The sequence below is a fragment of the Fistularia commersonii genome, chromosome 15, assembly GCF_037954325.1.
Source record: "Fistularia commersonii isolate RoL2024-O1a breed Wild chromosome 15, RoL_Fcom_v1.0, whole genome shotgun sequence".
Taxonomy (NCBI): domain Eukaryota; kingdom Metazoa; phylum Chordata; class Actinopteri; order Syngnathiformes; family Fistulariidae; genus Fistularia; species Fistularia commersonii.
The window spans coordinates 8892723-8954080 of NC_141298.1; the positions used below are offsets into that span (position 1 = coordinate 8892723).

Below are 61358 nucleotides of genomic sequence, written 5' to 3' on the forward strand. Positions count from 1 at the left end.
CCTAATATAAAGTGTTATTGTTGTATTCAGATTAAATACTGTGAACTGACAAAAGTTTTTATTATTTGAACCCCCACGCCTCTAACCGGTCAGTGGAAACATTTCAATGCATTAAAACTTGTCCCTGGTATGAAAAAATGTTGAGGAACACCGCTCAATATGATGTGAGAGAATCAATGGCTTTATGTCTCTATTTGGCCCTGGTATAGACTGGCGGCCAGTCTAGGGGGAATCCTGCCTCTGGCAACTGACAGTTGGCATAGGCTCCAGCCCGACCCATGGTATAGATAATAAATGAATGAATATTCCTCCTTTGAGATCTATTTTTTCCCTTGCGCTCAGGTTCCAATACTTCATCTCACTGTCTTTCATTTTGACTTCACTCAAGATTTTCAACCGCTCCCTTGCTTGACAATGTTCTCAAAATGCAGAACACAAAAAAAAAAATCATGCCATTTTTATTTTATTTTATTTTATTTTATTTTATTTTATTTTATTTTATTTTATTTTATTTTATTTTATTGATTGTAGAACTTAAATTTAACATTTATGGGGCTTTTTTTCAGCCAGCCCTGAGTCTATTGTATTAATCCATCCCCCAAACTTGAATTCTCTCTCTGACCTTCAGCCAACAACTCATCTACTCTCGTTACATCTGAGTCTGGCCTTCCCCCGCCGTCGCACCTTTACCTGTCGTGCCCCCCCATCACCGCTGATTCAGCAGCTGCTCATCCCCCGCGTTGATGCGAGCCGGTTGTCCGGATTACAGTGATTTATCCCGTGGAAGTAAATCATCCTGTACCTGTTCATGGTTCCACTGATGGAGGCCTTCGGGGCAAAGACAAGCCGTTCCAGTCACGCCAACTGTATAATTTGCCGTCTATCCTGAGGGAGATTCGCACTGAACGACGGGGGACCTTATTACTTGAGAAATATACCTTTTTATGTAATTCATGGGATTCACTTGTAGTGGATGTATGAAGTCTCAGTTTCACTCAGATTTACGGACCAAATCCCGGGGATTATAAGAGGCCACGATTGGAGACGTGAAAACGGCCCTCCGTGCTGAGTAGCTCCTTGAGCTCCTGAATACGGTGCGAAATTGCTATCAGAGCCCTTATTGATCATTTCCACTTCCTCCTCATTAAGTTGGATTTATGTGTGTTTGAATATGTGTGTGTGTGTATGTCATGGCGGACAGCCTTCAGCATGCCAGTCATTTCATTGCGAAGTTAACGGAAACTCTACGTTTCCACTCCGATTACATATTTTTTCATACTTGAAGTTATTACAATGGCCAGACATGTGAAATGAGTTCTCTTCATGTTCTCCCACCTGGGTTTCCTGGATGTTCTCCTGGGTGGGCTGTATCCAAGTTCTTCTGCCTGGCTTCTCTCCATCCATGTTCTCCTGCTTCGGTTCCCTCCAGGTTCTCCGTCACCGTCCAAAAACAGTCGGTATGATCATCGAAGGCTGCAAATGGTTTGAATAAGAGAGTGAATGATTGGATGGCATTATTTTTTAGCCCTGTGGTTGACAGGTGTCTGGTCCGGGTTCAACCCCCTCTCCTCCAGAAGCAGCTATGATTGGCTGCAGCCCCCTTAAATGCAAAAAACTTAAATGCAAAAAACTCAACAAACCCGTAGGATGTCTCTGTATGCAGCCCTTTGATTGACAGGTCCCTGGTACAGATTTAGCCCCGCCTCCTGCACGCCGCTGAGCAGGATAAGCCGAATGGAGAATGAATGAAGTTTCATCAGCTGACATTTATTTAATATGTGTGTAGTTCTTTTACTTTTTAGGCGTGGCTCCTAAGAGCTCCGAGCGCCGTGGCGTTTCAAGCAGGGAAAAATATCTCAGCGAGGAGAGGCCCTGATGGTTAAGTAGGATATTGCTGAGTCATTATCATCCGTCTTCCCGCTGGCAGTAAGATGGAGACTGGTTTTATATGATGGCATCATTTTAGAAACTGTGCTTTTTTTTTTGGGTTTGTTTTTGTCTGTCACGATGACCTCTGCAGTTCCTGCGCATGAGTAATGATGCGCTTTCTTAGAACAACTAACAGGATAAGCCCCCCCCTTCCGCCGCCCCATTCCGAAATTACTGTCACGGGTGCTGACTATTATTGCTGACTCATGGATTTCAAAACAAAATCCCCCTTTATGGCTCCTCGCTCTTTTCATTTCTCTTTCGGAGAAGATCCCGGAACCGTCGGTTCCTCCTTATTCGGCACTTCGTTGTCGTTTGAGAGTCGCAACGGCACTCTTGCGTCACCAAGACGCCACAGCTGGGGGAATTACCGGCGCCGGCAACGTATACACAATCCGCCAATGCGCGAAAATTAGCACTGGCACGAGCTAATTGCTAATTATGATAAGGACGGAGAAATTACCCGAGAGTGATGGGGAAGTGGGTCGTGACAACGATGACATTCCGGTGGCGATAGCGGCCTCCCTTCCCCCCCCGCCCACGATGGAAACACCGATGGAGAAAACGACGCGACCAGAAGCAACTGGATTATTATAATGCCAATACGCTGCTCTATCCAGCATATTAGCTCATCCTCCACTTTGATGAGCATGTATGAGTGCAGTGGTGGGATTATGCAAATGGAAATTGAAGAAACTGGCGGTTTCCCTGGCAGTCGACTTCAAAGCAGCCAGGACTGGAGATGGAATTAGTGCTCTGCCTAATCCCAGAGGAGGAGGGTGGAGTGGAGGGTGGGGGGCGGGAGTGTGTGTAGGGGGAGCTGCACTTTATTAATGCACCAGCAAGCTTAATCAGAGACAGAGAAGGGAAAAGGTGTGAGACGGACAGAAAGCGAAAAGGAGGGTTGACGAGGAGGAGCCCCGGGTGGAGGAGAGGATTTCGAGTGGGGTGTTTGGCGAAGTCGAGACATGCAAAACACACACGCACACACTCACAAACACACACACACACACATGAAGTGGGGATCAAAGGGAAGTCTTATCACGGGGGTCCCTGATTTCCCACACCCCGTTAGCCGAAGGCCCCCCCCCTCTGCCAGCGACCCGCAGGGGCAAATCAATGCAAACACATCCGCTGTATGTACGGGTGGGAGGAAGTTGTCCCGCGTGTGTTTACATGGCGACAGTCGTGTCACGCCATCGGACGGCGGATCTCAACAACGTCTGTGTAATAGTGAAATGTAGGGGAAAAAAAGTTTGTACACTCGCCCAAGGCGATGAGATGATGTAAAGGATGGATATTTGAATTTTGCTTTCTTTTCTCTCACGATGTAGGTCACATGACAGCTACTTCCTTCCTGCATCAGCGATTTATTAAAATGAATATATTAAATTGAATAGAATTGTTTTCACCGTTGTCTTTCATTTAATTTTTGGATCACATATCACCCAATTTACACACTTGACAAATAACAACTAAATAAAAAAGTCAAAAAAGAAAATATAAAAATAAATATACCCTTATCACAGAAAATAAAATATCTGAAAATAAGTAAATAATTAATGACATTATTAATCAATCACTGTATAAATACAACAAAGGCTCCAATCAATAAATTCACCCCTCCCCCTACATGAGGCGTGCAGGTACTATAGAAGTTAGCAGTGATATAATAAACTATAAAATAGTAATAGGTAGGTACCAAAAAAAAAATGTATATATATATGCACATACACACACACAGGCCACAGGTTTGTCCATGAACTCCGGCGTGATCTCCTAATGGTGCCGCTGTTTGCACCAAAGTGGCGCCAGGAGAATGAATTATAGACCAAAGATCGGCGCGTGGTGCTTTCTGTATTAACGATATGAAAAAATCTGACCTCAGGAAGAAAGCTATCATCTTGGAAACAAATCAAACCAGACATGACACCCTCATCACTAACAGCAACAGCATGACCACGCTTTTATTTTGAAAGCCGATTTAACATCGGTGTGAGAGAAATTCACCTCGCATTGTGCATGACATCTGTCAGTTAAACAGAAGCCACGCCTCTATCACTCAGGCTCGTGCCCACAGATGGCTAGCCTATTAGGTCATATAGGCAAATGCTGTGGCCTCCAGGTGGTGCCACAAAATCCATAAAAAAAAATTTACCTTCAACATAAATATATCAAAGTTAGTTCTTACTATTAACTCTGATCTCTTAGCATACTTATATTCAAATGTAAAGCAATGCCGGATTCATATTACTACAAATGATTATACCAAATGAGTAGTGTATTTTTTTAATTATTCTGAATGCACTGAATTGAAATATCAGCTCTTAAGGATCCAAACCAAACCGAAACCTTGGTGCGGCTGCCTGAATTGAGTGAAAGGTCCATGACCTCTTGGCCCACACAGCATCTTTTTAATGCCTCTGACTAATCTAGAAGTCCCCAGCCACACGACACGTGACATCTTGGATCATGGGCTGCAAAATGAATGAGCTCAACACCAGGATTGTCAGGCTGTCTTAATATATATATAATGATACATATATGTATGTATACAGTATATAAGTGTGTGTCGTCTGCATATGTGTACTCATTTGCATATACATACAGAGTGACTCAAGCTTCTCCATGACTCCATGATTGCAGCATAAGCAATCTAGATAATGAATGGATGGATGGCTGGCCAAATGAATGAATGTATGAATGAATATATCACAGAGCTCTTTATGGTTATATCTCTGTGATTGACTGGCAACCAGTCAATCTACAACCACCCCACAACCCTGAGTATGCAATAACCGGAATTGACAAAGAATGAATGAATGAATGAATGAATGAATGAATGAATGAATGAATGAATGAATGGGCGAATGAATGAATATCATTTCCTTCTTAAACTAATCACCCAAGAAATTTTCTCAAATTTTTCAAAAAACACAAAAATGAGCCATATGTTCTCATATAAAGAGTTGATTCATTGTTATATAACACATATACTGTATACACATATATACACTTAAAGGCGGTATGATATACACCACAGTGATACCATACACACACACACACATATATATATATGCAGTATTAAGTACATCACAGTGAACCAAAAGCTAGTTTAGGATCCGGGGTTTTGTTGTTGATGGGTTAGAGTTTTAGGGTTTGATTATAATTATGAGAGCAACCCGAAATCACAGCGGCAGCAACAGCAGGCTCGTGTCCACAGAGGCTCGGGATTAAGCTTTACAGATCCAAGACTCTTTGCCAAAAGGACCCCAAAATAAACTGCCTGGAACTAATTCACATCCATTTATCACTTGAAATGTGAGACCAGAACTCGTGCAAGAAATCGAAACCGACACAATGGCAAAATCGGGCAAGCTAGCCTCCATAAAGCAACAGTCAGCGTCAAGTATAGCGCTGCAGCCATGTGTTATACTGCTGTCATACAGCATGTTTGAGTGCGACATGAAAACACAAATCACAACCTTGAAATGGCCAATTATGATTTCCAGCCCCTCGGGAAGGTCTAACTCCATGGGATTTTCAAAACTATGGATAAAAACTAAGGGTTGATAAACTTTTTGAGAACGTTTGCCATGAGGATTTGCCTCAACTTTGTTGCTCATCAGTATTTTGTATGTCGTGTTAGCCCTGTGAGCTTTGTCTGTTCAAAGACAATTCAATGCCATTATTTAAAAAAAAAACACTGTTTTGTCAATGCATGTGAAGATTGTCACCAATCGAGAAACACCATTAAATCGTTACTGTAACTGATATCCACTTGCTACCAAACCAAAAACAGGACGAGCTGCTTGTGTTAGCATGAGTGCTGACTATACATAGTTAGTTTGCTCTCCTATGTGCACAATGTTCAGGCTACCTCCAGAATTACTGGTCATTAGTGTGTCTCTATGGGCCTTGCGTAGATAGATTTTCATACATGCATTCTTAAAATTATCCATCATTGTACAATATTCAGCAACACTCCATTTCAGAGTTCCAACCAAGATTTCTTACTTGATAATGTGTGGAGAAAAAGTTGTGAGAGCCGAACAATGTCGCAGAGCATGTTGGAGCCTTAAGCTTAATAGCCAATTTCCATACTGTTTGTTGATATTTTAGAAGTTTTGTCAAAAACACAAACCACCGAGTTGTTACTGGAACTGCTATACACTTGCCCCTTATATTTTTACCACTTTTACTGTTTTATTTTCATTGTTTCTTTTAACTATATTTTCTGTGTATGTATATGTCTGTACTATGTCCTCGTGTGTCACGTAAGGCACCTTCAGTAAAATGTATCATCATGATAATAATAATAATAATATTAATACTAGTAATTATTATATTATTATTTTCACCACTGTGTCACTTTTCTGTTTCAATTTTTGTTGTTTCTTTTAAATCTGCATTTTGTGTGTATCTTTTTACAGTGTCTTTTAGTGTCCAGTAAGGCACCTTAAGTAAAATCAGAGCTAGCTATTATTAAAACAGAGCTAGCAGCTTGAGTTAATGTGAAATTAGCGGCTAATGCTAGCGTCATCAATCTTTTGCTGACTGAAGGCTCATGCTTTAACATCATCAGGGAACATTAGAACATTTCTAAAAAAAAATGGAAACCATCAGGATGTTACTCTATATGTTAAAATTCCCAGAACTTGGCTAGCTGCGAGAGGATTGTGCAGTTCATGTTGGCCTCATGAACATTTCACTGGTGTGGAAGGACAGACTTGCCTGTAGAAAGCTGTTATGCTAAAATCAGTGACGCTAATGCTGGACGCTAAAACCGACCGTTGCTAGCTTATTAGTGGTGAGTCGTGACCACCGGCTTTGTTTAAATCCTTTCTGCTCTCCTTCTTTCTCGGGGCACGGACAAATTCAGACCGAGAATATTAGGAGTTCGACAAGAATTCACACCATGAAGATGCTAATATAACTGATATCCCCTTGCTTACATTCACAGAGGGGGGTGGTAGCTGCTGGCATTAGCATAAATCCTTGTGGTGTGATAAGTATAGTCGAGTTAACTTTAGCCTTGCAGACAGTGTGTATGTGTGTGTGTGTATCTGTGTATGTGTGTGTGTGTGCGGTTTGTGTTTTATGAACACCGAAGGGGAGTAAGGAGAAGGGGAGTCATTCGCCTTGCGGCAATTTGCATGCAGATTTTCGCTTTGCTTCCGACATCGCGAATACGATTAAATCACACGGGATTATCGTCTAATCTGAAATCGTACATTTCCACTCCCCTCTAAAAATCCACCAGCAAGAGGCCGAACCCGACCATTTTTAGCCGGACACGGGGATAAACAACATCGGCGTGTCCGCTTTATTCATTAAAAACCCGGCCACGGACCCGGACTCACGGTTCCACCTATACGACCTGCTATATTGATGTATAAATCAGCCTCTCGTGCCAGTGACTCTTTGATATACACGCGGTTTGATTCATGAATTTGCAGCTTGGCACCGCTGTACAACATTATAAGCGTGCACGAGAGCGTCAGAGTGCTCGCAACCACAGCAGCCTCATGTGTTTAATCAATAAGACGGCGTTGATGAATTTAGCATAATTAGAGCCGCAAATATGAAATCCGCGGTGGCATTTCCCTGCTCCTTCACATTACATCGATTGTCTCAGAAAAACAAGGGAAATCGATTTTCTCGGTTGGAGAGAGAAAAAACAGAAAAGGCATTTCAGGGGAAAAAAAAAGGGACTTCTCTGCATTCTGACGGTCGGTTCAGCGTGTGTGCATCTGTGGTGAGTGTGTGCGACCGGACGAATATTGATGTAAAATAGCAAGACAAACATTGTATGAAAAGATAAGACTGCAGACTCATATTTCCGTCTCTGCACGGCGTAATGCTGACGGCCGCAGTCAACCGGAGGAAGCAAAGTGCACAGTGCCTCTGTGTGGTAACGTGGGGGAGCTGCATCACGAGAACCCAAGAGCCAGACCCATGACATTTTCTCATAATTTATTTTAGAAAGAAATGATTCATTTCATCCATTCATTATGAGCTTTCATTGGACAAAAGGCAGGTTTCAACCTGGGACGGTCACAGGTCTACTTCTGGTGGCATACAACTATTCACTCATTTATTTCACACCACAAATAGAGACATACAGCAATGCACTCTCTCATTCATGCATTATATTGAGACTTACAAGTATTCACTCAGTCACTCACCAATATATTGTCACGAGCCACGAATGTTGGGTTTTACGTTGATGCTCGTTTTCTGTGGGATTTTGGGGTTGCTGGGAATTTTGTGGGTGTGGTTTAGGGTGCAAGGAATTCTGTTTACCTGGAATTGAGCGGGAACAGTTAGTTGTATTTCAGTCTTGTGTGGCGTGGCTGTGGCCAACAACAGCTATTGCTTATTAAACGGACATTTAACCGTCAACCAGGTGTTTTCCCTAAAACGCTACAATATGGATGTACAACCATTTACTCTCTCATGCACATGTCATTTAAAGAAATACAATTGTTCACTCGCTCATTCGCACTCATTTTTGAGACATACAACCAACAACCAGTCATTCCCTCATTCACACATCATTATCATTTACGTATTGGGTATTTTTATATTTGTAATTTTTATATGTAAAAAATCCTCGAGATAAACATGTCCTTATATTAAATATAATTTCTTATAAAATGATGTAATATATACAAATATTAAATCATAAAATTGTTCACATTTTTTGCTGTTTCGCTTGCACCGAAATAAAAATCTCGCAGCTGAAATGAATTTTGTACAGGGGTGTTCATTTGATTCGATTGAAAAACATAGATCATATGAAGAAAATATAGCAGTTCCTTGTATTTTTTTCTGACAGCTGACTGCAGCATAATCGGAGAAAAAAAAAATCCACCGTTATAGGTTTAACCTTGAAAAGGTGCCTGCTCCGGGCGCGGCTGGAGACTCCACCGGGACCTCCGTCATTTAAGGCATGAACTTTGCCTCACCTGCCTTCCTCCGCCAGGCGTTCCCATCATGCATCTGCGTTCCACAGTGAAAGGTCACCGGGGAGATGGGTAGAATAAGGCCCGCAGCCGGGATGTGCCGTAAAATGTCACAGAGAAGCGTCTGATGTGTTACCGAGCGTCACCTTCATCCCGGCACTCGACAGCTGCTTCAATTGTGCTGTTAATGCAGCTGAAATGCTAAAAATGCATCAAAAAAAAAAGAGAAAGAAAAAAACGAAAGACACTGCAGTTATTCAAGTCTCAACTCGTTAACATCGACCTGGTGAAGTTTGATCTCCCAACCCCCGATGAAGACATTCGCTTTTCTTCATCCTTATTCGTCAGGATAAACTCGGGGTGACAGCCCTGAGTTTTAATGGCTTTGCCTGGAAAGAAAAATCAGGTGTTAGTGAAATTGTTTTCCTTGATTTTGTTAAAAAACAATGTTTAAAAAAAAAAAAAAAAAAAAAACGAAAAAATATCGGTGAGAAATGAGCGAGAACCTAGCGGGTGAATAGCATAAGAAATAGAATAAATACAAAAAAAAAAAACGAATTAGAATAAACTAGCAAAATAACACCTACAAATCAGCAGGGTGGTGCTTTTTTTTTAAAAAAAAAAAAAAAAAAGCAATATCCAAAGGATTTTATTTAGAAATGTGTCTGCATTTGTCAGAAATGACCCCCAATTTTTTTTTTTTTCTTTTTTATGCCTGTTTTGAAACAGCAGATCGGTTGTTTCTTCAGCTGCCCAGCACCGGGGGGTGGGGTGGGGTGGGGTGGGGTGGGGGAGCCGCACCTCTGCTGCTCTCTTGTGGTCAAAAGGAATTAAGGACAAAATTATTCATTGCAATTGCCGCGTTTGTTGATCAGTCTCGGATCAATAGTCATCACATATTCAACCTTAGGAGAAAATTAAGTGTGAGATAATAATACAAACCAATGAACCCATTGTCTCCTTGGGATCAGTAATATTTTTTTCATTTTTTAAAAGAAAGGTTTTGGATGACCCAATTCATGTATTTGTTTACATTGTTTCATGCAGATTATTTTCCACAGTAGTTGTTAATGAATCAGAATTGCCTGCGTTTGAATTTGTCTGCGTGTTTGCTCATCCCATTTGATATCAAAATGTTTCAATGCTAAACTCATTGTTTTATAGATAAGGACCCCAAGTTAACACATGCCTTATATTGTTAAATCTGATCCAGCTGACATTTGTGGAAAGGGAAAAAATATACAGAATAATTCCTATGCTATAATTTTGGCCTATTTTTTTGCATAGTACATTTTTGAACTATGAACATGATTTAGGGTTTAAATGCACCCGGGTCACACATTCATTCATTATTGAGGGGACCATCCATTCTTGAATAATCAGAGAACGAATTAGGAGTCTAACTCAACTGTCCCATAGACATACATCCATTCACTTTGTCATTCACAAACAACCACTCACCCTCTAATCTATGCATTCTATATATATATATGATAAGTAGCATATAGTATGGTATAAGTATATCATATATATATATTTCTACAAATTTGTGAATGTGATTTGGCAGGTCATTCTTCCAGCTGTTTGACTGTTAAACACCTACATTTGTTCCGAACAGAGTTCAATTTCATTCCCTCATCTATTCATCCATGCACTGCGTTGCTACTGTAAGCAGCTGCAGTCTGCGGCTAGTTTTCCATTTTTTGCACAAGTGCATTTATATTCTTTATTTTCCGATACTTTGCATGCCACTGTTTTAACGTATAATATTCATAACCTAGCTACCTCTGCTACACTGTCCACTTCCTGCTGCGTAAATTGATATATCACAATTATGGGACAAAAAAAAGGAACATTCTCTCATGACCTGTAGCATTTCGTGGAGAGAGCAACTGTGATAGGAAAAAAAATAAATAAAAATCCTGTTCTATTTGAGATTTGTTTTTTATTCGTGGTCTCAAAAGTACAGCACGGACAAATGAAGCACAATATCAGGTACTTTTACTGGACAATACAGTGTCACCGGAGTGAGATTTTAAAAAATGACCATCATGCAGCTCTCGGAGGCAGTTCAGAAGATAGATCTACAGCAGCAGCATCTACATTATTATTATAATTATAATCATATTATTATCATTAAAATCCACTAATCACTGATTATTCACCGATTTGTTCAATAGTGCAAAGCTGACCAAAGCAAATGGCGAGCAAGGGGGTGACATTCACCAACATCCAAAGAATCAAAAGCACAAGAGTAAAACAGAAAACATTCACGTCGATCCGACGAAGATTTTTTTTTTTTTTTCCCCGCGTGCACGTGCACGTGTGCGGGTTGAGGAGGAGGGCAAGAAGAACTGCTGATGCGATGCAAACAAAAAAGGTGCGACTCAGAGCTGAGATGGTAATCAGATGATGAGGGTGTCTGTTGGGGGGGCGTGTGTGTGTGTGTGTGTGGGTTGGGGGGAGACACAACCGCAAACCTCACCACAAGTTTTAAAAAAAGGGCTTTAGTACATGAAATATATAAATAAAGTCAAGAAGCTGCTTTGAACTCTATAAGATTGGATGTGATAAACTTTTAGAAACTGGCTTTAGTACAAGGTTTTTCTAACATTCTTCAAAAGTACATCGTATTGAGTATGTTTTACATTTGCAGATCATTTCCGATTTCTTCAGATGGTGCATTGACTGACTGATCAACGCCACCGATTTTTTTTCCCGCTACTTCCAAGGGTCAATTCAATCAACGTCGAAAATTCCAGCTCTGAGTCGTAGAACCAAACAGGCACACGCGGTGCAAATAAAAATAAAACGAGCGTACATTTATTGCTTTGGCTGATCGAAACGGCGGAGACAATCAATGACGACTGAAAGAAGAGTGGAACAATCAGAAAGGTGAGAAACATTCGTGAGAGAATCTGAGAAACCGAAAAAAAAAAAGTCCGACATCCCCACATCCGGCGCAATTTGGCAAAGAGACGACGACATCTACGCGACAAGTCTCTTAACTCCTTTAAAAATACAAAAATGTTCGATTCAGTTGCACGTCGGGAGCCTCGCCGTCCGGCAAATGTGACAGAAATCTGAGAAATGGCCTCTTGATACACGTGTCACACATTGGCAGCATAACACCTGTGTTATTTCACGCGTGTTACTGCATCTCAATGTTAACGACGGACGAGAAAGGCCATTTCACCTTTTTTCCCGCTCTGTCACGCCGCCTCGCTGGCGATTCATGCGCTGCAACCCTAGAACAAAGAACTGCTTTCTCGGAAATTTTGGTTTTGAACTGAGGCGTAAAAAGGCTGAGATACAATCGTGACTCGTTAAAGCAACAGCGACGATGACTGGATGGCGGCAGGTGGGGTGGAGGAGGGGTCAGGGGTCAGGGGTCAGGGGGATTCCTCATGCACTGCTTAAGTTGCTATGGTCATCTCTGATGCTGGTGGTCCTGCATTGCAAAAAAGGCCCCATGGGCAGTGTGTGTGTGTGTGTGTGTGTGTGCATGTATCTGTGGCAAGCTGTCGGCAGTGATGTAACATGGCATGAGTTGGGATGAGTGGGGCGAGGAGGAGGAGGAGGAGCCTCCACCGGAAATATCCGAACATCAAGGGTGATCTGAATTTTAACAGTGGGGGGGTCAAAGGTTAGTGCGGGGGGAGGTTTAGAGGTTGACCAGGTGAAGGTCGGACGCGGAGAAGTGGGGGCACAGAGCCATGTCGGGGTTCTTCAGCTGCCGCAGGATCCGGCGGTGGAACTTGGAGCGGACCCTGTTGAACTCCATGATGTCGCTGGGATCCTCCTCCACCCAGAAGAGGTGGAACTCCTGCATTAGGTAACCTGTCGCAAGGACATGTTTGACATCGACGCTGATAAATCAGACAGGAACGTGAAGAAGTTAAAAAGAAGTTAAAATTCTGATGCTTTGGTTGCTCAGACGAGATATTATGAATCTGTGTATCAGAATGTCCTCTAATTTGGTCTGCAGGAACAATGGAAGAGAATCATACATGATTGGGAAATAAATTGATAATTGCAGTTGATCATTGAGTCGCTGCAGCTTCAACATTATTCCAAGGGGTCCAACATGCACTTGAGATGCAACAAATTTTGAAAAAAAATTTGAATTGTAATTGTTCATGGGAGTTTGTTTGTTATCATGGTTATTTCCTTGCTCAGCCTCTACGCTCCTAGGACGCAAGGCTACTTGTGGCCCCTTGGGGTTTATAAAAATACATCAGCACCCATCCTCATCATTTACCAACAAACCTGGAGAAGTGTCGATTTTCAGGGTGCAGCATCAGTGGATGAAAGCGATTTCTCATTCACAAAAGAAAAATATGGAAAATGCATTTTTTATTTGCAGATGCTAGTGCTATTTTTATTGTTAATTAGAGATCATTTGTGGGTGTCCCTCCCAACACTCATACTCCCTCTGTCTCAATCACACTCCTGCTTTCCACCTCTCTGCCCTTTTCTCACTGTCTTGCCCTTTCTGACCTAACTGGTCACGGCAGAAGGCCACCCACATTAAGCCGTGATCTGTCTGTGAAAGGCGGAGGAAAGATTCACTGGACACCTACGTTGTTTGGCGCCTTATTAATAAAAATGGACTAAAAATGGAACGGAGAAAGAAAAAGAACTCACAGAAGGTCTGCTGGAAGTGTACAAGACTGGGGACCTCGGGGGCCACATTGTACAGGTGGGTCTTGAGGGCCCCGCTCACTAGGAGGGAGTAGGCCAGGTCGGTGATGTTGATGCCCACGATAGCAAATGAATAGCTGGCGGGGGTGGAGAACAACATATTAGGATTTCATATATATATATATATATATATATATATATATATATATATATATATATGTATATCGCATTCGTTGCGGGGGTTACATTCTAGAAAAGCTGCAAAAAAAAAAAAAACAGAATCTGCAAAGTCGAAGCTTCTCCCTTGTTTTAACATGGTCAGGATCTTCCTCTGCTGCTTAGGTTCGGTGCCAGATACTTTAAAAGGTGCAGACCTTTTGGCATCATAATTTATTTCAATAAAATAAAAACTCACACAAACATAATACCATTGAGTAAGACCGTGAGTAGCGATTGCATCGATGTGAAACAGACAGGGCGGGATGCTGAATGAGTGTTATGCGCAGGACACGCAGCGAAGGATGCTACAGTCACTGAGCCAATCATAACCCAGGATACGGAACGCCATGCTCTGGTTGATTGTCACCCAAAAAAAGGCTTAGTTTACCGTGAAAATAATTGGAATAATAAATATATTGCAGAGACCTTGCAGCAATGGTGACTGTTCACAGTTCTGTGATTTCCTACTGGCCGGGAATTTGTGGGTGTAAGAGTACGAGAGGAGTGGAGGTTAATGTGAGCTGTTTTTGTCGTGGGTGTAGAGGCGGGGGGGGTTGGAGTAACTGTTCTTAAAAAAAAAAAAAAAAAAAGTTTGTTCATCACCCTTGAACCCACCATTACGATATGAAACTATATTTATACCAAAAAATCCCCTTGCTATAGCAAAAATCAGCAATATAAATTTAGATATTAAAAAATATGCAAAACTGTGAAACCGGGAAAGGTGAACCACAATATGGTGGGCAACTACAGCATTATGTGACTGGTTTTCCCTCTTTTCTGTTAACTTATGACTTATATTTAACTACTTGACACTTTTCCATGGCGACGTTACATTTGTAAGTCTGTTCCAATAAGGTTGGATATGAACAACTGCAGCACTGGCCCCGGATACACAACAGACATTGTAAATTCTAAATTCATGTGTTGAATATAATAGCCCACGGCTTCCGCCTCACAGCTAAAATGTTTGCGGTTCGATTCCAACAGGAGGGCCTTTCTTAGTCGTCCCCTGTTGATCACAGGGCCACATATAGACTTGCAACTCATTCATTCATACATCATGTAGAGACATTCAGGCATTCATACAGACGATGGAGCACACAGACACTCTTGTAAACTTGGAAAACCCCGGACCCTGTCAGGATGAAACCAGGGACTTTCCTGTACTGTGGATCTTCTTGTGGCAAAAAGCACTAACCACTGCATAGCAATAAATAATGTAGAGTTAATATAAAGAACACCAGGATCTGGTCAGGAGTAACAACATCCAGCTGATTGGATAGAAGAGTCAATGGCAATGCATTAGAATCAGAAACTGATTTTTTTTTCCCCCTTTTTTTTTTAAGTTACACAGCTGCATCCCCTTGTCTCCTCTAAAACTTCAACAAACCAGGTGAAGTTTGGCTCTTCCAGGAAACTAGAGCAAGGAGCTTTTCATGAAATCCGGTGGAAATTTAGATAATTTTAACCTAAGAATCCCCACCGGGCAGCTGAGGCACCACTGATCAGAGAAGGAAATGACTTGTCCTTTACTGATGGTGTTAGCAGATCTATGTGCATTTTTTTTTTTAAAAAAGAAAAGGGTGTTGGGAGTCAGTGCTGCAGGCAGCAGGCCGGAAGAGCGGCAGGATACGCTGCGGTTAATCACTACCTATACCTTCACATAAACAACCACAGAAAAGGTTAAGACCGCACCGCTTCAGTAGCGGTATGTGTGCGGGACACCTACCCGATGGCTTTGTCGAGGTTCTTCTGTTCCCATTCGGGCTTGTTTACATCACTGTGAAAACACACACACACCGAATCACCATCCATATGCATAATTAGTCCACAACCTTTTGAAAAACCAAATGCGCAACAGGAATTTTCGAGCTCTTAATAATATAAGCATAACAAGAACATTTGCCTATGAAAAGTTTTCTTAATTTTGATAATCACAATCTCGGCCTGCTGACATTTTCATTAACAAAAACTAAATTAAATGGGTATAGGATTACGTCCCAAGCTTGGTAACTATGTATCATTCTCTCTGTCTTGCTGTCATGTTTATTAGGTCTTGTTTAAAAAAAAAACACTTATCCATTTGATTCATTGTGTTTAATAAATCGCATTTTAATCCCATCTCACTATTTGACACAAGAAAGTTATTTTTTGTGAAGAATGAATCGATACCCGTGAGCTTCAACGTCAAAATCTTATTTAATTCCCCATGAGTCTCCTACAAAGATCACTGGATGAGAACTGGAAACACATTTGTGTCTCTTCATCCTCAAACAGCAGCTGGATTTGTATTTGACATTGTCTTTCTAGGCGGCAATTCGTAATTCTCATTAGCTGAATCGATGTGGAGCGCCTCCTGGAACCCCGGATCGTCTACAACAGTCCGTAGCGATCTACCTCACCAGCGGATTGGTCGATTTATCAGACGTTGACTCAGACGTCTTGTGTCTGGATTTGAGCCCCGACGTGCGCACGAGTTTTAACTGGTCGACACTGAAGATGATATTTTCCCCACTAAATTTAGCGTTAGAAACCTGCATGCTAACCCCAATATACCCAGCATTGTGATGGTAACGGAAGGTACAGGTGCTTCTGTGATACACAAACCCCTTCCTACGTAAATATCAAACAAAAGCATTTTTGTTTTAACGTCCATCTTTATTATATTTTAATTTCATCTCAACCATCTTAGGCTCTCCCGCCTCATCACGTTAATCCAGCTGTGTAATCTGTCCTCCATGGAACAAGAGCACTGAGAAACGTCCTGCAGTGCAAATTAAAATGCGATTAAAATGCGTTAATTTTCTTATCTTTTTCTGTAATTCATTCATTTAAAGTCCCAGCCCTAATTTTTATGTAATACAACACAGCCGCTTATTAAATTGCACTACGTAACTTTCTCTGTGCAGTTGAATTAAACGAATTAAACTCAATACAGCAGGATATTGAGCCGAGACACATGCAATTTAGATTTAGTAAAAAGCATTGCGGCTCCCTGTATCATCTGCCTCTTAGTATTCAGCCCTTGCTGTTTTTAAGCTGCTGTTCATACCACCTGAATGCGTGCAAAACCCAGGGCGAAAGAGCGGCGAAACAATGGCAGAAGCAGGTAGATGAGAGCGAGTACCTTCTGCAAGTGCTCCTACAGTGCATGTGAGAGACGGCATGGTTCGACAGTGAGGTGAAGGAGAGAAAGAAAGAGTCTTCATTTGTGAAATGGCACAGCTCACTGAGACGCTGATGGCAAACAATACAAGCAGCAGCAGTCAATTAAAAGGTGACAGTGGATGAGATCGAGTTGAAAAAGTGAATACAATCGAGCAGTTACTGACAGAGGAACACAGGGCTTGTGGTATAATATTAGCTTTTTCGCTCCCACGCGAAATCTCGCGGCCACAAGTTGCTCAAAGGAGACAAAAACCTAGCCTCTAATGAATACAGTGGAACCTTGACTTATGAGTTGAATTCAAATTTCCCCATTAAAAGAATTGAAGTTCTATTAATCTGTTGTTTTTGATACGCATTTTCTGACATAACAACGCCCATCCATCTTCTAGCCGCTTTTCCGGAGTCAGGTCGTGGGGGCCACAGCCGGAGCAGTGAGGCCCAGACCTCCTTCTCCCCTGCCACATGGTCCACCTCCTCTGGGCGACCCCAAGGTGTTCCCAGGCCAGCGTGGTCTTCCCCGTGGTCTCCTCCCAGATGGACATGCCCGGAATACCTCCCCCAGGAGGCATCCTGACCGGATGCCCGAGCCACCTCATCTGACTCCTCTCTATGCGAAGTAGCAGCGGCTCTACTCCGAGCTCCTACCAGGAGACCAAACTTCTCACCCTATCTCTCAGGGAGAGTCCAGCCACCTTGCGGAGGAAACCCATTTCAGCCGCTTGCATCCATGATGTTGTTCTTCTGATCATTACCCACAGCTTGTGACCAATGGCGAGGGTGGTAGATGGACCGGTAAATTGAGAGCTTCGCCTTTTGGCTCAGCTCCCTCTTCACCACGACAGACTGGTACAGAATTCGCACCGCTGCAGAAACCGCACCGATCCACCTGTCGATCTCCCGCTCCTTCCCTCACTCGTGAACAAGATCCCAAGATACTTTAACTCCTCCACATGGGGCAGGACCTCTTCCCCGACCCGGAATGGGCATTCCACCCGTTTCCAGTTGAGCATCATGGTCTCAGATTTTGAGGTGGTGATACTCATCCCGGCCGCTTCACATTCATCTGCGAACCACCCCAGTGAGAGCTGGAGATCATGGCCTGATGAAGCCAACAGAACCACATCATCCGACAAAAAGCAGAGTCTCCATCCTGCGGCCACCAAACCGGATCCCCCCCCCCCGATGTCCTGGCTGTGTCTAGAAATTCTGCCCATGAAAGTTATACAATTTCATCTCTTCATGGACAAGTTGAAAACACAAACACACTTCGCACATATTTTAGCTGATTTTCACAGAGCTACCTCGTGGCGAGCAGCGCGTTCGACGGTTTTTAAATGCCACTTCGATCTCGGCTTGTACCACGAGGCAAAAAAAAAAAAAAATAGAATTAAGGACGGTTTCTATGTCAAGGTTCCACTCTATTCTTTGGAAAACTGATGTTTGATTTGGACGTCTTCTTGAGAAATCTGTTAAGACAACTTGTGGATTTTATTCAGATTATTTAAAAAAAATGCAAGATTGGACTTTCTTTAAAGTTCTTAACATCACTAAGGCAACATATTAGTAGTTTTATTCATATGACATTTGTCCGGAATATTCCCAGACTTGCTGAGATGTTCTACCAGAACAGCATGTGTTCCTCTGATGCGTCCATGCAATCGTATATAAAAGCTGAGAGAGAAGGGGAGGACTGGGGGTTGGGAGGGGCGCCATACTTGTGCTTGGGTTTCAGGGAGTCGTGGAGCATCTGCAGAGCTGTCGCCTTGTCGTGTTCGGCAAAATACCTGCAAAGACAAACATTGGCAGCTTTAAAAAGATTGGGGAAAAAAAGAAAACTGCTGTTTCAGGACTTCATCCGAGGAAACGAGTGTTTGACAGAGGGGGAGGAGGACGGCGTGCTCACAGCAGGTTGTGGAGGCCCAGCAGGCCCATCCCCCTGAAGTCCGTCTTGGGATCGCTGCCTTGGAAACCGATTTCGCACCACTGTTTAGAGATACGGCTGGTGAGAGGTGTATCGGTGCGGAGCTCCTTCCATAGCTGCAATGAGTGAAATGAGTCATTTACCCTTTTTCACCGAAAAGGTGAAAGCAGAGACAAGATCCACAGCGCTCCTCTGCCACCTCATTACCTTCATCAGCATTTCCTCGTGCTCCGGGTTTTCGCAGTCGTACGGTTCCCTGCGTAGCTTCTCCACCTCTGCCACAAGACTCCTGTACCCCACAATCTGCAGCAGACTGGCCTGCAGGGAGATGCCCAGCCTGGGGAGATGCAGGCATGTTGTCAAACATACACTCATGAGTGTGAGAGAAACATTTCGCCAGATATCTCACTGTGGGTTGGTATCGGGGTTGATCCTCTTTAGAGCCATTATGTCGTCGATGGTCTTCTCCACTTTATCTGGGTGGACGCTGAGGGCCGTATGGAGCAGCTGGAAAAGGCAGAGAAAACACGTAAAATAAAGAAATATTCAAGGCCAGCACACATCTTAAAATACACATAATTACCATATCAACAGCTGTGCAACCCTAATAATATTCACCATATGCTAAATACTGTGTTTTCCTTCCTTCTGAGGATCCCAGTTGGATTGCGTGTGTCTTCATTTGTCCGAAATTCCAAATTCACCACCCCCAACATCACCGTACTATATAGCGGTTATGAATAATAAGCTGTATGGAGCATGGTATTCTATTGGTTTTAATGCAATTTGAGAGGTTCTCTATGTGCCATACATGCACATATAGTCCATGCAAGCAAGATCCATTAGCTTTGTTTTATGCATGGAAGCAAAAATTGGCTAAATTTGTAGCATCCAAGCTGCAAGAATAAACGTGAAATTATGTAATTACTAATTTGATTGAGGGTCGGGTAAAGTAGCATTGGCGTCATTCTTTATGCTGTTTGCGCTTATAGCAGAAGCTAACTGAGTGCTAGCTTTAAACTGGTTGCACAGTAAACTTGGGAGCTGTTTTGAAACAAAAGTAGACATTTGTCAACATAAGGCATTTGTTAGGAGCTAGAACATCAATATTTTACGAGTGCCCGGACCTTACCTCTTTCTTGGAATACCTCAGGGATGACTCTGAAAAGAAAGAGTAGTATTAGATGTGTGAAAAGGAAATAAGGTGGCCCCCATATTGTGAGGCCAGTGAAAACAAGAAGAGGTGGCTTTCTTTCTGCCAAGGGGAATTTTTCATCATATCATTATCAATTCGTATTGAACGTTATCATACTGGTGATCTTTTCCCGGGATGGAGAAAGAAAAATCAGAAATGGCTTCTGGCTCTTTGCTCGAGCTGTGAGCAGCCTCACAAGATGGCGCCGCCTCCTCATTCACGTTGCATAATTCAAGCCAGGTTTAGTTTTCCATCGAGTACCTGGATTATGTAATGTTTGTTTTCAGCCAAACAAATCAAAAGAATAAAATCAATATTACAATAGGTCATAAAATATTAGAATTTATACTATACATTTAAGGGACATTTATCCACCAATTTAGAGAGGCCTATGAATAAATATACAAGTCAATGGGGAACAGTGGTTTCAGTGGTTTGAACACTGTTGCCATAGAAACATTTACATCAACATCTGGCTCCTCCTGCATCCAAGTAGCTCCTGCGAAATCCTACCTATCTTGAGGGTCCTGCGAGCCCCATGTTTGTTGTTGTAGCAGATCCGCTGCAACTCGCAGCGGCCCGTGAACTTCCTGACGACAAACTTCAGACCGCGCCAAAGACATTTACAGTAGAGGAACACAAAGAACTGGGTCACCACTCTGGAGACGAGAAGAGGGGAAGAATTAGACCGATTAGACTGATAGAAGGAGGGACAGATGGATGACAGAGCATTACTTTGCGACCTTTTAAACCAAGGGGCAGCAGTATGTGTCCCTATTCCATGATAATAAGAGCTCATGACAATAAAGGCTACATCAACTATATCTGCAACTTATAACTTGGTCAACAAATCAAATCAACAATAAATTACTGGAAAATTAGCCACTACAGAAAATTATTTGCTTTTTTAAGCCTTAAAAATTAGAACTTTTTTTTTTTTTTTTTTTTTTTAAAGGTGAAAATATGAACTAATTTGAACTAACATAAATTCAACATTTTTCACATTTGGCTTATTTTTATATTTTTACTAAAGTGTGAAAATAAACAAGTCAAGGGAATGTTGTCTGTGCTGTTGGGATGAATTTTATTTGGAAATTAGCTGAGGTTGATACGGGCAAGGTAATTTCAACTTAAATGAAGTCAACCAGAGATCCTCTTTGATTGAGAATGTTACTGAAAAAGCTCATTTCAGTCAAATGTCAAATCCGGCATGTACTTGAATACCTTCGAAGACGGAGAATAAGAGAGACATAGGAGGAAAAGGAGGATGAGGACACAAATAAAGAACGGAGACCGGAAAACTCTATCCGCACTTCTGGTCCACTGCTGGATCAAAGTGAGCTATTTTTAAAGGTGGTGCTGAGAAGGGAAATGGAGAGGAGCACCACGGGAATAGCAGAGTGACCCATTAAGCATCTGTGGAGACTTTACCTGCTTTACTTTGCATTGATCAGGGAAGGGGAACACCAGGAAATTATGCACAGAGCAAGAAATGGATTATTAACAAATCTGCATTTAAAATAAATAAGCAAATATATACTCCCCCAACCCCCGCCCCAAAAATAAAATTAAACCAATGTTCACAGTATGTAGGCATTTAAAAGACAGAGTAGGAAATTACTTGAAATGAGTGACACACCTGGCATACAATTTTCCATAAATTGAGTTAAATTGGAGTTGTGGAAAACATTGCATAAAATTGCTTCAAAATTTGGCACAAAAGTCTACATATGCACTGAAACTGACACTCGGTATAACTGTATATTGCAAGAAAAGGACGATTCGAGAGATCTCCATCTTGTTTCTACTTTCCCTCTGGGCTACCTCCATCTAAACCTCTCCTCCGCATTGTTTTCTCTCACACCAACTAACTTCACATCCTCTTTCGCCCCATCTATAAATCTGCACTCTAGTCATCCTCCAGACCTCCTTCAGCATCCTTAAACACAGATCTTCACCATCCCTCCTCCATACATGTCCAAACCATCTGAGCCTCTCTGACTTTGCATCTTGTTTATCATCTAATATCCAATCTGTGCTCCGGTTGTTTCGTGGACTGAAACCTGTTTTTTTTTTAATATTGTGAAATAAGATTTGTGAAATAAGAGTTTGATTTGTTTTTCTTTTTTTCTTTCCAGGAAGAAATTAGTCCCTCTGCCTGCAGAGTGAAAATCTTTTCCCTCGTCAACAGAAAGAAGGTGAGAGCAGCGCATTCCTGCAGGATTAGTTCTTCCTCCATGTCTGGATGAGACTTGCATGTCAAACAGCTCATGAAGGCTGCATGCAAATATGGCAGAGCACTGACAATTTATGGTTCATTCAATATTGACTTTTCTTTTCTAGAAAGAATTTCCTGCTGGGGTTTCTTTCTTGCAACATTTCTGTCCACATTTTAAAGGTCATTTGTGTTTATAGTTTGGGTTTTTTTGGCAGATTTTCAGGCGACACGGAATTCCCTTATGATTTATGGGTAATCAAAATAATGCTGGCCATGTTTTGATTTTTTTTATCCATCCACGATTGGCAACGGCTAGCACATTTCCACATAGTTTTCTCGATTAATTTTGATTTCTTGTTTTTGAATACATAAACATTAAGCTAGGTAGTACATGATTATTTTTGCTTTTGAATATGTACATTCATATGGATAGTTCTTTTACATTAATTTCATTGCATTTGGCAGACACTTTTATCCAAAGCGACTTACAATAGAACAGAATGAGATATATGCGTACATGTGTATATACATGGGGATGGAAGCATTACAAGTTTAGTTCAAATGTACTCCCTGCCATGATCAATGTATTGTTTAAACAAATGAAATACCTTTCTGAATTGGATTCGTTTTTGGTAAATCTTTAGAGGGCTATAACATGATTATCATTTTGGAGTGCCTGGGCGTGAAAAAAACGGATCGAAGACAAGTGACAATAATTGCCAATCGTGTGTCAAGCATTAATTGGAAATGATTAAGTGAAAACGATTCATAACAGTATAACCACTTCCAAGTGCTCATCATACACTACACTGTACTGTGTAGTGAGGACATTGTGGGTTTCACAAACCAAAAAAAAGTAAATTAAAAAAATATATAAACCCACAGCCAGTTTAGGGATAGATAAGCCAAGTTTATAAGAAAAAAAAATAAATGTAATATAAATACAATAATTCAATGAGAATTTTTTTTTTGCACGTAAATCTGTGTAATGTATGCATACATATTTGCATTTACATTCAAAATGATATGCATACATAAACAAAAATATAGGGATTATAGACAAGAGACCAGTGGGGGTTTTGTCTATGTTCTGGCGACACAGTCAAACCACAGTAACCTCTGGAAACACACACACACTAGCTGCAACTGGTGAATTTGGAATCGACGACGTGACTCCACCGCGAAGCCGCCCGCCGCGGACGGGCGGCGTGTTTTTACCTGAGGAAGTGCTTCATGTCTGCGGCCGTCTCTCTCCGGGGGCTCCGGCGGCGATGGCGCTCGGCGGCAGCCTGCGGAGTACAGGCGGGCGTGAGAGGGGAGGGGGCGGGGAGGACCGGCGCAGGCCGAGGCTCCGGAGCTGGCCGCGGTGCTGAGCGATCGATCCGTCTCGTGGAACCGGCTGCTTTCAATTCACAATTTCAACAGGATTGTTTTTGTTTCGCAAAAAATCGATGTGTTATTACATTTTTCGATCGATCGTCCGCGATTAGCGATCGAGTCCTCCATAATCCGGATAGATCCCTGAAGGTCGAGACGCGGAGCGCGTATTTTTTTGTTTGCTTTTCTTACCGATTCGAGTTTCCTTAAGACTTAGTGGGCTGAGGCTGCAGGTCCGGGTTTCTTCTTCACTCAAGATAAGCGCTGCTTTTCCTCCATGATGACCGTCACGCCGAGGATGAGGAGGTTTCAGTAGCCGCTTCAAGCTACCGATGCAGCAGCGTGAGGGTGGAGGGGAAGCGGGGGGGGCGTATCCTCTGCAGGGCCGGTCTCAGCCATCCAGGGGCCGCTGGGGCAGACAGCCTCCCCCGCAACCAACACCTTGATAAAATAAGCAAAAAAATACAAATGTAAAAAAATATACAATTTGAACAGATTACTCCAGTTAGGTATCAATACTGATAACTGAATATGAACAGAATGTTATTGATCACCATGGGGGCAGCCTCAACTCAAAGTACATAAAAATAAGCAAATATGAAAAGAAAAACATTGCACTATTAGGATTTGATATTTTATTGCACTGTTACATCCCAGCTCAGAGGGGAAGTAAAAAAAACAAGATGTAATTGTATTTAATAAATTTATTCATTATGGAAGCTTGAAAAGGAGTGCAAAGTTACAATTATAAGGAAAATGGGATGGCGGCTGCTGCTGCTGCTGCTCAAATGAAAGAAAGGAACAAAACACAAAGGGAGTCCATGTGAGAATGTTCCACTATCTGTGTCTATATGTAGAGAAACAAAATCAGAGTCAACAGCCTCAACACCCACACAGTAGTTGGGCTCCCAAACATCATGGTATCAGCATTAATAACACCATCTTTGGCCTCACAAGGTAGACCATAGCCTATCCCCTTGGCGTGCTGCACATCAGCCACCACCTTAGCTGGTTTCGTCCGCCTTTAAGAAGTCGCCACGCGGCGCTTGGCTGCAGTTGATTGGCTTCAGGTGTCCAGATTGACAACACAGAACACCTGCATGACAATTTGAGAAGCACAGAATGGGGAGAAGTAGCTGGCTATAACAGAACAGAAGGAAATTTTTGATCGAGTCCAGTGTGCAAAGCGCTCGAATTACACATTGTATATGTTTATTGACCACAGACAGGAAGGATTTCCTATGAACAGTGAGGCTACAGGAAGTGGAGACCAAGAAGTTGGAGGATTTCAAGTAGTTGTGGTCAACAGTTCAGAGCAATGGAGAGTGTGGAAAAGAGGTGAAGAGATGGGATCAAGAAGGTTGAAATGGATGAAGAAAAGTGTCAGGGATACTATGCGATAGAAGACTATCAGCCAGAATAAAAGGAAAGATGTACAAGACAGCGGTGAGACCAGTGATGCTGTATGGCCTAGAAACAGTTACAATGACAAAAAGACAGGAGGCAGAGCTGGAGGTCGCAGAGATGAAGATGTTGAGGTTCTCTTTGGGAGTGACCAGGATGGATAGGATCAGGAATGAGTCTATTAGAGGAACAACACGTTTGAAATTTTGGATAGAAGGTCACAGAAGCCAGACTGAGATGGCTGGGTTCATGTACAGAGGAGGGATAGTGAATACATTGGTAGACGGATGCTGGAATTGGAGCTGCCAGGCAGACAGTTGAGGGAAGGTTGATTCACTTTGGTGACCCCTAAAGGGAAAAGCAGAAAGAACTCCTGTATAGAACTAGCACACCATGGAGTGGGTTGGACACAGTGTTAAGACCTTCACATTGTATTGATAAATAAAAGCGCGTGTGTCACTTCCAAACCTTTTAGAGCACGTCTGTGAAGGTTCTCCGTCCTCCAATTTTTGTCGAAATCTTCTTGTATTGGCAACTGGACTTGAAGTTGTTTCACCCTTCATTCGAGAGGCCTCTTTAGTTCTGAACTGAACTTCAGAGCAATTTCAAAACGATTTCAAGTGAAGAAATTCAAGTTTGTTTGCACTTTTAGAGCAACGTATTCCAGAATTTTTTGCCGAAACCCCACAGAAGTATAAACTTTAACTATTCCGTCCATTTTCCGGCCAGAGGTGCAAAAAGTAGCCTGCTAACCACCGTGTGAATATATTTGACAACAGTGTTTACTTTGCGTATTAAAGACGTTAGATGAAATGTTAAATAATTACAGCAATCGTTATCAAATCCTAAAACTGTTATTTCGCCCATCACTAATATAAATAAAACATTAGCGTGATGGCATGGCTTTAGCAGCGGGTTCTTTGGTGCTACCTAGCAGAGACAACAATTCTAGCTCAACGCACACCTGTTGAGCTCAGTTAGCAATGACACTTGTCTCAGCCCTGCCAAATTGTAGGGTTTGCCTCCACATAAGCCTGTAAGTTGATTTATGGAAATATATGTTGATATCTTTGTTGTTAGCCAGCTATTCTGGCTCATTGTTAATTGTTTGGGAAATGTTTGTGTTCTCTGCCAGATGCTAACATCTGCTAATTTCTATTTTTTCTATGGACATTAGCACACATACAATAGCAATCTCATACTAGGGGTTTATCATTGGATTTATATGCATGTTAGCATTTACGATTAGCAGTTTATGGTAACATTAAAGGCTCAAAGCATTTAGCTTTAGATTTATGTTCCTGAATATACACGGTTAGCCTGTTATGCTAGCGTGGTACTAAGCGCTACACAGCAAATTAATCTGTTTATGAGAGTTTTATACAAAATTGTGCATTTAGCTTTAATGTATTATTTGGATTATAATATGTGTTTTAATTATAATGTAATGTAAGTTTGGCACGAAGAAAAGTTTTGTTCATCATTCAATTTCAGTTTTAATTTCATCTACTGTTCACTGTTTGTCAAGCAAGTAGGAATAACTAAGTTACCTTCACCTCCTGTGAGGACAGAGCACATGAAGGTTAGATCCTTAAATTCACATATGAATAAAAAAGGTTTAAAAGGATTCTTATTTTGGTCATGTTTTTGTGTCGCTGTAGACTTCCAAATATTAAAATTCAAAACCCAAAAGCTTTATTTGTCCCCTGGTGGCAATTGTGAATATACCAATAAATCAGCAAAAATAGTGTTGTAAATACAGAACAATAAAGTTATTGAAAACACTCATGGTTACCAAAATATACTAACGCATCAGTAGAAAAACACAACATGGCATGTAAATATTGAAGTAAAATTGGGCAAAAATTCACGAAGCAAAGATTAAAAAAAGGAAAATAAAAATTGCATAATATGGCGAAAACTGACCTTTTTTTAAAAAAAAAACTCTTTACCCTGTAAACTTGGAGAGGAGAGTAGCATTCTGCAGTGAATTAACATCTGAGAACATAAAGGCTAAAATACACTTAATAGCCATATTTAAGATGCAAAAGTTTACACATTGAGTTAAACTAAAATGCATCTCATGTATAAAAAAGGATACATATCCTGCTGCTAACAACCTGTTTTTTATAGCAAAAGAAGGCACAGAACACCATACAGTTTGTTCTTGTACTCCTCAAATAATATTACAGCACCGTAGTTGATAGAAAATACATTACATGTATTTGTATAAAAATGAGGAATGTGTACAAAGCAACAGGGACTGACAATAAAAGGTTCTGCTTGGAAAAACAGTGAATAAATATCAGTAGATTTTCAAAAGAGGCTAAGAATTTAAAACTGTTGAACTGAAATACATTGTTTTTACTTGATGCAGACAATGTATAATGACTAAACTATAAAAAGAAATATTCTGGAACGAAGTCTTAAAAATGTTTCAGTCTCTAGATAGAGCCACGTCTCTCCAGCTCTACAAATACAGCAACCTTCATTCTCCAACTGTCTGATCCCCGCAAGGTCAAAGTGCATCTGTGGTTGCGAACGTCTCGGGCACCTTCTTGTCTCGGTCGGCCGAGAGGAGGCGGTCCGTGGAGTTTTCGGCCGATGCGTCGGCGGAATCGCCCTCAGGCAGGGCAGAGTAGGTGGGCAAGGCGTGGAACATGATGAACCCCATGGTGATAACGACAAAGGAGATGATGTACAGGGAGGAGAACTAGACGACATAGAGCGGTCATTACTGATTTGCACAAAGACACATGTTGGGTTTTCTCCCAGGCACACACAACGAGGCCTGGAAAATTCATGTTAAAATATTAAAATAATACACATATATGTGTGTATGTACACACATATAGACACACAGTCTTTGTGTGATATCTTTTAGGATATATTAGAATATTTTGAAATCATTTATCAATCAAAATAAAATTATAGAACGGTATCTGTTACAAATGTTACATTTAATTTTAGACTATTTGACCTGAAAATCAGAAATATATTTGCATAAAAATTGAAAAAAATTTTTTTAAAGGAAACAAAAAAATTGTGGGAAACAACAAGACTTAACTAAATTCTGCAAAAGGCTGCCCTGAAATTCGGCTGGCAATCAGTATGCACAGAAGAACGACCAGTACATAATTACAGCATTAAACTTGACTAGAACATCTGAAAGTGCAGCAATGGAGAATGAGCGGGGGAACACTCACCGTGTAGTGGAAGAGGAAGAGGCCACAGAAGAGGCTGAAGAGGTCTGCCGTCAGCAGGGAGAGGTTGACCGCGGTGGCGCTCGTCATCCGCACCACCACGGGCATGAGGCTATACAGCGCAAACATACAGGCCACATAGACTGCAAACAGCATGGCTGTGGAGAAGGGTAAGGGTATGATTCGGTGATGATTCAACGTGAAATAAACTTACATTGCTGGAACTGAACGGACGTGTAAAAGGATGACGTTTCCACAATAAAATTAACTGGATTCTTTCAAATGTCCAGCAGGGGGCGACACCACCTATCAGGCCTGAGAAGATTTTTCTTGGACGGTTGGAGGAACCAGAGAACCAGTCGGAAGCCCACGTAGACACATGGAAAACATGGAGACTCAACGCAGAGAGGTCCCACATCACGACAGAACCAGGGATCTTTGTGCTGTGAGGCAAAAACGCTAACCACCGCGGATATTTTACCACGGATGGCAAGGGTTTTTTTATCTAGAAGAGGAATTTCATGGGCAAACCCGGCTGGCACCAACCAATTTTTTTTCCAGCAAAAAGGTGGGCGTCAGACGACCAGATAACTGGCTTAGAATTCCTATTTGGGAAACCAGATAATGTAAGAGGGGGTTCTGGAGGGAATTAAACACTTTTTTATTTCTGGTAGATCTGACATAAACCTAAATGATTAAATAGTATCATTTCATTAGCCAAAGGAAATTAAATAATCATATTTATCATGCGTCATTCCACTCTAAGACAACATCATTCTCTATTATGCTACCCTGTTGCTGTGCTTCCCTAAAGTCCAGACGGCATCTGTCTGCTGTGAATGCTGCTGCACCGATTGATGATATCACTGCAGCTACATTTAGAAAAAGCGATTCAGTGACACATTAAAAAAAAATGTTTACTTACAGACATGAAAGTTCCACTCAATTTCCTTCACAGCATGAGTTTCCAGGGCAGCACTGCAACACAAAGTCAGGATGAACAACCTCTCCCATTCCCCTCACTCTTCCTGTCTGGTCAACACTCAGGTCCCTTCATCAATGCATGATTGTGGCGTCAGAACTCTCTCCCCAGTCACCGGTGTCTCTCATTTTGCAAGTTCTCATGGGTACATTGTCTCATGTTGCCAAGGGCCTGCTCATGGGGGAATGTTGGGTTTCTGTAGATCATTTTAAAGAGTGACCTAACATGCTCTGGGTGGAAAGTGTCTTCAGACAACTATGTTGTGATTTGGCGCCATATAAACAAAAATCTGACTTGAGTTGAACACGATTTTAAAGAATGGAGACAAGTACAGGTTGTCAAAATGAACCTTCTGTTTGTGTTTTTCTTCTAACATTAAGATGATTCCCATCAAAGTGTCCTTGAACAACAAAATGGACTGTCTGCCCCTTTGAAAACTCTTTGACCTCCACAGATTGAATGCGCAAGTTCATGATAACACAGATATTGGCGTCTCTAGACTGATCTGCAAGGTCACAGTGAGAGGCTGTGGTGTTCTTTGAATCAGCTGCCAAAAAAAGACGAGACGTATTATGAAAAAGTCAAAGGAAGCATGTGGCTTGCTTCTTTGTTGTCTCTTGTTTAGCTTTCTAACTGTAAGGACATTCTAAGAAAGTTAAACAGTGTATTTATTTTAATCGGGATTAGACGAGGAAACGTTACGATTAGCTTCGAAGAAGGTCACGAGGAAAGGTTTTATATCACGTGTCCAATCCTTACAGCTGTATCCCGCTGATGATGGTCCCGAAGAAGCCCATCATTCCAAGGAATTCCACCCGGCTCAGGTTCTTCACTGTCACCTCTTGGCACACGTTGGACACGGCGTAGAGGACGGCGCTCAGCAGGACAAGGCAATCGCCGAGGGCAACGTCACTCGCTGCGTTAACAGGAAATGGAACCTACTTTATACTTCACTCATGGCATACAATGAAGTCATACTTCACCGGATGATTTGCGCGCTCTGCTGAGTTCTGTCGGTACTGAAGTTGAACTCGCTGCCGGGCAGGAAACACAATGACGCTGAGAACAAGCCTAAAAGTTTAACTTCATTATCCAAACTAGTTTATTTGAAAAGGGAAGAGTCACCTGATACTCATCATCTCCAGATCAACTAGCTAAGCTTTTATAACCTTGTTATTAAATTAACTTTTGTTTCTTGTGGTGGCTTTTTTCGTCTTAAAAACGATCTAATAGTTTTTGTGCTGTGTTTATCTGCTTGGATTGTCAACTCTGGCTAATATGAGTGCGGTATATCCTTGTTATTACAGATTCATTAAATAATTGTTTCATGTATAGGAGATTAAAGCATCTTAAGAGGATTTCATTTACAATTTATCTCCCTTTTTTTGGTTAAAGTTCAAATAAGTTTTTGCCCATGCTATAATCTCTTTGACGTTTGAGGTCAGAGAGAAGAACAAACCCAACAAGTCAGAATCGGTAAAGATGATTTTCTCTTTAGCAGCACTTGAGGAAGTTAATAAATCACAACACGACTCTTAAGATTTTGAGTCCTTACTTGATCCCTGGTCTCGTCCCGCCAGGATGTCAGCCCCTACCATGGTGCCGACCCCCAGCAGACATACCACCACTGCCACGAAGTGCAGCAGACGGTAGCGCGTCTTCAGCAGGAACCAGGACAGGAGCATCAGCACAGGAATCACAAAGCAATCGAGCAGCTGGAATGATAACCGTGGCGGGTGGTAAGGGGGGGGGGGGGGGGGCGTCCTGATTTTGGGATCAAAACAAGAGTCTGCATTGTACCTGGATGCTTGTCAGAGTGGTGAACTGGTAGGCCCTCACCACCGTGTAATTTGCCTCCACGTCAGCCAGAGCCATCAGCAAATACTTCCACCACTTGCTTTTTAAAATCTGCAGCAGGTTTTTGTCACCTGTGGGCAGAGGACAAAAATGGTGTTTGTGGGGGAAATGTGGTAACGTGAACAAAGAATCCAGCAGAATTTGCACCCTGCTCTTTCCCGTTATTCCCAATGTTTCAATATTCTGCATCTCTGAAAAAGCCTCTTTTATCCAATTTATGATGAAAATCATCAAATAACTGGACCAGGGGTCGGCAACGTGCAGCTCACATGCCGCCCTTTGACCCCTCTGATGCAGCTCCCTGTGGCTTTTGAAAATGATTAATTTCAATTAGTATTAAGTATTTAATTAAAATATTTTTTATTTTAGTTTTTACATTTTTAAAATATAATTTTAAATTTGAAGATTATGGCGATTTTGTAACATCTAATTAAAATGTGTTAGAATATTTTTGGCACTTTTAATAAGCAACTGCACGCGGCACTCAAAAGATGACAGCACACAGAGTGAAGACGGCATTTTTGGTTTGCTGCTGGTGGATAATTTAAGTCCTGCTTTTTTTTTCTTCATTCTCACAAGAAGGACTCAAATAGACATTGAGTATTTTGCTTAAAAGTAACCGTCAACCTAATGTCTTTTTTTTCTGAGTTCAAAATGTTTTGTTGCATGCAGAAATGTAACTTCGTTTACATTTACATTTACTTCGTTTACAAAAGCAATATATATTTTGTTTATACATAGCATAAAGGCAAAAAAATAACATTATATGCTGTGTTCATTCATTTTAAATTTCAAATGGGTTGTGTGGCTCCCGCTGTTTTCTTTACTGACGGGAAACATGTCCAAATGGCTCTTTGCGTGGTAAAGATTGCCGACCTCTGAAGTAGATGAACATTACAGATGAGAAACTGTATCTTATTCTTCTAGGAAACTGGACTACTTTGCAGTCCATTGCATTGCAATGTCTAATTTCACAGGATTACAGCAGCGACCCTGCCTGGTGTCCACCATTCTTATTTCTTTTATGAATATCAAAGCTATTGTATCATTTTAGCTACTAGCATGCATCATAACGCAACAATAATTCTAAGCAAGAGATGATTTGTCCCTGTCCCTGCCAACCCTCATACCCCCTGTTGCTTTCTAACTGGTTGAGACAGAAGAATTCCACATACTGAGCTGGGATCAGTCCAAGGTTTCTGCCTGCTAAATGGCAGGTTTTTTTTCCTCACCACAGTAACTCAAAGTAAAGTGGATGTTGGACTTTGCATCTTTGTGGATTCTTTGGACAAAAAATATCATCATAATATCTGTGAGCGGCACTTGCTTTTATGAGACAATTGTGTTATGAGCGAGAAAAAAAAGCGACGCATTCATTTTCTGACTTTCAAACTTTTTTTTTTTTCTGGCAGAGCTCATCCTCAGGTTATGAAAGATAAAAATTAAAAGCCTTGTCAATAAGCACCCAGCTGAGAGGTGCAGTGGTGTGATTATATGTGACCACGGCGTTTCCTTTTTTATTTTAGTTTTTCATTGGGAAACCTAGGTGTGTCTCTGCTCTATGTAATGCACTTTGCCTTTTATTTCCAATTAATCTGCTTTTCAAAAGTGGTCAACTGTGATATCCCACTATGATCGTTTATTTTGTTTAACACTTGTTCTTTTTCTTTTTTCCCCCCTAACACCAGACATGGTCTGTTGTCGGTTAAAATATATCACCTTGTTGGGTTTTGTCAATGTGTTTACTATCCACGTCTTCATTTTGTGATTGTGGTCTCTAAACTGGCACGGCTAAATACACGAGTCACCGTCGACGGAAACCACGGTGACGAGCCCCTGAAATGTAACACAACAAAACAACATCTTCTGTCTCCAGACATTCGTGAGACAGACCTTTGTGCGTGCTGAGCACGGTCGTGTAGACGAGCAGCAGCAGGGCGTAGTTCAGGAAGCTCTGCAGCATCGGCGTTGCCACGGTGGCGTCTGCCAGGTACTGGCAACTCACTGCTGTTCCGCAGATGAGCAGGGACAGCACTTGGCCCAAAAGGATGGTCTTCAGTAGTTTCCTGGGTGAGTGGACATACAGTATGTATGTGTATACACACAAGCATATATATATATATATACAGCACATATATACATATATATATATATATATATATACACTGCTCAAAAAAATAAAGGGAACACTTAAAAAACACATCCTAGATCTAAATGAATTAAATATTCTTCTGAAATACTTCTTTACACAGTTGAATGTGCTGACAACAAAATCACACAAAAATGTTCAATGGAAATTAAATGTATTAACCCCTGGAGGTCTGGATTAGGAATCACACTCAAAATTAAAGTGTAAAAACAAACTCCAGGCTGATCCAACTTTTATGTCATGTCCTTAAAACAAGTCAAAATGAATCTGTGTTGCTTCCTGAGTGGACACTATGATTTCACAGAAGTGTGATTGACTTGGAGTTACATTGTGTTGTTCAAGTGTTCCCTTTATTTTTTTGAGCAGTATATATATGCAGCATATATATATGTATACATATATATATATATATATATGCAGATATATAATCATTCATATGCTGAGACCGCTGTATTAACTTTGGTTACAAACTTTGGTTACACAGCATATATATATGCAGATATATAATCATTCATATGCTGAGACCGCTGTGTTAACTTTGGTTACACTACCTCTTATAATATGTGAATGGAGCTGTCTGCAACAACAATTCTCTGGGGTTAGTAAAGTTAGATAAAAATAAACTAACTGACTCTCCTGCCTCCCCTGACTGCTTGTCACTGATTCTAAGATACCTTAAACAATCTCGTGTTAAAAGTAGGATGAAAAAAAGTTGGAGACACAAAAGGGAAACTTAGACAGAAGGGGTCAGCTGGTTACGCACCAGGTGAGGAGCTCCCTGAAGTGCAGGGTGTGCAGACCGCAGAGGGCCCGCATCTTCCCGCAAATCCGTTCCTCAGCATGGAAATCCATCTCTTCTCGCCGCTGCAACCGAGAGCACAGACATTTTTTTGCAGGTGACGGCTTTGTATTATTTTCCCCCAAAGTTAGTCTTTCCTTGGGTCTCTCGGGCGGAAAGATGTTCTCAAATCTCGGTCGGAATGTGAATCTTGTGACTTCCTCCTCACTACTGTACATTACAGTAACCGTCATCCTCATAATTGGAGACACATTACTCCCGACTGATCCACGAAAAAAACTTCTTGTGCATTTTTTCTTTCGATTCCTTACGCTTTTAAGCGTAATTTAGTGCGTAATTCGGTGGATTCTAAACCAACTTCTAAAACAAATTCGGGGAAATTGGTTTCTCTGTGCGTCCACTTGAAATAACGTTTGCATCGCCGAATCAAACCGCACTGTACCGCCAGAATTGATATCAATTTGAAAAACAAACATTGATAACAGTATTGATTAAATGATCATGAAAGGGTCGCGGATGTGAAGTTAAAAAACTGTCTCTTATTTTGAAGTCAGTTCGGAGCAGCATGCTTTCACCGCAAGTGAGAGAGGTAAACCTGGAGCTGCGATAAACATCGGGCGCTAAATCATTTAAAATAACATTTCAATACATACGTATCCTTATTCGGTCATTGCAGATGTGGGTAAATCATCCAGTTGTTGTCAACTTCCAGGTCTAAATGTGATAAAAGCCGACATCCCGGCGGCTGCGGTTCCCATCATGGGGACTCAATCTAACTACCCTGCTTGTCCCCGCCCCCAAGGCGCTGATTGGCTCAAAATAACTGTCAATCATGCGCTACTGCGCAGTCAAACTTGTTCGATTATGACATCCTCGAAAACCAACGCTTTATTTTGGAGCACGAACGGCTATTCAAATGCTTGATTTAGATTGTTTGCGTTGTATTCTATTAAATTGTGCCATAAAATCTTCATATTATGTATTTAATCATAAATATGTTTTTTTTTTAGATTATCCCACCTTTCTGAATTGTAGAGTATTCAGTGCCGGCTGTTGATTAACTGCATTTTTATTAAACTAGAGAATAATAGCAAAATAGTAATGGAAATATATATTATACTCAAAAATTATGGCTGAATTATAATTTCTTGCCAAATGTTTACATTTATATACCTACATGGATTAGTTTAGCATTTAAGTGATGAAGGTGGTTCCATGATGAGAGCTGACCTTGTCAGCTTAGAAGTTACAAACCCATCCTGAACAGCCGTCATCACATTTTAGTTAATTAACAATCTATTTTATTAGAAGATGAGGTACTGCTGCTTGAGGAAAAGTAGATTATCTTGTTTAAGGAATTTTGGGTTATCTTTGAACTCTCCTCTTCAACATCTTAACCTCTCATTTGTTATTTGGCTTCTCAGCCATGGAACTACGATTCACCAAAGCTTCCTCTAACCTAACCTTGCACAAAAGTCATGATTCTCTTTGCTCAAATGAAAAGACCAAGAGTGTTAGAACGGAGCAAGATAACAAGGAGTTTTACAGATTATGAGATGCAAAAAGTATCCTTGAATGTGTTCCAGGCATTTTTTGACTTCACTCTCTCTCTAAACATTTGAAGGGGTTGTTAGGTGCCTGAGTAAGATTAATATATCTGTATGAGGATCTGTATCCTCATATATGGTGTTAACATTAGCACTATAAAGACACACACCTGTGACAGTCAGCAGTATATGTTATAATAATTTATCCTTTATTAATCCCTATTCCTTGCGATTAACCCATCATGGATGAGCCATGAGCAGTAGGCTGCCGTCCACTAGCACCAGGGGAGCAGTTAGGTGTTCAGTGTCTTGCACCATAACACTTCGACAGACTAAGAGAACCAGGAATGTTCGGTTCCAGAGATGGTTGCTCTACCTCCTGAGCTACACTGCCCCCATATGTTGTCATTACCATGTCATTTCTATAGTATATTGGTACTGAACTAGTAATAAATATAGTAACCAGTGGCTATGTATTTTCACCAACAGATTGTTTTGCTTGTTTGACAAAATTATTCCATGGTGCTACAACTAGGTGTCCAGAGCATTGTTGTTCCCAAGAGGATCCTCTACCAGTCTTTGAAATGCTGCACTGAGCTTCCACCATCTACCAGTAAACTAGTATTTGTTGCAGGAGTTATACAATGTTCCCTATTTCCAACTGAGATGACATTGCCTTTAAATTTGAGTGCTACTACCAGCCGCTGTAAGCAATGACATCATATGTGCACGTGCCTGCACTGCACACACACACACACACACACACACACACACACACACACACACACACACACACACACACACACACACACTTGTGTGTGTATATACATTTTAGATTGGCCACTGTGAGGCTATGACATCATATATACACACTCACCGTCTTGTACATTTTGTATGTAAAATTTATATATTTATTATCATGTATTTTTTTTATATCGTTATGTATAAATGCATGTATACATTTATAAACATACAGTCACGTATGTGCATAGTGAGGCTATGACTTCATATGTACACACACTTCTACTTATTTGTTTCTGTGCATCTCTCTCTTTATATATTCTATTGTAGACAATGTCATTTTATTCCAATACACCCAAATTACGTCATGATCTATGAGACATAAAATTAATAACGTTTAAAACCAAAAATAATATACTTCTGTTTTTATTGTCATTTTCTGGCATTAACCCGGACAATACGCATTCAGAACAGACCCATTTATGCGATATGGTTAATCTTCCTCCCGACGCGCAAGTCACGCGAGATTTGACGAGAGGATAAGTTGAGGGAACATGGCGACGTCTAATTTGCTAAAGGTAGGACCCACTTCAATTCAATTATTTGTCTTAAACGCTCGCCGAGCTGCTTGTCACTTGGGCTCCGTGATGCGGTCGCTTTATCGCCGACGTGAAACGACGGTCCGCTCCGCATGTACTCGACCGCAGCGCCGGCGTCGACTTTAGCTGAGAGTGAAGTTTTTTTATCTGGCTAACATTAGCTCCTTATCAGTGATTTTTTTTTGGTAGCTGGCTAAATAGACGGGCTACAACACGACTTAATATGATGGGGAGACGCAAACGCGGAGGGAGAAGGTGGCGGGGACGCGGAGGCGGCTATCACCTGGACGTTACCTCGTCCGCTAACGTGAAACTATTATCGATGCGATAGCGAGCTAAGAAATCCCATCTCATCTGTCAGCCAGGGGCTCAGGAATCTGCAGCTGACCAGCCCCTCAAAATACACGCTAAAGGCTGCCAAAAGCAACTGTGGTGATAGTTTGTGTCCTGTAAGTGGTCGTTGACCCCTCCCCTCCCCCTTTTCTGCTGCTGCCTTTCTGACCCTCACACCCGATCATTCATATTTTTTCTTTTCCCGGCTCCTCGGTGCGATTCACTAATCGCTCATAACGGACAGGACAGGAGACGCAAGTCAAGAGCTCCTCTGCACGGGTGCTCTCCGAAAGCCCCCCGAGTCAGTGGGCCTCCCCTTACCTTTAGGAAGCCTCCAGGTTCCTGGGCGAGGATCGACAATGCAATCCAATGGGCACAAATGTGCAAAATAAATTGAAATGCATTGAATTAAAATTAACGCAATATTACCCTAAACCATGACAATAATATTAGCAACAGAAGAGCTGGACAATATATTAGAATCTTAGTACCCCCAGAAATGGTCCATAACAAAAATTAGCAAAAAAATACCTTCTTGTTTACCCCCCCTTAAAATATTTGCAAGACATGATCTACGAGTCAAGAATTTATCTGGAAAGGAGCAAGCCATTTGCTTTTAAAAATTTGCTCCAAGTAACCAAATAATTTGCAAGAAATAGCCTGTAAATTTCCTCAAAATTAATTACTTACAAATTAATATGATAATAGCTGAAAAATAAATCACTAATCTCATGATGATGATGATGATGATGATGATGATCTGTCCAAATTTGACTTAATCTTTGCAGCCTCTCAGAGGCAGCGAGGGGGATCTTCATACCAGCGAAAATATGCTATCGAATGACCTGAATTTGGATTATGCTATGCAGTGTCTGTTTCTAAATCCATCATTTGTTGCTTTACTCGTAATCATTTGATACTTGTGAAACCTGAACTGTTTACTTTTTGTCGCACTGACAATTACAACTCGCTTGAAGGACAGAGATTGTAAAGAGTACGTCCGTTTCATTGACTCATTTGAAGATGCCTGAAGCCTGATGTGCTGTTGTCCAGGAGAAATGAGAGAAAACGCCACAAAAGAGCAATTATTCTTTACATTTTTAGCAGAGGATTAAATGTATTTTGCTTCTCGGGACTTTAAATACTTAAAACAATCCAGTGTACTTGTCTTTATATTTTTGATTTGGCTATATTCTCACGGCCAATCTTTTTAGTGTCCAGAGACAAAGAGGGTTTATATGTATATGTATATATATATATATATATATATATATATATATATATATATATATATATATATATGTATATATATATATATATATATATATATATATATATATATATGTATGTATAAAACACTTATAATGATCAGACTGAGACTAGAAGATAGCTATTCCTCCTAAGCCCAAGTGATGTCTGTTTTTGTGCATATAAAGTATCATTAGACTGTGAATATATTCACCTGGAGGTATGCATATATTCCACAGCGAAACATTAAAAAAACAATATGTTTTACAAGCCGGTGCTAAAATAGTCAGCTGGCAAAAAGGATGTAATATCTTGCCCTGTAGCCCAAACATTTTTTTTTTGTGTTTTATTTTTTTCTCTGTCCTCAGCAGCTGTTTAAAGGGCTGCTCATGGATAGACCTGAATTTTGATCATTGACACTAAGTCTGACACTGTTGGCTCATTTATGTTCCAATTTTTATTATTATTTATTCTATTTTATTTCTTCCCTCTTGCTTTCAGCCTTACTGTTCTCACAAGGGCTCATTAATTCAGACAATTAAAGACAACTTCCCCGTGAGAAAATAAAAGAGCACTTTATGATCTGAAGCGATTAAAATCCAGATATCCGTTCTACCCAGATATCCTCTATCTCTCCTCTGTACACATCCAAACAATCGCAGTTTGACTTTATGCCCAAAACAATAGTTATGTGCAATAAGTGAAGACTCTAGCAAAAAATAAAAGTTGCTCAGCAGACTGTTGATGTCTGATGGATTTAAATTGACCTAACTGTAGAGGTGGCTATTACTGAGATACGTGAAAACACAGAAAATTTCCTCGCTATGTGTTGTTCATCTCCAGATAAACAGTTACCTTAGTTGTCATCATTTGGGTCTAATTTCTTTAAACAAATTGAGCCACCGCCACCCCCACTCCCCCCTTGACCCCCCAGAAACACCCTGGACTCACATTTCGCACTCACATTGACTTACACAAACAACAAAAACAAGCAGCTCGTTTTCGTCTGGGCCCACAGCGAGTGCAGTCTGTGAGACGATTAGGATCGGTGGTGGAAACGATCAGCTCCCATTTGTCTGCAAATATTTCATTCAGATTCAAATATTTAACAGTAGTCGCATGTTCAGGTGTTTTGTAGTCCAGTTTTTCCAAACCTTTTTTGAGCCACAGCACATATTTTACATTGGAAAAATCACACGGCACACCACCAAATACATATGTCAAAACATTTTTAATGAAATAGAATGAATCTTTAGTCTCAGTTTACTTAGTGTGAAATCTAATATATTTAATATCTGTAGATTCGTTGAGTTGCAATGCAAATTTCTCACTAAAATGTAACTTTTCCAGAATAGTCTTCTCAATGTCTGAAGACATGCCATCAACACATCTGGAAATGGTATTATTTGAGAGCAGGACTTAGGGTATTTCTTTAACAGCCTCAGAGCAGAGCATTTCTTCTACAATGATTTTGCAGGCACATATTATTAATGTCTCTGCCACTGTGTGTAGCTGTTTGGATTTCGCGATGTGTTCAGCAACTTCGTAGCTAGCTATCAGAGCTTTCTCACTCGTCTGGGTAGTTATCTTCAACAATGCTGCCGATTTCTCAGTCTGTTTACTGGAATGAACAAAATAATCCGTGTTCTTATCTTAAAGTGAAGGGTGTTTAGTTTGGAGATGGCGTTTAAGTTTGCTTGGAACCATGGCACCGTTTGACAGCTTTTCCCCGCACATTAGGTTAAAGCAGTCAGCTCGGTTGGTTCCCCCTGTAAAAGTGAATCCAAACGCAATATAACTTTTATTTTATTGTCTTGAGCTCACCTTTTTTACTTTCTTTTGACCACTACTCATACTTGGGCCTTCATCTGGGTCAGAATGTTCTTCAGGACCAGAGCGTCCTGATTAAGCACTTTTTCTTTTAAATTATTTATCCATTGTGTATCACTGCCGCTGCCTCACTCAAATCACCACTAATTACCCTGCAGTTTGAGCAGCATCAGGTAGATAAACAGGTTAATTCACTACCTGTTGCCGTCTAGTGGAAGCGCATTTAATTGTTCTGCCCGTCACTGCATGCTGCCCACATAGATAGTCATACGAAGACATAGTATTTGCATTGAATAAATAATTTTTGGATTAATCAGGTGAAAGTGGGCATTTTTCCACGGCACACCTGGTGTTCTCTCATGGCACACTAACATGCAGTGGCACAGTGGTTGGGAAACACTGTTCTAGTGGTCAGTTTTAGATGTTGGCTCTTATTTAAAGGGCTAAAAGTAACTCTTTTTCATAACTAGCTGTGGCTTTGTCCCTCAATATTCCACTAGAAACTGTGTTCCAAGTGTTTCTTTTATATTAGGGCCTTTGCTTACTGGAAGCAGCAAGAGAAAGGTCAAACGGGGGTCACTGCCAATTAAGGAGGCTGATGTAAGCTGAAAAAAATGGAGAAAAAACTTATATAATAAGGAAATAGCAAAAAAAAATGGCAACGCTAAATCAACGTTCTTAATCAAATTAACCGGTGAGCTCAGAAACACCTAAAGATCCAGGAAAAAGCCGATTTAAAAGGAAGAATTCTTTCCTCGGTAAAGGTATGGGGAAAAGGAAAAAAAAACCCTTCATCCGGCCAAGTCAGAGACACTGCGGAGGAGGATGGAAGATCTCTGCCAAAAGTCTTTGTGAATGTAAACACGGAGGGTTTCTTGCGAGGTCGAGGAACCGATGACACGTCTAGAGGCCTCTCCTGCTCTGGAATCAGATTCTATGGATGGCTGAAACCTCAAGGGTTGGTTACCGCAACCCCTCCTTAATTACTTCATTCGAAAAACTAAATGTACAAGGTAGAATTATATATAAAAAGTCTTATAAATCCAACTGATGGCACTTTCTGAAAGCCTCACCCTGTCGCTCCCACGTTGCCTTTGGTGCGAATGTAAACACTCATTCATTCATTTATTTATTCATATTCATTTCTCCTGGTGATCTGACAGCATCAGAGACGGCAGAGGATGTACTTGCATCCGGTTTATATGGCCAACGCTGATCTGCAGCATCAGTCTCTCGGTAAACACCAATTGATCTGATTGGCCATTGAAATAAAGTACCTACTAAACCATTCTAGCTTTGGATGATCTCATGGTCATAGTTCTAACTGGATCTTCTCTGTTTTATGTCGCGCTTCAAATCCTATTTTTTTTTTTTTTTATATTTTTTATTGTGCAGGGCAAAAGATTACAGTGCTCTGCCTTCACTGTAGTTTTTAAAAATACATAAATAAAAAGTCTCAATTTTTTGTCAAAGTGTAGCCTAAAGCAGTGTTTCTCAAACACTATTACCCATGTCCCAAAGCTACTTTGTACTAAAGTTGTACTAAACGGGGGAACACGTCGAAAAAAAAATTGTAGTGTTTTTGTTTTATTAATTCATTTAATGTTCTTTGTACATGTAGGACCTTAAAAATCAAAATATATATTGAAGCTCGGCTAAAGCATCTTTTCCTTTTAACATGACAACAGATGATATTTGGGGAGAAATATGGTGGTGGTGGTGGGGGGGGGGGTAAAGGTGGGGGTTGTTTTTGGAAGTTTTCCCAGTCAGAAGCTCTAATAATTGCCCTGAGGCAGACCTGATTATGACGTGCTAAAATCTCCTGTTGAAAGACTTGAGAAAAAGGCGTGTGTGTTTTTTTTTTTTTTTTGGTTCGTCTTTTTCCCCACGATGGTGACATCTGACATTTTGGTTGATGTTGTTGCAGTGGAGGCAACTAGCTTACAAATAGATACCATGATTGTTTCAGACATTAACCCCGATTTTATATATATGTATACACACACACACACACACACATTTTTAAATAGAAACTGCTGCGGTTTAGGACCCGTTTGTCGTCTCTGCAACACCAGATCTCCCTCAAGTAATAACAGAATAATAGTCTCATTAAGCTGCTGCTTCTGCAGTTCAGCCATGACTTTTTTTTTGTGAGGCGACTAATTCATAAACCGATGAATTGATTTATTTATCAGCAGCGTTCCCTGACATGAGCAGAACCAAGCCGATTAGTGGTCGTAACCGCCGGGTTCGATAGATTCGCCATTTTCATCGTGACTTCTTGCATGAACTAAGACTCCCGTCATTTCATCTAACGCAGGGGGGGAGGCTGGCAAAGATGAAATCAGTTTATCTATGTAGTATCCAGTAGTTTTACACTGAGTAGAGGTGCTACAGCTCTCTCTAGTGGCATGTAAGGAATCCTCTGAAATTTCTGTCATTTTGACTAAGTAACACACAACATGATCACATAGAATTAGGATTTAAAATGAGCTAAGTTGTTCCTATTGTATTCTGTAAATATAAGTTTAAAAGGAGAGGTGTCCACAAATACGTCAAAGACACTAATATGATGGCATCGAAGGGGAATCTTGGGAAGGAAAGCAAATGATCTGAAAATGGTTTGAGCAGCCAGTCAATAATCAATATCAATCTTGATTGGAGATCACTACCTTACAAATGAACTGTGGTCGGCGTGTGTTACCGCAGGTCGCCATTTATTCCAGTACCTTGGTATTGGTCTTTTTATATGGTTGTTAAATTCAAGTCAACACTTTTTATAATTGTGCAGAATGAAATTCCTGAATATTTTGGAGTGCATTACGCGGATATCACAATGGTTATCACAGAAAATGGAAGACATGGAAGACCACTGATAATCTCCCTCAATTTGGGGCTCCATTGACAATCTTACCCCATGGGGTCAAAATGATAACAAGAACGGTAAGCAAAAATCCCAGAACCACATGGTTGGACCTCGTGAATGACCTGCAGAGAGCAACACACCAAAGCAACACAGGCTACCATCAGTAACACACTACGCCACCAGGGACTCAAATCCTGCAGTGCTAGATGTATCCCCCTGCTTAAGCCAGTGCATGTCCTGGGCCGTCTGATGTTTGCATCCAAATAAGACCATACCTACTGTGAAGCATGGGGATAGAAACATCATGCTTTGGGTCTGTTTTTCTGCAAAGGGACCAGGGCGACTGATCTGTGTGACGGAAAGAATGAATGGGGCCAGGTATTGTGAGATTTTGAATGAAAACCTCCTTCTACCTGTAAGGGCATTGAAGATGAAACGGGGCTGGGTCTTTCAGCATGACAATGATCCCAAACACACCGCTCGGGCAATGAAGGAGTGGCTTCATAAGAAGCATTTCAAGGTCCTGGAGTGGCCTAGCTAGTTTCCCGATATCAACCCCTCAGAAAATCTTTGGATGGAGTTGAAAGTCTGTGTTGCCCAGCGATAGTCCCAAAACATCACTGCGCTAGAGAGTTGCATGGAGGAATGGGCCAAAATACCAGCAACAGTGTGTGAAAACCTTGCGAAGACTTGGGGAAAATGTTTGACCGCTGTCATTGCCCACGAAGGTTATATAAAAAGTATTTGGATGAGCTTTTGTTATTAACCAAATACTTATTTTCCACCATAATTTGCAAATAAATTCCTTAAAAATCAGACAATGTGATTTTCTGGATATTTTTCTCATTCTGTCTCTCATAGTTGAAGTGTACCTATAATGAAAATTAAAGGCCTCACTCATCTTTTTAAGCTGGAGAACTTGCACAATTGGTGGCTGACTAAATACGTTTTGTGCCCCACTGTGTGTGTGTGTGTGTGTGTGTGTGTGTGTGTGTGTGTGTGTGTGTGTGTGTGTGTGTGTGTATTTTTTTTTTTCAAATGTGTTCAAGTGTTTCAAATGTTTGTTTCAAATCTTGATCTGTAAATATTTCATACAAGCCAAAATGGGCTCTTATAAACTGATCTGATATATTTGTGAATATTGTCTAATTAGTTGCCTCTTTCTGTTTTAGACTGCAGGAATTGTGTCACAGTTGTAATGCAACAATGTTATTATGTTATATACTTAATTTGACAGGAATGTTTTTCACATAACAAAGGTATTTTATGTTGTTAAGCCAAAGCAATAATTTATTTGCACTTGTCTCAAACTGAACATTATTATCCTGTCAGTGACAAATGTTGGGTTGTGACTAACTTAATGTTTTTGCATCTTTTTTTTTTCCCTCCCAGAACAAAGGCTCCCTTCAGTTTGAGGACAAATGGGACCTGATGCGGCCCATTGTGCTAAAGCTGTTGCGACAGGAGTCCGTCACAAAACAGCAGTGGTTCGACCTTTTCTCGTAAGTTCGCGGCGAAGGCCTCCCGCACCGTACCTCCCACCCTACGACCTGGTAGCTCGTGCCGACGGCGATGTGTGTGTGTGACAGTGTTTTATTGCCGTCTCCCCCAGAGACGTCCATGCCGTCTGCCTGTGGGATGACAAAGGCCCCGCGAAGATCCACCAGGCCCTCAAAGAAGACATCCTCGACTTCATCAAACAAGCACAAGCAGTGAGTCAAGGCGGTTTCACGGGTCGGATTCACCGGACCTGTGTCAACCCCCCCTTTGGCCCCATCACCTCATCCAAACCCTATGTTTAGCTCTTTCCCATGGCGGCTAGAGTTTCTGGTTTCCTTTCTGGATTGAGGACTAGAGGTCCTCAAGCCCTGCGGACGGCCCTCCAGACAGCTTTATGAAATTCAGAATGCAGACAGGCATAGATTATACAGTGGAACCTTGACTTACGAGTGCATCAACTTACAGCTTTTCCGAGATACAAACTGTTGCAGTCAATTTTTCAAAAAATGAATTTATTTAGTCCTCCCTTGTTTTTCTTTGTTAAATGAGCCGAGATCTCAGTTACGAGCCAGCGGGATGAGTGTTTGACGTCGAAGTGGCTGCCGCGTTCCGTGAAGTGGCATTTAAGTGGACATGCCTCCAGCCACTAGGCAGCCATATGAAAATCTTCGCAAATCATCGGCGAGATTAGCGTGTAGTCGACTTGTCCTGTAAGACATGGAATAATTGTTGTTACTGTGAGTATCACCTTTGAGAAGGCATAGGACATTTGGGGGTATTTCAGCACTAGAAGAGCCATTCAAAGCCAGGTGACGGTTTGATCCTTTTAAAAAGAGGACCGTTGCTAGATTAAGTTTTGGGATAGTTTCGCATAGTGTGAAACGCTATTCGATATTACATTTAGCAGTACATTGTAGCATTAGGCGTGTAGCAATCAACTCCTCTGCAAATGACATCTTTGTCTGATCTTCATGGTAAATTCACCAAATAAAACCAGTTAATTCCTTTACATTTAACTTTTATTGTGTTTTATCATTTGTTATAGATTGTTATTTGTAAAGCACATTTTTCTTATTTAGAACAAGTAAAAACAGCTGGATTGGATTAATAGTGTTTCATTTCATTTCAATGGGGTAATTTAATTTGATATACTAGCAAATTGAGTTACGAGCTCGGTCACATAACGAATTCAACTCGAAAGTCAAGGTGTTACTGTATTTTATTTATCTTTTCAAAAAGCAAACATCAGGCCAGAAGATCGAAGCAACATTAGCACGTTTGATGTTTGTGATGTTGGTCTTGGACTTGCTTTTACCATCTAAAAAAATGAAACAGCTCTGAAAATACAGGTTACCTTCACACACACTGTCACTTGTCAAGTTGAGTAAACTCATAATGATAGTATTTGTGGCCAGTCGGTTGGTTCAACGGTGTGTAATCCTACGTTTGTCATGAAGCGGGTGCTGAGCCACCAGGACGACACAGCGCTGCTGAAGGCCTACATCGTGGAATGGAGGAAGTTCTTCACGCAATGCGACATTTTGCCCAAGCCCTTCTGCCAGCTGGAGATAACGCTGATGGGCAAGCAGGGCAGCAACAAGAAGTCCAACGTGGAGGACAGCATTGTCCGCAAGGTGAGCGCTGGCAGGAGTGGTGGAACAAACCACCGATGTTGATGAAAATAGTTGTTTCGATTGTTACAAAATACATTGACTACATTCATTTTTATAGTTAGTTAAAAGGTAACACATTTTTAATTGTTTAATCCCACAAATGATGTGAATTTTTCATTATTTTTTATCTACTTTTATGTTGATATATATTTCAAAAATCCTTTATATCATGTCAGTATATTGCTCAGCTTAGTTTTCATTTGATGATTGACACACCCGTATGTGGCTGCAGCTGATGCTGGACACCTGGAACGAGTCCATCTTCTCCAACATCAAAAACAGACTGCAGGACAGCGCCATGAAGCTGGTGCACGCTGAGCGGCTGGGCGAGGCCTTCGACTCCCAGCTGGTAATCGGAGTGCGGGAGTCCTACGGTGAGAAGCAGTGAGCGCAGAAGTGGGCGTGAAGCGTGATTTTTTTTTTTTTTTACACTCAAAGTTTCATTCAGGAAAAAAAGCAGACAGCGGATGGTCCCTATAGAGGATGGCACAGCTATGCAGGCTTGCTATTACTACCCGCGTGCGCATCATAATATTATTTCTGTGCATAAAGACACTTGAATCACCACCCACAGCTTCCCTGCAAACATCCTCGTCCCTAAATGCAACCACAAATTATCCTACTATTAGGAATGTTTTGAGCCGCCAGCCTTATTATGTCACTAAACGTGCAATTCTTGCAGCTAGACTGAAACATTCAATTTCATCACTGTGTGTGTGTGTGCCTGCATGTGTGTGTGTGTGTGTGTGCCCGAGCAGTGAACCTGTGCTCCAACCCTGACGACAAGCTCCAGATCTACAGAGACAACTTTGAGAAGGCCTACATGGATTCCACCGAGAGGTTCTACAGAACGCAGGCCCCGGCCTACCTCCAGCAGAACGGGGTCCAAAACTACATGAAATATGTGAGTGCAGGACATTTGCTTGAGTTGTGGATTCCCATGTGGGGGAAAAGTCATGGTCTTTTTTTGGAACCACAACTTGTGCAACTTGTTTGTTTATAACAAGGATGGGAGCCATAACTATTAATGTTATTGTCCATTTCCCTACTGGATTTATTTGAGGTTTTTGGCTCATAATAAGGAGGAATTTCATTATATGACTTATTTATTAGAGTCGAGTTCATTTTTAAATTTCAAATTATGGTCCGCAGTTTTTAAACACTTAAACCGTTGGGTTTCACAGTTTACCTTAAACTGCCGTTGGGGTAACATCATAGACACTCAAATTTAAACACTTTTATTGTCGTTACGCAAAGTGCAAACGTTGACTTTCAAGCTGCGCGCTTCATTTAGTCATCATTTCTCTTGTTATCACACAGACACACAACAGAGTTGGTCAGAATGTTCTAGATTTGCTTGTCTCCCCCGCGCCGATCACATTCCGAACTTCCATAATTTCCTGATTGATAATTTATTGTGAACTTACGGCTTTGTCAGGATTGACAGGTCAGTTTGTGAACTGTCGCGATCAGATGCCCTCATGTGCAGGAGAATGGCTCGGAAGTCATGTTGGAGTTATGCAAGAGAGGTTGGTGGTAAATCACAAAGTGGAGGGTGAGGCGGTCGGAATTTTCAAGGAGGCTCTAGATCTCCTTCAGATGCCTCAGAATGCGAATCCCACCTGGAGATGTTGTCGAGTCCAGAGAGCGTCTGCCGTGGCAGTGGCGGTGACCATTACGAAAATTATTTGAATTTTCTGAATTCTATTAGATATCAATAGTTGTTTTTAAAATCTGGGCTTTATATATACAAGTTCAAATTGTGTAAAGCGCTACCTGACACACTAGGGAAAAGTTAAGGACTCCAATATTTAATTGAGAAAAACTTACAGAGAAAGTAAAAGGCAAGCAGCAGGTACATTTTATCTGTTGAAAAAAAAGAGAAATCTATCCTATTATCCTGGTTGTATGATTGTGATATTGAGCAATGTGACGTCCCGCCCCGATAGTTTATCGTTCTCTGTATGGATTCTGAGAAACGGACAACACACACATCTTTGTGCTGGATCTGCAAGATTTTTTTTTCTTTTTATTTTTTCATATCTTCTTTCCAGAACTCTAACCTCACCTCCTAGCCCACCCTCCCTCCAGCTTGTTTGTTTACACTGAAAGGAAACACCCTCAAACTGTAAAGTGAGCTTATCCTAGCTCACTCAACAGAGCTCCTCCTCGCTGCCGCAATCCTCCTTGGCAAACGAATCTCCCCGAAAGACTGAAAGTGAACGAGAGACGAACGGCATGACCAATGTCCTGCTTTTTTCTCTCCTGATAAGCAGAGTCGAAACATCAAGTTTTTCTGTGCGACATGTCAGCCTTTAACTCCTGACCAGCGCGTTGCGTTCCCATTTAAAAATAACATCAGTAAAGCACTTGGAATTGGATACAAAACCAGCTGCAGCTACAAAATGTATACCATGTGTAAATACACACGTGTGTGTGTGTGTGTGTGTGTTTGCTGAGGGGAGGTCATTGATGTATCAAAAGACGTGTTCAAATGTATCGCATGTGTGTGTTTGCACTCAATTCAGGCTGATTCAAAGCTGAGGGAAGAGGAGAAACGCGCTCTGCGATACCTGGAGACAAGACGTGACTGCAACTCCGTACAAGCAGTGAGTCGCACACGCAAGGGGAAGATCATGCATGGACGCACACACGCATACAGATTTATCCTTTGCATGCTTTTCCCATCAGTATCCCTCTCAGAAATACTCTCTAGGTACGTCTCCATTGTTATGTTATTAGTCACTTTCTACCTCGCTCCACTAATTCTAACACAAAACAGTCATACTTTTATTTGGGAAACCCAGGAATAGTTTGTGTCCCAGAAACTTTGATAGTAACCAGTAGAAGTGGTTTCTGGGATTGATGACACAAATGAGACAGAGGTTTGATTGATGGATGGATGGATAACGGGGTCGGAAAAGTAAATCCGAGTGATCGTCTGCCGTCTGGTTTTCCTGAATCCCCAGCTAATGGAGTGCTGTGTCAATGCACTGGTCACGTCCTTCAAGGAGACCATCCTGGCAGAGTGTCCTGGGATGATCAAGAGAAATGAAACAGAGAGTGAGTACGGCCGGACCGCGCCCGCCAAAGGCTCAGCCAGCTCAGGTTTGCACCAGGAAATAGCCCTGACCAAACCTTCCTGTCCGACATCCAAGTCCCCTCCACGACATATGTTTGTGTCTGTGTACATGTGTGTCAATATTTTATGATTGAGATGATGAAGTTGCCATCCATCACTGTTGCATGTGGTTGCCAAGTAAAACCGCATCTGTCAACGAGGATTAATCCACTCATTTTCTTCATCTGCTGCAGCTTTACTTCATAACGCTGTTCATCATCGAATCATCCAGTGATCATGATCTTCAAACCTCGTAATTTTTTCATGTCGCTGGAATTTTACAGTTGGGATCATTTTGTAGCTTTTAGCATATTTAATGTCTTTAAGTGACACAATTCTGATTTATCTATTTATTCTATTCAATTTCTGTAAGGTAGATATGCAGAATTGTGATAACTATATGTGAATAAAGTTGCCATACAATGAAGCTAGGGAAAATAGTAGTTGAAACTCGACTGAGAGCAGAAGTCAGCATTTGTGAGCAACTTATTGCTTAATGCTTAGAAAGAGCACTAAAGATGCAGCATTTGGTTTGAGAATGCTGGTAGAGAAGTGCACAGAAGGTCAGGGGGAGCTGAATTGTGCCTTTGTAGACCTAGAAAAAGCATACGACAGGGTGCCAGGAAAGGAACTATGGAGAGGAAATCTGGAGTGGCAAAGAAGTATGTAAGACTGGGGCAGGACATGTATGTCAGCTATGAGACAGTGGTGAGCTGTGCTGTAGGTGTGACAGAAGTTCAAGGTGGAGGTGTGACTACATCAGGAGTCAGCTCTGAGTCCCTTCTCGATTGCGGTGGTGATGGACATGCTGACAAATGAGGTTAGACAGGAACTTCCATTGACCATGTTATTTGCAGATGACATTTTGATCTGTTGTGAGAGCAGGGAGCAGGTGGAGGAATATCTAGAGGGATGGAAGTATGCTCTGGAAAGGAGAGGAATGAAGGTTATTCTCAGCAAGACAGAGTATATGCGTGTGAATGAGAGGGACCCAAGTGGAATGGTGGGGCTACAGAGAGAGGAGACGAAGAACGTGGAGGATTTTAAGTACTTAAAGTCAATAATCCAGAGAAATTTAGTTTTGAAAAGAGGTGAAGTGCTTTCAAGCAGGGTGGAATGGGTGGAGAACAGTGTCAGGGGTCATGTGTGATATTAGTATCAGCAAGAATGAAAGCAAAGGTGTACAAGACAGTTGGTAGACCAGTGATGCTGTATGTTTTAGTGACAGTGGTATTGAAGAAAAGACCGGAAGCAGACATGAAGATGTTGAGGTTTTCTTTGGGAGTGATAAGGATGGATAGGAACAGTAATGAGCCTGGCAGAGGGACAACACGTGATCAATGTCCTGGACATAAAGCCAAATGGGCCAGACAAAGATGGTTCGATCATGCACAGAGGAGGTATTGTGAGCATATTGGTAGAAGGATGCTGAGCTGAAATTGCCAGACAGAAGGCCTAGAGAAAGACCAAAGGGTGGAATGAAAGCGGGCATGAAGTTAGTTGATGTGAGAGAAGAGGATACAGAAAATAGGGTTAGATAAAGGAGGTTGATTGGTTGTGGTGACCCCTGGTCCGTCTTGAATGGCCTGCCACTTGTGTTTTGTTTTGTTCCTCCAGTGCTGGTCCCAAGCCCGGATAAATAGAGACGGTCGCGTCAGGAAGGGCATCTGACCAGAAACCTTCTTGACAAACAGGATGCGAGCGAAAACGCAGCTACTGCTGACGAGGGGTGTGGAAAAGAGGTGAAAAGGAGAGTCGATGCAGGTCAGAGTGGACGCAGGGGAGTGTCAGGGGTTAGTGGGAGTGAGGACGAGGCATAGGACAGGGGTGAGATGGAAAATAGGGAGAAGCAGAAAGAAGAAGAAGAGGAGGGAGTGCGGTCTCAGTCTTCTTTCACACACAAAAAATATATCCCATATCAATCTATTAATGTAGCTGTCGCTGCAGACGGAGGAGACGTACAAGACCCCCCTTCGGCATTGGAAGTGTGACAGCGTAGTATTATAATGACGTGAATATGCTTTTTTTTTTTCCCGGCGTCTTCGTCCGTCACTTTGTAACCCACTCCGAAAAAAAAACCGAAGGACACGTCTGGCCTTTCAAAACGAGTATCCGGATTTGCATCGTTATTCTCCTTCCCGCCGGCATCCGTTGCATATTTGACTGCATAGTTTTCAGCATAGGTGACAGAAATTAAAACAAAACGTCTGTGCATGTATCGAATGGAGGTCTGTCTTGCCAGAAGGTGGCGTTCAAATGACAAAAATGCACCCGCAGGCCGGCTGTCAACCACTCATTGAACAGAAAATATAACAATGAAAAAAATAGCGTTCGAGCATCGAATGACTGGGGTAGTAAGATTTCCAGGGTGTTAATCAAAACCAGCGTCACCCCTTTAGTGAGAGTGATGTTTTTACTTCTACTCTTTTCGCACCTTAGAGCTGCACCTGATGTTCTCCCTTATGGACAAAGTGCCCAGTGGGATTGAGCCAATGCTGAAGGACCTGGAGGAACACATCATGAGCGCCGGCCTGGCTGACATGGTGGCATCCGCCGAGACCATCACCTCTGTGAGTCACACACTCACATACTGACAAAGCACAGCTTATAGCTGTGTGTGGCACAGTGGTTCGCACTTCAACCTCACAGCAAGGAGGTTCCTGGTCGATTCTGTCAGGGGCAGTTTTTGCATGTTCTTCTTGAGTATGCAGGAGGTTTTCTCTGGTTCCAAAAAATACAGTAGGTCAATTGGAGACTTTAAATGTGGCAGTGAATGTTGTATTTCATGACATGACTTGTGGGTGAGTGAGTGAATGAGTGAGTGATTGGTTGTATGTTGTGACATCTCTGTAAGACTTGTGAAGGATTCTATGTCTTTATATGACATGTTAGTGAAAGGCTAGGTCAACTGTAAACCCCATATTGCCCAGTTGTGTGAATGAAAGAGTGAAATGGTTGCATGTCTGTATGTGATGTGTGAATGAGTGAGTGAATGGCTCCGTGTCTACGTCACATGAATATGAATGGGTTGTCTCTAATGGGTGTGAATGAATAGTTCAAGTCTCCATATGTGCGGATGAGCGAGTGAATGGTTACAGTTCTCTATATTTGCCAAACTGGTGACCCCCACCTCTCGTCCGATGGAAGCTGGGATAGACTTCAATGCCCCCACGACCTGTGTACAGGATAAGCAGTGTTCAGAATGAATGAATGAATCAATCAATGAATTAAAGAGTTAGGCCTTCTTCTTTTTGAATCCTGTTTCTGTAGTAGTGTCCAAGGGGCTCCTTCTAACAGGTCAGAAATGTGTGTTTTTCCTCTTGCTTTTCTCTCGATGTTTGTATTCTATTGCCTAAAGCACTTTGAGCTCAAAGTTGAACAAATGAAGGTCAGGAGATCCAGTTAAAAAAAAAAACATCTGGATATCTGACAGGTCTGTATGTCTTTGCCGCAGGACTCCGAGAAATACGTGGAGCAGCTCCTTACCTTGTTTAACCGCTTCAGTCGCCTGGTGAAAGAAGCCTTTCAGGATGACCCGCGTTTCCTGACGGCTCGAGACAAAGTGAGTCTGTCGGACAGCGACGTGGGATCTGGCTCCTGAACCTTCCCCCACCCCCTCCACTCACCGTGTCCCTCTCTTCTCTCCACAGGCATATAAAGCAGTCGTGAATGACGCCACCATATTTAAATTAGAACTTCCAATGAAACAGAAAGGGTAAGATGCACACCCGGTGCCATATTTGGCTAATGTTAATATCGGGACTCACCTGGCGATTGTCTGCATCCAGGGTGGGTTTGAAAATTCAGCCGGAGTCCAAGTGTCCGGAGCTGCTGGCCAACTACTGCGACATGCTCCTGAGGAAGACCCCGCTAAGCAAGAAGCTCACATCCGAGGAAATTGAAGCCAAACTCAAGGAAGTGGTGCGTTTCAATAACGTCTCGCCACCTTTATGCTCCCCATCCCCGAGCCAAGAACTGTCTCAAGTAAAGGTGTCTGTGCCCGTTGCAGCTGCTCGTGTTGAAGTATGTCCAGAATAAAGACGTGTTCATGCGCTACCACAAGGCCCATCTGACCCGCCGACTCATCCTGGACATCTCGGCTGATAGCGAGATCGAGGAGAACATGGTGGAATGGCTCAGGGTGAGACCTGGAGGCTTCGCGTTTTCTTGCGACGCGCACCTAAAATGCTCAATTAACCATCAAAAAACGAAACAAAAAACTAAAGGCGTATTACTTGCCCTGAATCGACCTGTTTGCGCCAACAGGAAGTGGGAATGCCGGCCGACTACGTCAACAAGCTGGCCAGGATGTTCCAGGACATCAAGGTGTCAGAGGATCTCAACCAGTCGTTCAAAGAGATGCATAAACACAACAAACTGGCACTACCAGGTAGGACGCATCCCGGTCACAGCACAGATTAGACACCGTTACTCGCAGAGTACACGCTTTACCAAGTGTTAGCAAATTGTAGCTAAAATTTGTGTCGTGACCAAACCCCAAAAGGTGAGCCAGTCAGATGGTCTGGGAAGAACAAATAAAGGATAGGTTTGTCTGTCACTATTCGTGGTGGCACAGTGGTTTTGTGCTTCCGCCTCAATGCAAGAATGTCCTTGGTTCAATTCCAACAGACGGGACCTTTCTGTGTGGAGTCTCCTTGGTTCTCCTACAGGTTCTCCGCTTTCCTCCCACAGTCCAAAAACATGCATGAAGTTTATTGGAGACTAGAGGTGCAAAAAATGAACGATTCAAAGATGCATGGAGATAATTGGATGGTTTGGAAATCGACACAGTTCAGTCACATAATCCATTTTTAAATTCAAAAGAAAACATGTCTGGTTTTTGCTTTTCACGTGTTTGCCTGGATGATAAAGTTGTAAGTTTGAGTTGCATTATGGGTGAAGGACGTGCATGTTAGCCTTACGCAGGCACAGTAAAAAAAAAAAAAAGATTCAACATGGCAAAAGTGCAGAGAAAAAAAAAAAAAAAATCACACAATTTGAAGGCAGATATCTGGGAACAGTTTGGTTTGAATGAAGTTCCCGGAAGGTGTCAACTGGACAAGACCTACGCTATTTGTAAAACTGCCGGTGGCTAGTTAAGTTAGCCTTAGCAAACAACAAAAAGAAAACTAGTGACCTAGCCCTACCAAAAATTGAGGAGTGGTCATCGAAGTCCGAAAGAGCCGACATGATGGTTTGGTGTATAGAAGCTTTCATAGCAAAGGACGTAAGGCCTTATAGTGTCGTTAAGAACGCTGGGTTTCACCAGCTGGTTAAGATCCTGCATCAAGATGCATCGTATAATCAAATTCAATCGAATCCCAGACCTGTGAATTGTAATCAAATGGTGATATATGACATTTGAATGAGAGTCAATGATTGTATTGTCTCTGTATGATGTGTGAATGAGAACTAAATGCAAGAAGCAGACAGGAAGCCGTAATAATCCTTACCGAGCTTGAATCCTTGGGGATGCTGTGCACTTATCTCTTATGCTCCCCTCTCCCCACAGCCGACTCCGTCAACATAAAGATCCTGAATGCCGGGGCCTGGTCGAGAAGCAGCGAGAAGGTGTTCGTGTCTCTCCCCACAGAGCTGGAGGACTTGATACCGGAGGTAGAAGATTTCTACAAGAAGAACCACAGCGGCAGAAAACTACACTGGCATCATCTCATGTCAAACGGCATCGTGAGTTCATCCTAAGACACATGCAGCTCCAGAGGGGTTTCAGTCGGAAGGTCAAGGTCCTGCCTGTGTGAGAGAAAGACAGAAACAGGTGGAACAAAATGCCCCCCCTCTTTCCCCAGATCACATTCAAGAACGAAGTGGGTCAGTACGACCTGGAGGTGACCACCTTCCAGCTGGCTGTGCTCTTTGCCTGGAACCAGAGGCCCAGAGAGAGGATTAGCTTCGAGAACCTCAAGTTGGCAACAGAGCTGCCGGACGCCGAACTGCGACGCACTCTCTGGGTAACCCCCTCGCCTTTCAGAGACAGAATTGCCCAGAATTGGTGTCTTGCCCGTTTTAAGTGACAACGGTTTTTGCTGAAAATGTAAAAATGTCGACACGAGAACAGCATTTCCGCTCGTGCCTGAAAACAGAACAAAAGGGGGGATATTTGTAAGAGGCCTCTGTGGAGACGCAGAAAACACAACGTGCTGCGGTTGCATGCTGTCGCCATGCGCAGGTGAGTCAACCAAAACAACAATGGCTGACCTCAGAGTCCTGCTTGATTGACAGCACGCCCCTCAAAATCCATGCTCACTCGAAGTAGTGACTCTACCTCATCGTCAGCCTCTTAAGATACTCGATTGCTCACCCTTGTTGTGGGCGCCGCAGTGCCCACATTTGTGCTTCCGCTGAGACAGGAAGGGTGTGTATTCATGTGCATGGAATTCTTTGGAAAAGGGTGCCTGCAAACGAAACTAATCATTGTCGTGCAAACGGGGCCCCGAGTATCTGTCGGTTGCTGCCACTGTTGAGTCTCCTTGTCCTTGATCCCTCTCTCCGTCCTTCCAGTCACTGGTGGCATTCCCCAAACTGAAGCGGCAGGTGCTGCTCTACGACCCGGTAGTCTCGTCGCCCAAAGACTTTGCAGAAGGAACGCTATTCTTCGTCAACCAGGAGTTCTCCCTCATGTAAGGTGGTCTGTTGGACGGTGGCCCCTCCACCCAGCAACATTAGCACACTTAAGTTATGGTCATTGCAGGTCGTTGTTGTTTTTTCCCATGCCATCCTAAAGCCCCTGCATCTGAAACTGATCTTTTTAGCTTCAGCGAACAAACATTTCAACTTTGACGACCCTCTCAGCTGCCTGGAGCTTTGCTGGCTCCAACGGCTGTAGAATGTCAAATGTGTTTTCTTTCTTTATCTCAGCCATGCCGAAGAGGTGTGGGCCACTGAAGTTTTTTTTAAATTATCTTGGCTATTAAGAAAGTTTATCAGCAGCATTATCGCACTTGGTGACAACAGTGAGGATAAACTGCCTTTTGCAGAGTTAAAACCTTGTGAGCGGCCTTTCTGTCTCAACCAAGAGAGCCAGAGTGATGGACCGAGAGATGGAAAGCTAGTGTGATAGAGACAGAGGGTATATTAGGGTAGGAAGGGATGGGAACAAATTACATCATTCTAATATTAGCAGCAGCCCTTACAGTTACATTGTAATGGTTGAAATTATACAACAATGGTTTTACTATTCATAAAAGAAATAACAATGGTGAACGCTGCAGAAGGTCAAACTGTTCCTATCAGAATCTGCAGAGTGAGAGAACTCGAAAACTTAGGAGAAGATGCATCATGGGATGTCCCTCAGCAGAGAAGGCCTATCGCAGCATAACTTTGGTATATAGGAGCTAGCATAGTGCTAACTATAAGCTTTCTCAAAAAAGGTTTTATACGTGTGTGTGTGTGTGTGTGTGTGTGTGTGTGTGTGTGTGTGTGTGTGTGTGTATATTGTTAGTCCCTGGCCATATCACAGTTCACCTTTTGCAGCCTCACTGTTTTCAGAATAAAAAGTCTGCGATATAACAGTTGCAGAGACCTGTGGTATAATGAAAAACATGATTTTTCGCTATAGAATTGTTTTTTTGGGTAAAATGTATTTTATATCTTTATTATTTCTCAGTTATTTTAATGGTAAAAGAAGTATTTTCATTGTCCATTTCACATCGACGTCTGATCGCTACTTATTTGAGAGGGCAGGAAGAGTTTAAAAGAGTGTAGAAAAGGTTAATAAGAGTGTTCTATCGGACGTTACAGAAAAAATTCCAAGGTTCAGAAACGTGGGAAGATCAACCTGATCGGCCGGCTGCAGCTCACCACGGAGCGAATGAGAGAGGAGGAGAACGAGGGTATCGTGCAGCTCAGGATACTAAGAACACAGGTATAAAAAAACACCCCGCTGCAAATAAACCACCACAGCTTCACTGCGAGATCTGGGAACGAAAACACCTCTGATAATGTGTGTTTTCCTTCCCGCCCGCAGGAGGCCATAATCCAGATCATGAAGATGAGGAAGCGCATCAACAATGCACAGCTGCAGACGGAGCTGGTGGAGATCCTGAAGAACATGTTTTTACCACAGAAGAAAATGATCAAGGAGCAGATTGAGTGGCTGATAGACCACAAGTACATCAAGCGGGACGAAACCGATATAAATACCTTCATCTACATGGCGTAGCGCATCGCTCCGCCACCGCACCTGGACTCTCAAATCAGGCCTGACGGACATGACAATTCTTCCAGGCTCCCCGTCCTTCTATTTAAGAAAAAAAAATAAAAAATAAAAAAAAAATTAAAAATTCAATCATGTGCAGGGAGGCATGAATTCAAGACTGAGACCTATTTAAGTTAAAAAATAAAACTTCCTGCCTTAAATGATGTGTAAAGAAAAAAAAAAGTCCAAGTAACTGTTTTTATCAGGAGTTTTCTCGCTGCCCAGATGAGGTTGTGATTGTTTTCTTTCTTTTTTTTTTCTTTTTCTTCATTTTATTTTTTTCTGTGTGTTTTTCCTCATCTGGCAGCAGCTGCTTTGAGACAGGAAGAGGATCTCCAGCCAGGAAATCGCCAGGCTCTGACACTATGCTGGGTTTGTGACCGTAATCATGAGAAAAAAAAAACAACAAAAGGACAAAAAGAATTTGAACATCAAGTGTACAAAGTGCCACATAAATCAGCTCACAGTTCAAACCAGACGACAAGTCAGAGCGCCTCCATCCACTCCTGCTCTCCTCCTTACGCCGCCAAGGGTAGGGGGACAAGCAGGGGTCAGAGTTCGATCACCCCCTGGTCCCCCTTCACCCGCTCCCACCACCTTTTTTTTTCTTTTTTTTTTCTGCAGGTAGCCGGAGGAGAGGTCAGTATTAAAATGGTCACAGTTCAATGCGACGGGAGGATGAACCATGAGATGTGAATAATGAAATAATTAAATAAACAGCACCTTATTATAAAAAAAAAAAACCCAACACTTTTGTCCGTCATTTTGTTCATTCATCATCTATACCCTGCACTCGGAGTTGCTGGAGCCACAGCCAACTGTCATTTAGGCAGAGGTGGGGTTCCCCCTGGATCAATCACAGGGCCACATATAAAAATACAACTTTACACTCTCATTCACCTGTCATATGGAGACATACAAGCATTTACCTGGTTGTCAGGGTCTGTTGTCTCTGAGCTTGTCTTCCCCGAGGAGATAGCAGAGGACAAAATGCTGGCAAAACTGCTGTCAATCTTGTACAATGTGACCAAACGCATCCATAAAACACTGGACGATCTTAAGAGCAGCTTTTTCTTAAGAGTCTCTGCCAGATCTGCGGTCACTGCAGGACTGAAAAGCTTATAGTGTTGATCTCTTTCACACCACACAACAATACTCCTGAATACTTCAATATTTACATTTGCCCCATAACACCGTTTGCACCTTAATACACGTCCTCCTGCGCTTTCTCTGTGTTTCTACCACAGTTTTTCTAATTGTGTTTTTTGTATTCATAATTTTATTGGTTTTAATTTTTTTGTGTTTACTATTTTCCTACTGTAACCCTCATGAATTGAGGGCTAGTAAATAACAGAAAAAAATACATAAAGGGGGCGCAATATGCATTCAAATTCATCGAAGCTTCCCACGAACAAGATTCCCCTCTTCACGAATTGCCACTAAAAGGCGCATGGAAGGAAGCCCCCAGTTTCGGTATGAAGCAGCATATGCTTTTGAAATGTTGTCAATGTTTACATATATTTATAAATACTAAATTGGTTTTCTAACTTGAGTGACTCCGTGGAGTCGTTTAATATTGGAAACCCCGGTCCGTGAGCGCGTTTTGGCTAGTCACCATTAGCATCATGCTAGCCGACTTGTTAATGAACTAATAAGTTGCCTTGTGAAAGATTAACTCTCAAAAATCAGTCTGGTAATAACAATAGCAATTCCCAAAATTTACAACGAATTCCAGTGTTTTGTTGTTTTCGTTACCACCGCGTTCGAAGTCTTGGGCAGAAGGAGTGGACGTTAACCCCCACTCTAACGCTTATGGTGTCGTTGCTATATTGGTGAGAGACAGCTAAGCCATGGCTGACTGTTGCAGACCGCCAGTCGAGTCCGTTTAAAATGTGAGAAGATGCATGGTGCTAAGTTGTTAAGGTTGTTAAACCCCAGAATCCTTTGTGATTGATGATGGGAGCTTCTCTTGGTTCTGTGTTAAATAACTCCATGGTTGAATAACTGTACAATGTTGTGTTAGATGTGACACTAACCTGCACCGTCAGTCATCATAACGGAGTAGTGCACACTCAGGCTAACTGTTAGCGCTGAGAGAAACCCCCTGTGTTTCTGTTTGCTGTCTGTTGAATTAAATCAATTTTCTAAAGAGCAGTTTATCCTTGACTCAGATTGTTGATTTGCCAAGCCCTGGCTTGCCACAATATTATGTAAGATAAAAGTAAAGAATATGTTGTTATTATTCATTGTGGAGGTTGGTCAATTTCTCTCCATTCTCTGAGTGGAATGACAATAAAAATCCTTGAATCCTGGAAGTTTCTTTTCTTTTGTGTCTTGTGAGTCGTCACGTGGAGATGGCAAGCAGACCCCAGATTGTGGATGCGGTGTGGCCAACCGTTTTGACCCTGACAGGACTTGAACCTTTTCACGAGAGGACATCAGGCCAAATCACTCCCCACCAGTCAGACAGTTAGTACTGTAGACAATTCGGTATGCAAAGTACTTGGACTCGGAAGGGCCAAAAGTAGCTTGAAACCTGTGCATGTTACATTCACAAAAGACTGAGTTACTTCCCAAGAATTTTACAATTTCCGGCAGTTTATGTAATTACTTTTCCTTTACAAGCTCTTATCTATTTATTTTCACTGTTTGTCCCAAGACCAGCTGAACAGCAATAAATTGGTCACCTTTTCACCCCCTTCTTGCCTTGTGAAGCCTATCTCTCCCTTGAACCTAGACAGATGTTTAGTGCTTTTCCTAATGTTGGTTCAGACAAGCACTGCATTACTTCACTGTATTTTGATGTACCTGCCAGCTATGACAATTTCATTTCCCCAGGGTGTTAATAAAGTCATCTCTGTCTCTTTATTGTGTATATTGCTAGTGAGAGTCTCAGAACACAAGAGGGCGCTGTGGACCACTCTTTTTTTTCTTTGTTGTTCTTACTTGGCAGCATTTAAAGGGAAAAACATCATTTATATGTGATGTAAAAAAAAAAAAAAGATAATCGGAAGAGTTCAAAAAAAGTATCTCCCCCAAAAAGTGAATAATTCCATTCGTGAATATGCAATACCTGAAACGTGTCGACTGCTGGATACTGGATATATATACTACTGGATATATTTGAAAAATAATCAGCAAGTGGCATTCAAAAGAGATGTTAAATAGATAGTTAACAAGAAAGTAGTTAGCGGTCTAAGAGGAATTCGATATGATAAGGGAGAGCGAGAGACAGAAAAAAAAAAGCAATTTTAAATGTATTTTCAAGAAGCTTTTAATTAGATATGTCCTAAATAAAATGAAATGAAATAGCACTAAATGTTTAATCAAAAGAAGCAAAAACAGAATATAGTCAATAAAAATGTATTTTTTATATTTTTTATATTTATCAGACTTGCAATTCAGAACACGGCAGAGAGGTATTTTTTAGCATTTTATATATGGTAATTTAAAATTCCAATTTGACTATTTGTTAGACTAGTCTTTCCATTAACTTATTTTTCCCATTATTTTAAAATGAAAATTGTATTTTATTGATCTATTATAAGACATAATTATATTAAATTATATTTACATTATAACATATTTTTTTAATTGATTATAACCAGTCTGGTGTTTCTTTTTTCCTCATCTCAAACTACCAATGGTA

General features: G+C 41.7%; 3 protein-coding genes across 4 annotated transcripts; 1 reads left to right on the top strand and 2 right to left on the bottom strand.

The window, feature by feature from the left end:
- Positions 1 to 10822: 10822 nt before the first annotated feature.
- elmod1 (ELMO/CED-12 domain containing 1) lies at positions 10823 to 23984 on the bottom strand. Of its 2 annotated transcripts, none has more exons than XM_086161063.1 (11): positions 23835 to 23984; positions 23484 to 23554; positions 20561 to 20706; positions 19985 to 20013; positions 19262 to 19359; positions 19060 to 19189; positions 18835 to 18968; positions 18647 to 18715; positions 15493 to 15543; positions 13545 to 13678; positions 10823 to 12737 (listed from the first exon to the last, which is right to left on the bottom strand). In XM_086161063.1, the coding sequence occupies exons 2-11, from the start codon at positions 23498 to 23500 to the stop codon at positions 12562 to 12564; spliced, it is 984 nt and encodes a 327-aa protein (XP_086017189.1). In that variant the 5' UTR covers positions 23501 to 23554; positions 23835 to 23984; the 3' UTR covers positions 10823 to 12561. The 2 variants fall into 2 exon arrangements, with proteins under 2 accessions (XP_086017189.1, XP_086017190.1); XM_086161064.1 differs by having other exon boundaries at positions 23484 to 23557; positions 23835 to 23973.
- A 2743-nt stretch (positions 23985 to 26727) lies between these two features.
- slc35f2 (solute carrier family 35 member F2) lies at positions 26728 to 34819 on the bottom strand. The gene is made up of 9 exons (XM_086161062.1): positions 34690 to 34819; positions 34001 to 34101; positions 32982 to 33154; positions 31032 to 31159; positions 30787 to 30946; positions 29991 to 30147; positions 29175 to 29227; positions 28253 to 28407; positions 26728 to 27759 (listed from the first exon to the last, which is right to left on the bottom strand). Exons 2-9 carry the CDS (start codon positions 34087 to 34089, stop codon positions 27565 to 27567), a joined length of 1110 nt encoding a protein of 369 aa, XP_086017188.1. The 5' UTR covers positions 34090 to 34101; positions 34690 to 34819; the 3' UTR covers positions 26728 to 27564.
- Positions 34820 to 36838: 2019 nt separating this feature from the next.
- Positions 36839 to 58457, top strand: LOC147226361 (cullin-5). The gene is made up of 19 exons (XM_086161061.1): positions 36839 to 36902; positions 44593 to 44702; positions 44813 to 44912; positions 46158 to 46334; positions 46606 to 46747; positions 47132 to 47277; positions 48902 to 48982; positions 49343 to 49436; positions 51934 to 52064; positions 52949 to 53056; positions 53145 to 53209; positions 53283 to 53415; positions 53504 to 53635; positions 53761 to 53884; positions 55007 to 55182; positions 55302 to 55463; positions 56014 to 56132; positions 57253 to 57376; positions 57479 to 58457. The coding sequence occupies exons 1-19, from the start codon at positions 36879 to 36881 to the stop codon at positions 57671 to 57673; spliced, it is 2343 nt and encodes a 780-aa protein (XP_086017187.1). The 5' UTR covers positions 36839 to 36878; the 3' UTR covers positions 57674 to 58457.
- The last annotated feature ends 2901 nt before the right edge of the window (positions 58458 to 61358 follow it).

Excerpts from the sequence above, each read along its gene's own strand:
- elmod1 (XM_086161063.1), bottom strand. Across the intron at positions 20,014-20,560 it reads TCGCAGGACCCTCAAGATAG|AGTCATCCCTGAGGTATTCC; the intron begins GTAGGATTTCGC and ends CTTTCTTTTCAG. Across the intron at positions 12,738-13,544 it reads ACACTTCCAGCAGACCTTCT|GTTACCTAATGCAGGAGTTC; the intron begins GTGAGTTCTTTT and ends TCCTTGCGACAG.
- slc35f2 (XM_086161062.1), bottom strand. The coding sequence starts at position 34,089 with ATGGATTTCCATGCTGAGGAACGGATTTGCGGGAAGATGCGGGCCCTC. Across the intron at positions 30,148-30,786 it reads GGGACGAGACCAGGGATCAA|CGAGTGACGTTGCCCTCGGC; the intron begins GTAAGGACTCAA and ends CTGTTAACGCAG. Across the intron at positions 27,760-28,252 it reads TCTTCCTCTTCCACTACACG|TTCTCCTCCCTGTACATCAT; the intron begins GTGAGTGTTCCC and ends TATGTCGTCTAG.
- LOC147226361 (XM_086161061.1), top strand. The coding sequence starts at position 36,879 with ATGGCGACGTCTAATTTGCTAAAG. Across the intron at positions 36,903-44,592 it reads CGACGTCTAATTTGCTAAAG|AACAAAGGCTCCCTTCAGTT; the intron begins GTAGGACCCACT and ends TTTCCCTCCCAG. Across the intron at positions 44,703-44,812 it reads CAGTGGTTCGACCTTTTCTC|AGACGTCCATGCCGTCTGCC; the intron begins GTAAGTTCGCGG and ends CGTCTCCCCCAG.